Source organism: Nyctereutes procyonoides, unplaced genomic scaffold (genome assembly GCF_905146905.1).
Source record: "Nyctereutes procyonoides isolate TBG_1078 unplaced genomic scaffold, NYPRO_anot_genome, whole genome shotgun sequence".
In the NCBI taxonomy this organism is placed as follows: domain Eukaryota; kingdom Metazoa; phylum Chordata; class Mammalia; order Carnivora; family Canidae; genus Nyctereutes; species Nyctereutes procyonoides.
In genome coordinates, this window is record NW_026575125.1 from 22527157 (window position 1) to 22599245 (window position 72089).

At 35.4% G+C, this 72089-nt stretch overlaps 2 pseudogenes; both read left to right on the forward strand.

The window, feature by feature from the left end:
• The first annotated feature begins 3261 nt into the window (after positions 1-3261).
• Positions 3262-3646, forward strand: LOC129517844 (nuclear transport factor 2-like; annotated as a pseudogene).
• Positions 3647-34042: 30396 nt separating this feature from the next.
• LOC129517845 (archaemetzincin-2-like) lies at positions 34043-34730 on the forward strand (annotated as a pseudogene).
• The last annotated feature ends 37359 nt before the right edge of the window (positions 34731-72089 follow it).

A 72089-nucleotide genomic window follows, 5' to 3' on the forward strand; every position in this document is an offset into this window, starting at 1 on the left:
TTAAACTGCCTGAGATAAAAATCCAATAGAGGAACTTAATATGAAAAATAAAAAATGTTCAATAAACACAAAAGTATGCACAAAAATAAGACCAGAGAAACAAAAAGAGACAGGAAATAGAAAATGAAGGGCATTTAAAGTTGACACTTTAAGGCAAACTATATTAATAGTAATTAAACGTAAGAAGACCTAAACATTCCAATTAAAAGTGGAGATTGTCAGTCTAGATTAGAAAAAACAACAAAAATGAATTCCCAATTAAATGCTATTTACATGACACACAACTTATATATAACAATAGGGTCAAGCATAAAATAATAGTATGAAAAAAGATATAACAAGCAAAAGGAAGCATAAGAAACCTGGAATAGCTACACTGATGCTAGACAAAATAAACCTTTTTTTTTTCTTTTTTGAAAGATTTTATTTATTAGACAAAATAAACTTTAAGAAGGGGTGTTTTATTATAATTAAGAGATCCATTTAACAGGAATACTACAAACCTAAATATTTGGGTACCATATAAAAGAACTTCAAATACATAAAACAAAACCTGATGTTTTCATTTCTAGTTCTCTGCTACATTCTTAATTTTTTTTGATATATGAGACATTTTTAATTGCACAGATGATAACTATTATACAGTTATTTGGTATACCTATTTTTATCTGTTGTATCAGTTGGTTTTTAAAATTTTCTTAACTTTTTAAAAAGATTTTACTTTTGAGTAATCTCTATACCCAATGTGGGGCTCAAACTCAGAACCCTGAGATCAAGAGTCATACACTCTACCAACTCAGGCAGTCAAGCACCCTTCAGTTGGGTTTCGGTCACACATTTTTTCTCATAATTTTCCTACTCATTTTTACTTGTGTGTTAGAAATAACATACAAAAATTACAGAGATAATTCAAATTTAATTTTACTCCGCCTTTGCAACTAACAGCACAGCACAATCATTTCCAGAATATTTAATCTAATCAGAGACTCCAATAATTCAAAGTCAGGCTTTAGGGATCCCTGGGTGGCGCAGTGGTTTAGCACCTGCCTTTGGCCCAGGGCGCGATCCTGGAGACCCAGGATCGAATCCCACGTCGGGTTCCCGGTGCATGGAGCCTGCTTCTCCCTCTGCCTCTCTCTCTCTCTCTCTCTCTCTCTGACTATCGTAAATAAATAAATAAAAATTAAAAAAATAAAAAAAAAATAAAAATAAAAATAAAAATAAAGGTCTAAAAAAAAAAAAAAAACAAAGTCAGGCTTTAGGACCTGGTTAGAATTGGTTGATTTCAGGTTCACTATAGCTTCCAAACCATAACCTTCAGGGTCCCACCCAAACCCTACAGAATTTATATCCATTCCATCTCCCACCACACAAGAAGACAATGATCAATGGCTCTTAAACTTTGTTCTCCCTACATCCTGGTGCACTTATTGGAAGTTAGTTTTGCTTAATGTCCAGTCTCTAAGTAAGTTCCCTGAACCTGCAGATCTCTCTCCATGAAAGCTACTTAAAATGCTGAGTTCACTTCTGTGGATTTTTACTCTTCAATATTTATTTGCCTTGTTAGTTTTCCAATCTCTCTCTCCTTCTCTCTCTGTTCTAATTTTTCAGGTTGTACTCAGGAGAGAGATGGTCTGACTTATCCAGTTTACCTTGATCAGAAGAGCTCCATAATACAAATGAGCACAATGTTCAAACTGTAGTTCTTCATATGCTGCTGACAGCTTGATCAGAAATGGTGATTTCTTTTATACAATTTCCTGGAATTCCTTCAGATTTTTGTTAAGCCCTAGCATATGATTTAGTTTCATTAATATGTGCTAAAATAGGAACCTATAACATACATGAATCTGTAAATATACCTTATTTACTTGATGCTTTTTCTACTAGGTAGTAGATCTATAATAGTAGTAGATTCATTGCTGGTGAAAATCACGTACTCTACAATAAATGGCTTATTTTTCTTAATTTTATATTAATGACTTTATGGATAAAAACTGTAGCATACCACAAAAAAAAATACTGTGTTTATAAAGACGTCTGTTTCCAACAATGGCAGAATAGTCTTTTTCAGCATAACCATTCTGCTGAGGAAAGCTGAAAAAATTATCAAAGATGTTTGTTTGAAGGCAGGATCCAAAGGGACAAGATCTGAAGAAGAGTTATCCAGATAGTAAGAATTGCTGTTTTTTTGTTTTTCCCCATTCTTCTATTAGTTTCAGAGATAAGTGAGTTAAATTCTCATACTGGGATTATTTGCGTCTCCTAGTTCTGTCACTTCCTGCTTTGTCAAGTGAAGCTATATTATTATCTCAATATAAGGTCTGGATGTTAGATCTTTCTCTTGGATTTAGCCTCTTATTATATTGAAATAAGCCAATTTTTTTTTCCTAGTATTACTTTCCTCTCTTAAATCTACCTTGTTCAATTTAAGAATTAAAGACCAACTTTTCAGGCAGCCCGGGTGGCTCAGTGGTTTAGCGCCATCTTCGGCCCAGGGCCTGATCCTGGAGACCCGGGATCGAGTCCCACATCGGGCTCCCTGTATGGAGCCTGTGTCTCTGCCTCTCTCTCTCTCTGTCTCTCATGAATAAAATCTTAAAAAAAAAAAAACTTTTCTCTGCTTAACTGTCACATTGTACATTTTTTCCCATTCTTTTGCATAGCCATGGAGTTCACTTTTAAGATTATATGTATGTTTTTCTGACGATCTGTAACTTTTGAAATGGAGTATTTAGTCTGTTTATATTTATTTTAATACCTGTAGTTTTGGATTTGAATCTTCCATATTATCATTTCTTCTGTTTATTCTTTAAGATATGCTGAGTACAAAACAACCACAAAGAAAACCAAAACCAAAAGAAGAACAAGAACAAAAAAACCTGTACAGTGTAAAATCTGATGGAGAAAAAAATTTACAGAACTAATACCTTAAACTTGAAAAATTTGGTATGCCATCATAAAAAGTCAGAAAAGGTCCTCAATTCAGGAAATCATTTGAAGGACCATTAAACACACATCTTAGTAAAAAATTGTGTTACATTTTAATAGCAATGGGGATTTATATACATCCCTGTAATTATTTACAAGCTTGCTTGATTTAAAATAGATTTCTTTTCAATTTTCTGTTAGAAGTTATTTTAACTACAGTAAAATCAATATTTAAGATTCTTACTGCAACAGATCATGCTGGGCTGCCACTGCCACTGCAGACATCTTGCAGGCTTGTCAGGTTTCAGTGAGGTCAGGTGATGCTCCAGAATGGGAAACAAGCCAATTTGGGAGCAAAATGGACCCAGCTTCATTCAACATTACAACCAGTTATTTAATAAATGATAGAATGCAACTAGGTGCCATTTATCTTGACGCATCATGCCTTAGGTGGGAAGGACAGTGATTCCAGTGGAAAGCTAACATTGTGGAGAAATTGTCTAGCCTTCTGTTCCAGAAAATCTAGCACAGCATCATGGCGCACAATCAGCAGCCCATGCTAGATAGCTGCATCAATCACCAGGATTGTGAGTCAGCTCAAGGCCGATGAAGACCCCATAATGGGATTCCACCAGCTGTTACTAATTAAAGAACATCAAAGATGTTTGAGTTTGCACATGACATGTTCAGGCTTGCCCTGCACAACTTCAACTGACATCCTCTTCTCCCAGCCAGGTACTCACACTGCTTCCTCCCCCGTTCTCTTCCCTATACCATTCATACTCCTCCAGATGCTCCAAATATCATACACAAAGGAGCAGCCCTGTGGCGGGAGCAGGGGCAGTGTACTGCTATTACTGAGGTATTCTGCATGATGTCTGGATGCTAGGCTAGTTGCACCTGGACAGGAGAAGTTTGTGTTGTACCAGCGCATGCCTTGGAAAGACTTACATAACACAGAAGGTTTTGTTTTGTTTTTGTTTTTGTTTTTAAATCTACAGACAAGTTGCTCCCAGTATCCCAAAGAAGTAAGGAGAAAGCAGCTGACCCACCTCTCACATACTGATTTGTTGAGATGTTTCAATGCCTTATAATACAACAAAACCATGAAAATTTTCCTAACAAAATAAAATAAAATTCTCATAGATGGATACTTTAAGAGTGTAATACTAAAATCAGCTTCCACTATAGAAATCACCTGCAGGATGACAGTATTTAAAGTAGATTGCCTAAAATATGTGCACCTTATTGCACATAGTCCTACTGGGCTATGAGGTGATTTCTCTTGATGAAAGTTAACTTATTTTCATTTAAGAATTTTTATGTCAGCAGACCAGATCCATTATTTTAACCACAATAATAATATGTTCAAGCTCACTCTTCATTGAAGCTCTAAAATAATTAACTTTACTAAGCCGCCTTTCATTTTAAAGCAATTCTGGAATGGGAGCCCATTCATTTATACTATTCACTTTATTACATATTTTTAATATAATAAATTAAGCTATGTAAGAGTTATTGACTCTACAGAGGCAATGCTGAGTTTTGTTCTGATCTTGACAATAACATACAATTTATTTTTTTAATTTTTATTTATTTATGATAGTCACAGAGAGAGAGAGAGAGAGAGGCAGAGACACAGGCAGAGGGAGAAGCAGGCTCCATGCACTGGGAGCCCGATGTGGGATTCGATCCTGGGTCTCCAGGATCGCGCCCTGGGCCAAAGGCAGGCGCCAAACCGCTGTGCCACCCAGGGATCCCTACAATTTAATTTTAAGTTAATTTCTATTTAAATATGGAGCTACTGGTATCAATACTCATCTAACAACAGATTTGGCTGCTTCCACACAGTAAGTTTTTTAGGTTTAGATTTTTTTTTTTACTACAAAGGATAACCCCTTATAATTAATTTGTTTCATCCAGAGGCTTCAATGACATCACCATACTTTTAGAATAGTCAAGATATTTATCAAGATTATGAAAAGCAAAATAACTTTTATCTTTCATAACTGTTAAAAATATGGAATGCAAAAAATATGGAATGCAGAGAAGTAGAGATATACGTACAAGGCATATGAAATTACTTATATTTTATGTATCTGCTGTAAGTACCTTTTAGGTGAGGAGAGATATGAAAAGTTCAAATACTATACTAATACAAATACAGCTTTAAGAATAAGTTTATGACTTATCTGAGTGGTTTATTCAAAAGCCCTCAATACATATGAAAGAAAACCACAAAAGTAAAACAAATTAAAAAGCTAAGGTTTTAATATTTTAAAAATATATAAATGTATATTCCAGTTACTAACAGGGGTTCATGAGTCCAATGATAAATATGAATTATATGCTAGCATTCCAAGTAAGGCCCTGACCATTCTGCTGGTGTTATCTGTACCATCAGTGATTTCCTTATTGACCTAAAGAAGCTGCTAGTGCCATATCTTCTAGCAGAAAATGTGCAATGTCAATAGAGTCTTTGAAAATACATGTGGACACAATCGAGTATTGAGATTTTGTAGGTCTCTGTATACAAAAAAGTAACTGGATTCCATGGAAGTGAAAGTATGGTCTAGTTGGTCTAGTATCAAGAAACAAATGGTTAAAACAAAGTACAGAGAAGTAAAATGTAAGATTAAACTAATGGATGTATATTTATTCATTCATGATTTAATAAAGCTGCCAATCTGTGCTAGCCTTGATGGAAGAAAAAGCAATATATATATATATATATCTCCCACCAAAAGAAGTTGCAAAAATAGTACACAGAGTTCCTTTATCTTTATACAGCTTCCCCAAATATTATCATCTTATATAACTATAGTGCTATTGCGCTATTGCCAGAATCTTGGAATTATCACTGGTACAGTACTACTGACTAATCTACAAAATTTGATCAAGTATCACCAAATGTCACATTAATGTCTTTTCACAACTCCAAGATCCCGTCGAGAATGGCACACAGCATTTAGCTGTCATGTCTTCCAACCTGGAGAAGTGTCATGGCCTTGACACTTTTGAAGAGAACTGGCCAATTATTTTGTTGAATGTCCCTCAATTTGAATTTGTGTGATGTTTCTTCATGATGAGTTACAGTTATACATATTTTGCCAAGAATGCTACAGAAGTAAAGAGTTCTTCTCATTACATCACGTCAAGGGGTTAGTTCATGATTTTGATATGTCTTGTTACTGATGATATTAACCTTGATTACTTGGTTAAGGAGGTATCTGTCAGGTTTCTCTACTGTCAAGTTACTATTTTCACCTTTGAAATTAAGATGTATCTTGAAGGGAGAATAATTATAACACTATGAAAAAATCTTCATGAGGAATTTGCAGTGTGTCATCAGTTCATATATGTTAAGTATGTAAAAGTATTATTCTATGTAGAAATTAGAGTGAAAGCATGATGAAGTAATAAATTTTACTGAAAATAGTAACTTTAAAATAGAATTTCATTCTTCCTGTGAACAAGGTATTTTCCTCTAGAGAGACTGTTTATTGCTATTTCTTAGACTTTATTAGTACATCTGCAATAGCAAAGAGAAACAGCTGAGTAGATAAGTATAACAGAACACCACAAGACCTATAGCAAAGTATCTTTCCCCCAGAGTATGCTGATCAGGAAAACATCGCCACCAGATCTTAGTGAAATCAGTGCAGCAAAAAAATAGAGTAAAGGCTGGCCCTCAAAGCCTTCTGTATATTGCAAGAAGATTCTGCTTAAATGGTAATCCTTTTGTTATTTTTTTTAATATTTTATTTATTTATTCATGAGAGACACAGAGAGAGAGAGGCAGAGACACAGGCGAGGGAGAAGCAGGCTTCATTCAGGGAGCCCCATGTGGGACTTGATCCGGGGTCTCCAGGATCACGCCCTGGGCTGAAGGTGGCACTAAACTGCTGAGCCACCCGGGCTGCCCCCTTTTATTATTTTGAACAAAAATAATCGCTCTTAAAACTTTCCATAACAAGTCTCTCTTCTTCTTCTTCTTCTTCTTCTTCTTCTTCTTCTTCTTCTTCTTCTTCTTCTCTCTCTCTCTCTCTCTCTCTCTCTCTCTCTCTCTCACACACACACACACACACACGTATTACACACACACGCAAAGTTCCAATGAAGCATTATTTACAAAAACAGGTGGTAGATGGATTTGGTGAACAGGACCATATTTTGCTGATCCCTGCTTGGACCACTTGGAGCAGGATTTCTCCACCTTGGCACTGTTGATATTTGGGGCTGGATAATTTTTTGTCTTGGGGGATCTGCCCTGTGCATTGTAGGATGTTGAACAACATTCCTGGCCTCTACATACTAGATGTCAATAGAGCTCCCTCACCTCAGTGATCACTCCAAATGCCTCCCCATCCTGCCAAATGTCCCCTGGGAAACAAAATCACTACCAGTTGAGAACCACTGCTCTTGTTTCCTGGCTGGAAAAAGCAGACTTACTCCATTTTTTTCATTGTTCTTTGTTGTTGTTGTTGTTTTTTCTCAGGACTGGCTGGTATTTATTTTTTGGGTTTTTTTTTTTTTTAAGGTTAATTTTATTTCTTTACTACTTGCCATGGATTTTCAAGGGAAAATACCTTAGAATGACAAGAATTTTACAACAGTTTCTCACTTAAGTCCAGAAGCTGTTTCCTATTACCTTTTTTTAAAAAATATTTTATTTATTTATTCATGAGAGACACAGGGGAAAAGCAGAGACATTGGCAGAGGGAGAAGCAGGCTCCTCGCATCCTGGAACTCCAGGATCATGCCCTGAGTCAAAGGCAGACGCTCAACCACTGAGTCACCCAGGCATCCCAGGCTGGCATTTCTGAATTGAGAACTTCTCTTATACTCAGGTTGGGATATACAGAAGGCAAAAAAAAAAAAAAAAACCTCCAGGGACTCAACTCTGACTCCTTTCTGGAATACTAAGGGCCCTAGCGGTATTGGCCTTCTTTTCTCCACCTTTCATAGTCTTCTGCTGTTTGTTTCATTTATCTTATCCAAGTTTTAGGAATAAGAAACACAAGGACTAGTATTTTATACTCCCAGATATGTATTCGTAAAAGATGACACTTATCTGAGGATATGTAGTATCATGCTTAAAAAGCAGTTAAAAATTCAGTAGCCAAGTATAATGAATTATGAAATCAACTCCTGGATCTACTATATTAAAGGGATATGAAACCCTGTGCAGGATACATAGGCTCTGCTACTCAGTTTTTTCAGATATAAAATTACAGGTATTAATATCCAACTCATAGTTGCATGTAATATCATCTCATTTAACTCATAAGGCTAAATGAGTTACTACATATAAATAATAGGGACCAGTGTTCGTTAATACTAAATACTATATATTACATATCACTAGTGTCTTTTTTTAATTATAATTATCTGGAAAAATACTGACAAGTAACTTTACAAACATCATGCTAATGATTATTAATGCTCCATACTCATAGCCACCCATCCCAAAGTGAAAACAAGAATCATCGAGAAACAAATTTTTCAAAACTGGAAGAGAAGCACTTGGATCTGGACTAATTTAATGCATTATTTTAAAAGGGTTGAAAAGTGGGGCATTTGATACTCTAAGGTATTTCAAATCATGGATTTAAATACCAGAACTACAAGGGCCCCATTATAGTATTTTCCTTTAAGTAATTGTTCTCCCCGCTAAAAGACATAACAGAGAAAGGACTAGTATTTCATTAAGGCGGTACCTACTCTCATTCTCTCTAGAACAACATTTGCCTCCGGTGCAAGGGCACACATTAATCTCTCTTCACGGAAGGATTTTCACCCCCTGTCAACTTGTAGAGTAGAGGTTCTTTCCATCCTTCAAAATTCATCATATGTCATCTAAGGTTATAAAGCTAAACACTAGAAAAAAGAAACCCACATACAGTTTACACAGCCAAAGAGAGAAAACAAAGAAAACATTTAATTAAAAAAAAAAAACATAAAAGAACTAAGACCAAATACCCGTATATCAGTAAGTGGAAATGGGATGAAAATTCACATATTAAAAGTAACAAGTTGAACAGATAAAAGTAACACTAGCAAATATATGCTGTATCTAATGTGTGTATCTAAAATGATTTAAAAGCAAAAGTATGAACCAAGCTGTGCCATGATATTAATGCTAGACATTACAGAATTCTTTTTTTTTAAAGGATATGACTTTTTTTTTAATTTTTATTTATTTATGATAGTCTCACACACACACACACAGAGAGAGAGAGAGAGGCAGAGACACAGGCAGAGGGAGTAGCAGGCTCCATGCACCGGGAGCCCGACGTGGGATTCGATCCCGGGTCTCCAGGATCGCGCCCTGGGCCAAAGGCAGGCGCTAAACCGCTGCGCCACCCAGGGATCCCCGACATTACAGAATTCTTAAAGAAGAAAACAAATGTTATAAAAAAACACTATTCATAGTGATTAAAAAATTGTGATTTTTAAAAAAGATTTTATTCATTTATTCATGAGAGACACACACAGAGAGAGAGGCAGAGACACAGGCAGAGGGAGAAGCAGGCTCTATGCAGGGAACCCGATGAGGGACTCAACCCCGGGCCTCCAGGATCACACCCTGGGCCAAAGGCGGAACTAAACCGCTGAGCCCCTGGGGCTGCCCCAAAATTGTGATTAATATTTAGCTACTGAACCTAACAAAATGTTGAAAATGTAAAATATAGACTTTAATAACAAAATTAAGGGAAATGATGAATGAGAAACCGATTTTAACCTACCATGAATAGCTAATAAATAAGTCACATAATTTTCTTGAGTAGTTTACCATATAATCTAACAAGAAAAAATGTAGTAATAGGATTTGTATTGCCTTATTTTGAATTTCTCCAGAAGCAAGTCTTGAGACAAGAATTCCTGTGAAATATATTTTTTAGGGAAGACGAGGAAGATAAGTAGTGAAGAGAAAAGGTGTATAGTGAAAGGCAAGCATCCCATAAAGGGTGCACAATTAAACTACCTGTCACAGATTAATCACACAGAAAAACTCCAGGAAATGGTATAAAATATGACCACATTTTCCCATCCAATGGAGGGAGGCAGCTAGGGTATTTAAAAAAAAAAAGATTTTATTTATTTATTTGACAGAGAGATAGAGAGAGCCAGAGAGCACAAGCAGGGGGAATGGCAGATGGAGAGAGAGAGAGGCAGGCCCCCCACCAAACACAGAGCCCAATAGGGGGCTCAATCCTGAGATCCCAGGATCATGAGCCAAGCCAAAGGCAGGTGCTTAACCTACTGAGACACCCAGGTGCCCCAGGCAGCTAGGGTATTTATATACTGTATCCCTTCAGTTGAGAGTTGTGGGGCATGTGTTAAATCAGAGCTTCTGGATTACTCATTGGAATAAAACAGGTTTCTAAAATTTCAGAAAAACTTTGTGTCAGAGGGATACGGACACTTGCAACTGGAAGTTCAAAGATGCACAATGAAAACCGTAAGGTCTGAGAGGTATGAGCAGGGTACTATAGTATAAGGCAACCGCTAAAACTAAGCGTATGTTAGATCACAAAGGAAATTACAATGCATTTAAGAACGGGAAAAAAAGCCGAATTTTCTGACTACGGTAGTGTAATACTTAAAATTAAGGAGGAAATAAAATCTAAAACTATCTCAAGAAATTTAAAAATTAGAGAAAAAACACTATTATAAACCTGTTAGATTAAAGGTGAACTTCAAATCAAAACTACGCAATACAGAAACAATAATGATAAAGGACGTGTTTTAAAGACAAATAATGCTAAAGCTAATCTTAGTAAAAAAAAAAAAAACAACAACAACAACAACAAAAATCGAGAGCCTTAAACTCATATACTCCTAAATAAGGAATAGTATTTTTTTAAATTGTTACATTTTCAATGTTAGAAGTTTTGGGAAAAAAAGCTAACATATACACATGGAAATAACAAAGTCTTAAAAGTTTAAAATTTTAAAGTCTTAAATCAGTAGTATTATTAAATCTCCAAAACCAGTTAGTTTATATATTTTTAGTTTTTTTTTAAAGATTTTACTTCTTTATTTGAGAGAGACAGAGAGGGAGAGAGCAGAAGCAGGGGGAGGGGCAGAGGGAAGAAACAAGCAGATTCCATGTTGAGCAGGGAGCCAGACTTGGGGCTCCATCTCAGGACCCAGAGATCATGACCTAAGCTGAAGGCAGATGCTTAACCAACTGAGCCCACCCAGGTGCCCCAGTTTATATATTTTTAAATGATAACATGGTACTAGATTAATATATAAAAAAAGGTAAATTTCTATGATAGCAAAATTAAAAATGAGTAAAGGAAGGGGTATCTGGGTGGTTCAGTAGTTGAGCATCTGCCTTCAACTCAGGGCATGATGCTAAGGTCCTGGGATCAAGTTCCCCTCCAGGGAGCCTGCTTCTCCCTCTGCCTATGTCTCTGTCTCTCATGAATAAATAAATAAAATATTTTAAAAAAATGAGTAAAAGAGGATCCCTGGGTGGCTCAGCGGTTTAGTGCCTGCCTTTGGCCCAGGGCGTGATCTTGGAGTCCTGGGATGGAGTCCCACATCAGGCTCCTTGCATGGAGCCTGCTTCTCCCTCTGCCTGTGTCTCTGCCTCTCTCTCTGTGTCTCTCATGAATAAATAAATAAAACCTTTAAAAAATAAAATAAATAAAAATAAATAAAAATGAGTAAAGGAAAAAAGAAAATTAACAGATATGTAATGAAGTTCTTTAAAACAATTTGTGTAAAATTCTCTGAAAACTAGGATTAAATGTATCATAGAAATAACATAAAGTATCAAAATTAGCCCCAGAAGAAATAGAAAATCTAAACAAGTCAGTAATTTGATGTAAATTAATTCTAAAATACTTGATTAAAAGCCCTACTAAAAACTGAAGTCCAGATGGTTTCATAGTAAGTAATTTTAAACCAAGAATTTAATTCCAATGCAATGTAAAATTTTCAGGTGATGTTTAAAAATATTTTTGATTATTAGAAAAATACTGATAACAAAATTAAAATGAGTATAATTTATTAATATTAATACTCGGGTAAGAAATCATGTGTTAAAAAGAGAAGACACTGGTATTTTAAAATAATTATATAACTTTAGACTAGAGTCTCTAATATCTGGGAAAGTATCTGCCACATTTTAGGCACACAATAAGTATTATGGCATGAATGAATAATGACAGGAATACAAGGGTGGTTCAAAATTGGCAATTCTAATAAATATATATAATGTAATATACATATTATATTGTATATATATGTAATATGTGTAAATATATATGTATATACGCATACATATATATGTATATATAATATAGATGTACGTGTGTATATGTATATAATGTAATTCATGTATATCTACATAAATAACATACATAGTGTAATACATATATAATACATGTATAATTTAAGTAGATCAGAGAAAAAATGAATGATTAACATGTTGCATTAAAAACACACAGAATAATAGTACCGATTTTTTAATTAAAATATAATTGACATATAACATTGTATAAATTTAAGGTGTACAATGTGTTGACTCGATACATTTATATATTTGCAATATGATTACCACTATAGAGTTAGCTAATACCTCTGTATAACATCACATAATTACCATTTCTTTTTTGTGGTGAGAACAATTAAGATCTAGTCTCTAAGCAATTTTGAAGTTATAACACAGTGGTGTTATCCATAGTCACTATACTGTGCATTAGATCTCCAGGACTTCTTTATATTGTTTAAGGGTATAAACTTAGACAAGTAGTAAATGTGTCCGGCAGTCTTGATTTTTAAAAATTGTCTATATTGAAAATCAAGGAAAGTATCACGCTTAATGAAAAAACACTACATAGATGCTCACAAGTAGTTTTAAAAAGGACTGTTTTTCCACACCATGTGCCAAAAAACACTAGGATAATTCTATAAAAATTTAGAAAAGCTAAAGAACCCTGAATAACAACATTATTATTTAAACTGTTCTAAAATTCCAAGTAGTTTCAAATGTAAGCAGCATGCATTTGTGTATGTGCATTGTGTGTGTAAAAAGACAAGATATTAAATAGGAAAAAAGGTGCAAAATTTATTATCAGGCAGCTAAGAAAATAAAAATGACTAAAAATATAAAAGATGTTTAACTTTAAGAAATGCAAACAACATTTTTTCAACCATAAAATTATGAAAGTTAAGTAAAACTATGACTTCACATGATATGGAAAAAGAGTCTATTTTAAAACTACCTGTGAGCAAAAAAAAAAAAAACAAAAAAACAAAACAAAAAAAAAAACAAAACTACCTGTGAGCATCTAAATAAGTTTAACATTTTTGGAGGCTATTTTTTTCAATGTCCAAGAAAATTTAAGCTTCAGAAACTCCTTGACCTTGCAATTTTTGCTGAGGAATCACTCCACAGTCCTATTCAAAAACTATGACGAGAACTAATTTCAGTATCATTTAAAATTTTGTACTGATTTTAACAGCAAAAATCAACTTATATGTCCAACACCTTAAGAATGATTAAAAGCGCATGTGCACCCATTTAATGAAACAGAGTAAAACTTAAAAAAAAAGATTCAGGGAGCATTATACATGCTACTATTATAGTAATGTTCTCCATTACAAGTATAGACAGAAAATGTTAATATCTTTTAGGAAAGGAGCTAAGAATTCTTATAGTGAGGCATAAGAGAAAAGCTTAATGTTTATAATTTCACATGCTTTTTATCCTGTGCATGTAACATGTTTATGCTTATATATATTTTATATCCATCTATAGAGTCTATATATCGAGGTTTGAAAAGAGTTTCCTATGACATATTACTAGGAAAAGATTAACTGCACATTCCATTTAGAAAAATTTATGCCACTTGGTGTTGAAAATAAAGTAAATATTACACATCCTCCTCAGGATCTACTATATATATATGTATATATATGTATATATATATATGTATTTATATATACAAATATATGTAATCAGGTTGCTACAATACAAGCAATCTCAAATTATTCAACTCTAGAAAAAGAAGGGAGTGGAAACCACATTTGTGTTTTGATGATAGAAAAGTAGTTATCTATAACAAGAGACACTTATTTTATTTTTTTAAGTTTTTATTTAAATTCCAGTTAGTTAACATACAGTGTAATATTAGTTTCAGGTGTACAATATAGTGATTGAATGCCTCCATATAACACTCAGGGCTTATCAATGAACTACTTATTTTTTATTACTAAAGATTTATTTATTTATTTATTTATTTATTTATTTATTTATTTGAAAGAAAGAGAGAGGGGGGGGAGAGAGAAAATGCAAATGGATTAGTGGTAGAAGGAGAGGGGAAAGGGAGAGGGTGAGAATCTCAAGCCAACTCCAGGCTGAGCATGAGCTCAAGTAGAACTTAGTTTCATGACCCCCGAAATCATGAACTCAGCTGAAACCAAGAGTCTGACACTCAACTGACTGAACCACCCAAGTGCCCCAATAGGTACGGATCTTAAACTTCAGAACTTGACTTTTTAGAAGTGTGCAGCATGATCTTCTATTTTTTTTTATTTTTTTAAAGGTTTTATTTATTTATTCATGAAAGACATAGAGAGAGAGAGAGAGAGAGAGAGAGAGAGAGAGGCAGAGAGAGAGGCAGAGACACAGGCAGAGGGAGAAGCAGGCTCCATGCAGGGAGCCCGACGTGGGACTCGATCCCCGAACTCCAGGATCACACCCTGGGCCAAAGGCAGGCGCTAAACCGCTGAGCCACCCAGGGATCCCAAGGTCTTCTAAAAATATGTACGCCAGTGGCTTTTTAAGATGCTTTGGCAAAATGGGCAAACCCACTGTAAATGTATTACAGTTTTTTTGGAAGATTATCCAGATTCATTTGAGAAATAAAATTTCTCAGTGACAGCTATAAATGAGCCCCGATGTTAGTACAAAAGATTCAGGGATTTTTGATTGTGCCTTTGCAGAAATAACTTGGAGTAGGAAAACTGTGGACTTTATTCATGTTTCAGATTTATTTTTCCATTCTCTAACCTTATTAATGCATTAGAAATCCAAATATTAGAAAGAGTGCACAATATAATGAATAAATCACAATTTGTTTATTTTTTAAAATGTATATAATTTAATTCATTTCTATATTATAGTTATTGTCTGCTTTTAAAATATTGTTGAGTAGTCTTATCTAGCTATAGCTAAAAAAAATAACTTGGGAATCTGTTCCTGGACCAAACACCCAAAATAGATATTTTCCATTAGAATAAAGAACAAAGCAAGAGAGATGTAGAACTGAGTGAGACCTTAAAGGGGAATTTAAAGCTACATCCCAGCAGATACATAAATAGTTGTTCTGGCTACACCCTAGAACATAGAGTTCTAAGTAAACAACAGATACCTAAAATGTAGGACAAAATTAACATAATTATAGTAAAATGTATACAATGGATAAACTAGAAATATAAAAAGAAATACATTTCTAATACCCTACAAAACAAAATACTTGCTAGATAGTATTATGGTATTTTGTCTCCTACAAGTATTTCTATTCAGTAAATTTAAGAGGTTGATTTGAAGCTGATTCTGCTCTCCCATGTTCAATGCAAATAGCCTTGAGCAGTTGAAATGGTAAGTAATACTAAGACATCAGCATATTTTGATGAGTCTTCCAATTAGAGAATAATTTTAGCTACAGATAAAACCATTTTACGATTTTGTCAATCTTTTTTGCTATCACTTGATTAAAATGCTATCATGAATCTTAAAATATCAAAACTTTAGAAATTAACACATTCTAGAAATGCAAAATACATGAGGCTCAAAATTATATTCTATGATAAACATGCATCCATATTTTTAATATTCACAAGGCTGAAAAATAATCTAAAATAAGTTAAGCATATTTTTCAATCAAATTTCTTGCTCACATGGTCATTTGAGGCACATGTCTTTTAGGGGCAGCTGTACTATTAAAATTATGTTTGATCAGGGGCAAACTGGGTAGCTCAGTTGGTTAAGCATCTGACTTCAACTCAGATCATGATCTCGGGGGTCCTGGGACAGAGCTCCACATGGGGCTCTACACTCAGTGGTGAGTCTGCTTATCCCTCTGCCGGCCCCTCCCTCTGCTTGTGCTCTCTCTCAAATAAATAAAAAAATAAAATCTTTAAAGAAAACTATGTCTAAATGTAAGAATATATTTAAAGCATTTTTCTTATAATGTTGGCTGTATATCAAAGATGAAAAAATTCTAAAAATCTGGTCAATTATCATTTATTAAATTCCATGAAAACACAGTAAATGTTTTTCAATGGATTTTAAAAAGCATGGTACATGCTGGCTTATTCATAGTGGCTTATTCAATGCATATTTGTTGAACAAAGGATTGAATTACATATATTTGCCAATTACATTCATATTCCATTGGCCTTAATTATGTGAAAAAAATAGTAAAAGAATTTGCTATACTTTTAATCAAATAAGATCAAAATATAAATGGATTTCCTATTATCCTCAAACCAATATGTAAATTACAGCACAGTGAGGAACTCAAGATGGGTGTTAAAAATCTTTGCACAGTACAACACATATATGGGCAAAGAAAAGACATTTATTTATTGGATGAATGAATAAATGAAACCTGAATCATGAGTCAGAAAAAAATAGCCAAAGAGTTTTGTACCTCAGCAGTTGAGGAAGTCAATATAATGTGATAAATTTAATAGCAAGTAAATCAAATGTGCTATGGGAGCACCTATGGAAGTGTTCAAATGAGAGCTGAGGTTCAGGAAAACCTGCCAGAGGAATATTAGCATGAGCTAAATTTTGGTGCATGAAATTTTAAACACCCTGAGAAAAGAGAACAGTGCATTTGAGAAATTACCTTTCTTTGCCATGGTTGTGGCAGATAATAATCATCATGGAGAAGCTAATTAAAAACAAAAACCAAAACCTGGAAAAAGATCCATTAGAAATGGCAGTATGGAGAACATGGGTAAACTCAGTGTCTGCTGGTGTACGAGTCTGTGTGTTTAAGTAACTATAACTTAGGGATCCCTGGGTGGCTCAGTGGTTGAGCATCTGCCTTCAGCCCAGGGCGTGATCCTGGAGTCCCGGGATGAGGTCCCACGTCAGGATCCTTGCATGGAGCCTGCTTCTCCCTCTGCCTGTGTCTCTGCCTCCCTCTCTCTCTCTCTGTGTCTCTCATGAATAAATAAATAAAATCTTAATTAATAAATAAATAAATTAGACTTAATTGTGTTAAAACTATATATTTATTTAGGGAGAACTGATACCTTAATAATGGTCAGTCTTCTAATCTAGGACATGATATATCTTTTCATTTGCTCAGATCTTCTTTGATTTATTTCATCATCAGAGTTTAGCAGATTCCTGCATACCAATCCTACTCAGATATTTTTAGTTATACAGAGTACCCCTTACTCATCTGTAATGATATTTACTGTTTCATTCCTAATATTAGTAAATTTTGTCCTCTCCATTTTATGGTTAAAAACTTTATTGATTTCTTCAATGAACCAGCAATTGATTTCACTGCTTTTTTCCTACTGTTTCATATTTTCAATTTAATTGATTTCTGCTCTTATCTTTACCATCCCCTTATGTCTGCTTGTTTTGGATTTATTTTGTTCTTTTCTAGGTATTTGAAGTAGGTATGTGGATTTTTTATTTAAGGCTTTCCCTCTTTTGTAATGCAAATATTTAGTGCTATAAGTTTTATGCTCAGTATTACTTTAGCTGTGTCCCAGAAATTTTGATATCTTGCATTTTCATTTTCATTCAGTCTGATCTATTTTTTACCTCTTTTGAGACTTCCTCTTTGACCCATAAAATATTTAGAAGCATGTCATCTAATTTGTGTTTGAGATTTTTGTTTCTATTACTGATTTCTAGTTTGTTTCCTTTATAGTCAAAGAACATACTTTATATGATTTTAATCCATTAACATTTTTTGAGATTAGTTATATGGTCCAGGATATGGCCTGTCATGGTGTATGTTCCTTGTGGACTTGGGGGGAAAATGTGTATTCTGCTGTTGCCTGGAGTGTCCTAAAAATGTCAATTATATTCTGTTTGAGGATATTTTTCAATGAAATAGACCTGAGGCATGCAATTCAGTAGGAATCCTGGCAATGTAGATCGAGTTAAGGCTTACTAAAATAAATAAATAAATAAATAAATAAATAAATAAATAAATAAATAAATAAACAGTTATTTTGTGTGCCGTGTTTTGTTTTATAATTCAACGTCTGATATATAGTTTATGACAGGAAGAGAATTTACCACGATTGTAATAGTGAGGCTCTAGCTTAAAATATCTACACCAATATATACATTATTTCATTGCTTCTATATCCTATTCTGACTTCTGCATTAACATAGCCTTTTGAGGACATCAAACAAGAGGCAACACTGAAATTGCACAGGATAATAAAATCATTTTTCCATGAGGTTTTTGTACTATTAGAGTGGATATTGTCAATGGAGACTAGGAAAATCATAAGGGTATTCATCTTTGTCTCCATTTAGTGGCTAGTATTGTCTCCCTCCCAAAAGTGGATTTATACTAATTTTGTCTATAGCCAAGAATGGTTAATTTAGCATATCAAAGTAAATGAAATTATACCCAGGTTGCTCATAATAATCAACACACAGGAAAAATTAACTAAGCTAGTATTAAATGAATGTGAAGATAAGAAATACTGAAGAGAAATGTAATACCTTCTGAGTCTTCAGTAACTTGGATAGGATGAAAACAATTTTAAACTTAAGCAAAATATTACATTTTAAGAAAAATATTAAACAAAAAGTATCATTATAGCTTAGTCAATAAATATATCTAGTAGCTTTCTTTGGCTTCTGTAGTTGTCAATGCAGTCAGCAGAAGTTGAAGGATTTGAGGACTGCATCCCATTGTCATGCCTCTTTCCATCCAAATATGAGCTTAATTATAAAACTCCTCACAAAGTACTATAAAATACACTGAAGTTTTATTTGGGCTAAGGCGGGCCTATAAAACAGATAACTCTGTAATAACTGTTTGCACATTTGTAGTATTGTTTATTAATATATGTAGTTGCAATCAGCCATCACTGAAGAAGCTTTATTGAAATAAATTTGCAGTAATATACAAACTAAAGGATAGTACATAAGCCTTCTTTTTTTTTTATTTATGAGAGAGAGAGAGAGAGAGAGAGAGAGAGAGAGAGGAAGAGGGACAAGCAGGCTCCATGCACCGGGAGCCTGACGTGGGATTCGATCCCGAGTCTCCAGGATCGCGCTCTGGGCCAAAGGCAGGCGCCAAACCGCTGCGCCACCCAGGGATCCCCATAAGCCTTCTTAATTAGAGTTTATGCAGTCAATAAAGTACATAGGAACACAAAAGCACATTTCATTTTTTTCCCTAGGAAATCAATATCCACAATAGAAAATAAATGTCAAATTGAAGCCCTGAATTTTGTGATCATGAGGTATATTGAAAATAGCTCTGGGCTGGGGCTCAAGGCACTAGGGTTCTAATCCAATTTAGTCACTATCATTGACTTTGAAAATATAACACCTTTTTAGAGACTTAGTTTCTCTTCCTAATTTAATTCATGGTCTTGTTACTAAAGTGTCACTGAATGCACATTTCTAAGAGAGGACCATAGGACTCAACGAGTAGGAACAGATTCACCATAATTATTGCCTGTAATCTTTCAAAGTCCTAGATCTATCTAACAACTTGTGGGATTTTGTTACTGCTGCTAAACTCAATAGTAGAACCATACATGAAAGCATGGTCAGCATTTAAGAATCCTCATTACCTTGTTAGTGTCACAGGGTAAGAATAAAGAATTTCTGTGAACCTAAAGCCAAATATGTTTTAATATTTCATAAATATGGAATTAAGCACAACACTAGGCTATTGTTTCTGCCCATATACTCACTTTGACTATCCCATTTCCTTGAACATAACCTTCTGTGATATTATTATTATTTTGGACTTACTCTTCTTTGTTACTTGGATTCCTTACCCCTATCCAAGTGATAAACTTCTATTTATCTTTAGTACACAAATCAAAAATTCTAGGTTGATATTAAGATATTCGAGTAACTGAAAGCTTTGCTAATCTTCCTATTTGCCCAACAAAAGGAGTGTTTGAAACTAATAATAAAAAGAGAACATATTCTAAAACCAGGTGTATTTTATATGGCCTCCTATAATAACAGAGATAATGAAGACAAAAATATATTAACAGCTGATTTGATATTAACCATCCCAAGTCAATGTGCATAATTTGGACAACAGTATTAACCAAGAATACTGTTAAGCTTTTTAAATATCAGCATATGCCCCATGTTAATAAATAATTTCTTAATTGGCCTCAGTGATTGAGAAAGAGCCAGATTCAATGTATCTTAAGTATCTTCAAACACTGGGTGTAGATAGATTTTTGCTGTTGATTATGTTCAAGGACGAGTCAACAAACAATAATTAAAGCATGGATTCTATGAGAATAAACTACAACTGAAGAGAAAAAGTCTAGGAACAGTCACAAATACATATGCATGAAAAAAGACAGTAATATGTAAGGTAAGAAGAGTTAAGCATTTTGTAGGAATTAAAACACTCACGTTGCCATTCAAGTTTGGAAATATATATATATTCTTAGATTTCTAAGGTTTGAGTAAATAGAACCACCTAGTACTTCAGCTAAAGATGTTGATTGAATATATTTTCAAAGGTCACCAGAAAACAAAAACAAAGTAACAATACAAGAATTGGAAAGTGCAGTTGAAAAATACTGGCAGTTATTAATAAAATCACCTTGAGTCTTTGACAGACTTATATATCCAACTGTCAACTTCACATATCTACTTGGACGTTTAATCGACATCTCACACCCAACACAGCCCAAATGAAATTCCTGAAATCTCCCTCAAAAATATTCACTTAAAGCCTTTGCCATCTCAGTTAACAACAACTCTATCCTTCTGGTTGCTCAGGCCCTAAACCTTGGGTTCATCCTTGATGCCTCAATTTACCTCACAGCCCTCATATCAATCACTACAAAGTCTTTTTGGCTCTATGTAGTGGGTGCTGTGTTACATATACCACCTGGATCCCCCTTCAGGACAGAAGGATTTATTTCCCCAGATGCTGAGTGGTGCTGAAAGACAGCTGTAATTGGGCCACCTGGGTGGCTCAGTCCCTTAAGCATCTATCTGCCTTTGGCTCAGGTCCTGATCCCAGAGTCCTGGGATCCAGCCCCACGTTGGGCTCTCTGCTCAGTGGGGAGCCTGCTTTCTCCCTTTCCCCATGCCTCTCTCAAATAAATAAAATCTTAAAAAAGGAAAAAAGAGAGTGAGCAAGAGAGACAGCCTTAATCTACTAGATCTCCTCCAGAAGCGGCTCCACTGAAGGAGTTAGCTTGCTCACGGTCACTGTTACTGGTCAGTATGGGGGTAGGGTATGAAGGCCTGCCTCCCTTGCCCCACTTCTGGGGCCACCTCAACGCCAGAGCTCCTCCTCATCCTGCTGTCTGAAGCTCTCATTGACCCTGCAGGGCAGCCTGACCTCCCCTTTCTGTGAAATCCTGCTTTCCTCCTCTTCCTGCTGACTAATGTTGATGGCAAGGGCACTCCCTAATAAAATCTGTGCGCATTCATCTTTATCCTTGAGTTTGCTTTCTGGGGAACCCCACCTTCAATAGTTGGGCCAGAAGTAGTCAGATATCCAGTATTTTCGGCTGTTGAGCTAGTAATGAGGATTCTACTACTAATGTAGGTAGAGTACACATATTCCCTGGAACAAGTAACAGTAAAATGTTTAGAATTTTTACTCTGGCTAACCGGGGTGGTATTCTAGTAAAAGGAAATAAACAAGTAGGTGTGATGATAATATCAGGCGTTTGAGAAAAATAAAGGAAGTAGTCTCTATAAAGACAGTGGAAATAGATACTGTTGTACATAATTGACACTTGGGGAATAGTCGGGTTTTTTTGTTTTTGTTTTTGTTTTTTTTAAAGGCTTATAGTGATTAATTGACAATTAAAAGTCAAGTGTAAAAACCAGAAAGCCTCCTGGGAAGTTTATAAAAAAGATTCTCTCTCCTGCAGCTGGAGGGCAGCCAGGCTCAGGAATTATCCTAAAATTGGCAGAGCTCAAAGAAAGATTAAACTCCCCCAAAAAGAGTAGGTCTGTAAAACCAAGATGAATGGATGAACAAAACATAGCATGCAATGGAACACATCTGAGCAAAAAAAGAACAAAGTCCCAATACATGCTACAAGCATGAATGAAGCTTGAAAACACTATGCTAAGCGATAGAAGACAGTAACTAAGGACCATATATTATATTTTCAATTTGTATGGAATTTTGAGAAAAAGACAACTGTAGATACAGAAAGTGGATGAGTAGTTGCCTGAGGCCTGGAATGGTAGTAGGGATCAACTATACATGGGCATATGGAAACCTGATGGTGTGATGTGTTCTGGATGACAGCAGTAGATAAACAACTGCAGAGAATCATTAAAACTCACTGAATTGAACACTTACAATAGGTGGCATCAATGATGTGTGAATTACACCTACATGGATTTGAAGAAAAAGAAAAGTGAATCCAAAAAATAGAAAATCAAAAAGAGAGAGGTGTGTAGAAAGAGAGAGATATTAAATGTTTTCTTTAAAAAAGATTTTATTTATTTGAGAGGGAGAGAGAGAGAACATGCAGGAGGGGCAGAGGGAGAAGCAGGCTCCCTGCTGAGCAGGGAGCGGGACTCAGGGCTTGATCCAGGACCCTGGGATCATTATCTGAGCTGAAGGCAGACACTCAATTGACTGAACCACTCAGGTGTCCCTAAATGTTAATATGTAAATGAATTTTTCTCTACCTTTGGCTGTATTAGTCATCTCTCCTCTTTGTTCCCATATTTTATCCAACCAGTCAAAAAACATTTATTGAGAATAACTAAATACCAGTCTTATGTGGTTTATTTGTAATACAAGGAGAACAAGGATATGATTTGTGCTCTAGAGGCATTTATAGACTAGTGTGGGAGACAGTGAAAAAATCAGCCTATATGGGACAGGACATTACATTGTCCGATACTGGTACACACAGGAGCTAAAGGAAACAATGGAAGGGATTTTTAAAAATACCTGTATTATACTATTTACCTGGCTGAATATTAAACATATTTATCAGCTTATGATTAACAACACTAACGTTATGCTGTGACTTTAGTGTGGCAGTGCATGGAAAAGTATGTTAGAAATAAAATTGTGTTTTTTCTTGAGATGGTTCATAGGAGAATGACTCAAGATAAGGCATTAGATTTGAGAAATAGTAAGCAAACTCCATGTGGACAGATTATTATCTAGGGAAGAGCTGTGTTACTTTATACATCTATAAATATGTTTATATATTCATACATTATGTCCAAATACAACGCTATATAACATTTTATTTGTTCTAGTTTCACACTTGTTGGATTTCATCTTTCTGGAACTCGACCAGGAACTAGAAGGTAAATAACTAGTAGATGAACCAGATCATTCCAAATAAGGCTACCACGTTACTGCATTACCACTGCCTCCTATTTTAAGCCAGAGCCTTGAAATTACAGCATTATTTATTTAGTGCAAAAATTTCAACAAGCTGCTCAGGTAGTTTGATTTTTGTTCTAGTTTGATTTTTAGTGCCCAGCAAATCAGAAATAGCAGGCTGTAAGTAGGCTGTAAGTGCAGGGACTTTTAGAGACCCGCACTATAACAGCAGGAACAATGACAATGGCAGAAGATGGCAGAAAAGGAGAATGATGCATAAAAAAGGAGAAACAAAGGCCAGGGCAGCCTAGGTGGCTCAGTGGTTTAGCACTGCCTTCAGCTCAGGGTGTGATCCTGGGCTCCCTGCATGGAGCCTGCTTCTCTCTCTGCCTCTCTCTCTCTCTCTCCCCCTCATGAATAAGTAAATAAAATCTTAAAAAAATAAAATAAAATCCTTAGACCAATAGCATAATGCCAAAAACATCCATGTATAAGTCAGGATTACAAAAGAGAAGAATAAGTTTTTTAGGTAATTCTTAAAAAAAAAAGAAAAGAAAAGAAAAAAGGAGAAATAGCATTCCAGCACAGGATGGAGATGAGTGGTAACCAAAATTTTTGTAGTGCCTTTCAGACTCTGAATTATTTGTACATATGCTGCTCATTTAATCCTTACAAATGTCCTTTGAAGCAGGCATTATTACCTTCATTTCCCAACTGATGATGTGAGCATCAGATCATCAGATATCGCACAACTAAAATAGGAGCAGCAAGTTCAGGTCAAATCCAAGATCACTACTATGACAATTATCATACCCTAATGATGACCCACAAGTTGCTATGAAAAACTGAAAGTGCAATCAACATTATATGGTTATAGAGCATAAAATCAACACTATATATTGATTTCTTTTTTTTTAAATTTTTATTTATTTATGATAGTCACAGAGAGAGAGAGAGAGAGAGGCAGAGACATAGGCAGAGGGAGAAGCAGGCTCCATGCATCGGGAGCCCGACGTGGGATTCGATCCCGGGTCTCCAGGATCACGCCCTGGGCCAAAGGCAGGTGCCAAACCGCTGCGCCACCCAGGGATCCCTATATATTGATTTCTAAAACAATCTGCTTAGATGTGCACATAAACAGGTATATTTTAGATACCTTACGATTTCTCTTTCTGAACAGCTCTTCTATCATCATTGATAGATAGACAAGGTGTCATTACAGAAACCTGAAGTTGCTATTCATAATAATAAAAACAATGATGTGGCCATTTTTGTGATTTACTATTTTTCCTTAATCTGGACCTCTTCGATAGTCATTTCCATTTTAACGGAACTCCCTTAGGGGAATATCATATAGGCTATAATTCATTTTCTTTATCTGCCATGTGAATTTTTCCAATACAGAGGTTTGGTAATTGTTCTATGAAATGTGACAATTAACTGTCACAACAGAAAGATAAGCAGGTATACATCTTCGCGTTAACTGTGTGATTAAAGATCATATATACAAATATATATACACCCATAGCAACAAGACTGTGGGATTTATCTGTAAACTGAAAACAAAATTGTGACATTTCAAACAGAACAAAATCTATTATCTAATTTTCTTGTCCTTCTCAGATTCTGAGTTCTTCCTTCTGCCTCTATCAAATGCAGATGCCATTATTTGATACCATTAATCTATGTTAGAAATATACACCTCTATTTTTTCCAAGTTCCAGAAATTATATTATATACAGAGTTTTCCTTTTACATTCCTTAATATTCAACCCACCTCTTTTTCCCCTCAATTCATGAGCCACTTACATGGGAATTATTTTTATAGTTATGTTCGTCCAACTCCTACATTTCTTTTTTGCAAATATTGAATATATGGCAAAAAGAAACATTAAGGAAGGAGAGCTATATTCATGAGAATCAAGATACAACCACAATGTTTATGTTTTCAAAAAAAAAACAAGTACTGAGAATTAAAATTTAGCAGATGCTTTCTTTAGGGTCTTCTTTACAGTGGGAAAAAATGACTTAAAGATTATCATGATGGCATTTTATGGAAATTACATTTTTACATTATCTTAATGTGTATATAATGATGCTACTCAGTACTCTAGCTCAAAACAGACAATTATACCACCTGCCCCTCAACTCTAACTGAAGTAAAAGAAGACCTTACCATTTCAAATTAGGTACACAAAAGGATATTTTCTCTTTTTTTTTCTCTTGATACAATCTGAAAACAACAAATAGTATATAATTTTCTCTTTCATCTAAACATCTTGTTACCCATCTTTCCCACTGATCCATACAGTGTTTTAAAATGAGTACTTCTTTTCAGTTGTAATAAGAGTGGCAGACTTGCTTTTTTGACCTATATAGTGTTGTAAAAAGCATAACTAGAATTACTCTAGCACAGCATGTACTCTTCAGTGTATCTCAGGCTGCTTCATTCTCTATTCTGTTTGTGGCAGCTTGACTCTCAGATGTTCCCCAGTGATCCCTTCTCCTGGTATTCATGCCTCCAGCGTATCAGTTGACTTGTGTAGTCAACAAGATACAGCAGAAGTAATGGTGTATCACTTCAGATATTAGATGATAAAAGACTGTGGCATTCTCTCTCTTTGAATCATTTGATACAGGGAGAGCTAGCTGCTTTATCATGAAGATACTCATAGAAGCCTACAAAAAGACATACATGACAAGGAAATGAAGTTTGCCAACAAGCACATGAGTATGGAAGTGGATCTTCTACTTCAAATGATTGTAACCCCAACCAACTTCAAATGCAATCTCAGAAGAGATCCTCTGTCAAAATGACCCACTTAAGTCACTTCTAAATTCTTGACCCACAGAAACTGTTAAATAATCGACAGTGTTGTTTGCAGTTACTAAGTTTGCTTGCGTTAAATATGTTATGCCACAATAGATAATGAATACAATATTGTATCTAGAATATTCACCCACATAGTATTTAAGGATTTTGAGAATGCAATAACTGTATTACTTAGAATAACTATTGTTAGTTGCCATAATACACAAATAGACCAAAGTTTATTTCTTACTCATGCCATGGTCTGCTCAGTGACTTTCCCTCCTAAGTACAGTGTGGATCTGGATTTCTTTTTGGCAAAGCCTTACTACTAAAATGTATTTATTCATTTTTAGCTACACATAAAGGAGAGACAATGAGCATGAAGAACCCATATCCATCCTTATTGCCTTCAAGCATAAACAACACATTTCTCACATGTCATTATTGGCAAAAACTTCAGAACACAACTCTAGCCAAACTACAAGGCAGAAGGTAAGTGAATTCATCTGGATGCAAGAAGAGGAAATGTTTTACAGGTAACATTGTCTCTGCCATTTGACTCCTGTTTTAGAGCTGAAGTAGAGAAGGAGGGATGCTCAATACATTCAAAGAGAAATTCTGTACTATTAAATACTCCTTGAATTTGTTTCTTTATGATTTATTGACAAAATCAGAGTATTTTTAATACTTTGTTGAATTATTTAAAGAAACTTATTTCAAATTTGCCACCTGCATGACAATAACTTTTCCATGTTTCTTCAGAAACTACCTTGAATGAACTACAAATACAGAAAGGCTTGTAACATACCAGTTATCTTCTGCGTAACAAACTACAAAACTTCAGTGGCATACAACATTTAGCATTTATTACTCATATGCTCTGTTGGATGTCAGCTCAGCATTTTTGCCTATCTTAACTGGATTTAATCCACATGTTCTGAGGTGTGATCTGATGGTCAACTCTTCTAGGCTGGCTTTGTCTGGGGGACTTGGCTGTGTCCAAATGTCTTCCATTCTCCATTAGACTAGGTCAGGAATGTTTTCATGGTAATGACAGAGGCACAAGGGAATGTATAAACTAATGTGCAAGCTCATTTCAAGTCTCTATTTACATTACATATACTAACACTTCATTAGCCAAAGCAAGATAAGAGGGGAGAGGCTACAAATAATATGGCAAAGTGTGTGCACACAGGCAGAAGTGAAGGATCAGGAAGTCAAATGTAATCTACCACATGCATGCATGCTCTGAAACATGAATAACTAAATAAACAAGTAAATATAAGGAGCACACAAACTTAAATAAAGGCTACCTGTAACTGTCTCTTTCTAAGGATGGCATCTTTGGAATGATTTTGATTTCTTCACATCCAATTTTATATATAATGAAACTCAGTAAACTCAATGGGACAAAATTGATGGTGAGTATGCTCTTCTTTAACTCACAGTATTGGCTCTGGTCAAAAAGACCACACTATTATTAAATTTGTCTCAATTATAAAATAATGAAACTTTTGTATGGATTCATGATTTCACAAAAATAACACTTAAAGGTATATTGGCCAATAGGTTTCACGGTAATATTAAAATTCCTCTTCTTCATCTTTGGGTTTTGTCAGGCAAAGTTTTTCTTAAGGAAATATAATTATTATATTTTGTCTCTTTTGGACTATGAGACAATCATTAAAATGACAACACATCATAAATCATCTCAGATGTTTCTTTAATTAATTAATTTGAGCTATGTTTATTGAGCACACTAAACCTGCCATTTTGCTAGTTGTTAGTTTTTCAATGACTGGAAAGAAAAGCTCAGATTTTTAGAAAGTTTATAATCTAATGTAAAATAGAAACAATAAATCAATATTTGACATACTGTGCAATACAACGTAATTAAGTGACAATGTCTGTGGTACTTAAGAAAAAGGAGACCAACCCAAGGCAGACAGGAATAAAGTTTTTGTTGTTTTTTTTTAAAAGATTTTATTCATGAGAGACACAGAGAGAGGAATAGGCAGAGAGAAAAGCAGGCTCCATGCAGGGAGCCCAATGTGGGACTTGATTCCAGGACTCCAGGATCACGCCCTGGGCTGAAGGTGGTGCTCAACTGCTGAGCCACCCAGCTGTCCTAGGAATAAAGTTTTCAAAAGACTAAAATCTCAGTCTGAATCTGGGCATGACAAATCCACCAATGTTAGTTTCTTATGACAGATTTATAAAGGCATTTATAATATATAGTCAACAGATTAGGTGATTTATTGGAAATTGGGTATGTAGTGGAAAAAATAGTTAAGAAAAAAGGTTTAATTTTATTGTTAGGGTAAGTGCATTATTCAACATGGTAGAGATAATTCATGAGGAGCAGTTCTGGTAGTAAAGATAACCCTATCACCTGGATATGATTAGGGTGAAGTTCCTATAAGAAATCCAAGCAGAAATATCTAAAGGCTGTTGGCTTCTTGCAACTGAAGATGAAGGGAATACCTAGGCCTGGAGGCAAACACTTGGAAATGTTAGTTTATATGTTAGCTATGTGACAGACAGCCACTGAAGTCCTGGGAGTAGTGGAACTGTCCAGAGAGAGGGCTGTCCATCAAGCAAAGGAGAAAGCCTCAGACTGAAACCCAAAGAACTTCAACATTCATGGGCAGGATAAAATTCCTCAACAACAAGAAAAACAAAACAAAACAAAACACGCAGAGTTATAAAAAGAAAAGAGAACACGTTGTGCTAAAAAATGAAGGAAGAGTTTTTAAAGGACAAAGAAGTGATTAACATTTTTGAAAACTTGGGTTTTATAAAATACAGTTTCATCCACTGTTTCTTTTTTAAAGATTTATTTAAGTATTTATTCAAGAGAGACACAGAGAGAGAGGCAGAGATACAGACAGAGGGAGAAGTAGGCTCCCTGTGGGGAAGCCGATGCAGGACTCAATCCCAGGATCCCGGGATCACGACCTGAGCTAAAGGCAGACGCTCAACCACTGAGCCACCCAGGTGCCCCTCATCCACCAGTTTTATCAACAAGATAGATACTGAAAGATTTCATTGACAAGATTAGAGGCAGTAACATGAATAGCAACTAGAATGTGGCTGATGGAAAATAAATGGAATTTTTGAAGCAGAGACTATGAGCATATCTAAATTGTTCAATGGAGATATGAAGAGCACCATGAGAACAAAAACCTTTTATTGTTTTAATAATATGAGATACTCACGTTTTAAAACCCTACTGGTTTGTAGAGGAAAGGGTAAAGATTCAAATGCTGAACAAAGTGAATAAAGAGAGCAATCTTACCGAGAAAGAGCATACAGAAGTCAAAGCATGGATGTAGAAATGAAGCACAATAAGGAGGATCACCAATTCTAATGTGTCAATAGTGAAAGAAGAAAGATCTTGTGTGAAGACAAAGGTGATTTTACAACTAATGTGATTAATGAGGACACCTAAAAGAATTCCACCAAGAGTTATACAGAAGAAAAAAAAGGTGTCCATTGTTAGTACTATTAATTAACATTGCTTTGAAGGTAATAACCAAAATAATTGGATAAGAGAAAAGAATGTGGCTTATAGAAAATATCTGAAATACTTTCAAGTGAAAAGAAAGGAAAATTTTCCTATAGAACCACCATGAACTTCCCAACAGCAACAAAGGAAACTCGAAGAAAAAGAAACAAAAATGTTGAGGGACAGTTATTTCAAACTACTTTGAGCCAAACCATCCGTCAAGAAAACAAATATATTTTAGACATACAATAACTCATACTACCTTTTTCTCATGCTCTCTTTTTCAAGAAACTATGTAAATAAACAAAGTAAGAAAAAACCCAGTGAACAGAAAGCCCAACCAAGAATGAGGATGATAATAATAATTCAAAGGAGACTAGGAAATTATCTTGATACACTTGCTTATATAGAAAATAATACTGAGAAACAGTTTAATAAGCTCATGTTGTATTTAGGAAGGATTAGCAACATTTGAAAAATAAGCAAATGAAAAAATAATATGATGATATTATCCAAATGATTCTGAGACTCAATTTCTAATGTGTGGAAGGAAGGGGGTGTTTCCTACACAGCGCCAAGCAAATCTCCAGACAACAGCTGGGTGTCCTACAACTCAACTCAATCTTGATACTACTAATGAAGGATAGTGAAAGAAAGGTAGGCAGGGACAAACCGCCCCCCTCCCCTGCCCTAAGAGGAAACCATCCTTAAAAGGATTTTACATCATCCTGGAAGGAGCCCTCCACCCTTTCCTACATAAATGGACAAAAACCTGATAGGATGACAGGCAAATGGAAGGTTAATCAGATTAAAACAGTGTGCTAACAAAGCCCATAAAACTCCCTAGATTTAGAAACTCTGATGGCAAACCTCTCAGGTCCCCTCCTCCTCGGGAGCTTTGTACTATCACTTAATAACCTTTGCTTTGTTGCCCACTACTCTTTGTCTGGTTTACCTCTTCATTCTTTAAAGCATTTTTAAAAAAAGATTTTGTTTATTTATTCATGAGAGACACAGAGAGGGAGGCAGAGGCAGAGACAGACACAGAGGGAGAAGCAAGTCCCCTGCAGGGAGCCTGATGCAGGGCTCGATCCCAGGACCCCGGGGTCATGCCCTGAGCCAAAGGCAGATGCTCAACCACTGAGCCACCCAGGTGCCCCTATCTCTTCATTCTTTAAGCAGCATGACCGAGAACTGCAGGCACTAAAGGAAAAGAAATTGTGTAACACTATCTAGAGACCACATGAGATTCCATGTATCTGCATGGTACTGACCATGGTCAATGAAATGTAATGATTACCAGTACTGTTTTGTTACCACAGGTCCAAGGCAAGTTTCAGCACATTTTGTGCCACTTTGCCAGCACTGTTTATTAAGTTAAATTGATGGTTTGCACCTGATTGATGATTTACACCTGATAACAGCAGCATTACTGATAGTTTGCACAAGGGTTATGTTACTGGGGTTGGTTACACAGCAATATGACCAGAAAGGTGTAAGAAGGTCTGGTTGAGACTCCATCTTGGCATCACTGGCTCCGTGCAAATGTTGGCAATTCCTGATCCAAGTGATAAAGAAGGACCATTGGGAAGGATGACCGGAGCCTGCTTACAACCTTTCCAATCCCTTGTTGTGAGGTAGCCTGTGGTTGTGATGCATATCCTGACTCTCTAAAGATTTGACTTATTATATATTATATCCTTTCCTGGCAATAAACGGTAGATTTGTAAACCTTGTTATTTTGGGTTCTGTTAGTCTCCTTCAATGATCTATACACTTGTCTGACTACCACCATTAACACAGCTATAGAACAGTATATAATTACACATCATTCTGGGCACACCTATTTGAGAACTATGGGGAAGATGGTGGTACTAAGGTTAACTGCAAAACTGCCCTTCCTTTTTTCACCAACGCAGCTGCAGAGTTACTCTCCTCAACTTGAATAAAATCCCAATTTCTCGGTCTTCAGAGAGGATTTTCCTCTCTGAACTCAGGGAGAGAATTGAAAATATTAATTATGTCCATCCATTCATTGTAAGTGAAGGTGTCTTGGACTGGTGGTTGAATATGAATGTCAAGTCGGTTTTCTGGTTCAACTGCTTCTACCTCTGCAGATAATGGTACAGTATACTTCCTTATCTCTATACATCTTAGTCACTTTTGAACATCTCCATTTATATTTTCTTTACAGTCTTAATGAATCTTCTTTATCACCCTCACTAGGTATCACTATACCTAGTGAAGAAGAGCACATTTTGCCTCCCAAGATATGCTTCTTTGGCATACTGATCATTTTAGGCTGATTATTTTTAAGAAATAGCAGACACTGGAAAAACTCTGAAAACTGTGTAGAAGTTTCCCTTTTGTAAGAGACTTTTACATTTATAAGGGAGATCTCCATTATATACCAAGAAAAGAAGGATGACTCTAAATGTCTAGAAACATATCAACAGAAAAGGCAATGACTTAAATCTGCATAATAACCCTACCCTCACTTTTTTTAATAAATTAATTTTTTATTGGTGTTCAATTTACCAACATACAGAATAACACCCAGTGCTCATCCCATCAAGTGTCCCCCTCAGTGCCCGTCACCCATTCACCCCCCCTCCTCCCCTTCCACCACCCCTAGTTCGTTTCCCAGAGTTAGGAGTCTTTATATTCTGTCTCCCTTTCTGATATTTCCCACACATTTCTTCTCCCTTCCCTTCTATTCCCTTTCACTATTATTTATATTCCCCAAATGAATGAGAACATACACTGTCCTTCTCCGATTGACTTACTTCACTCAGCATAATACCCTCCAGTTCCATCCACGTTGAAGCAAATGGTTACCCTCACTTTTTATGTTTCTCCTGATAATCTCCCATAACTGACTCTGAACCCCAACATCCATTGTCTTAGCTGAAGATGGTATTTAAGATGATGGCTTTGCCCATTTCAGAGAGTTATTCAGTTTTCTTGGCTCTCTCCCAGGCATACAGGAGGTATACATGTTACTAAATTTTTGCTTTTCTCCTATAAATTTGCCTTATTTAAATTTAATTATTCAATCAGCCCAAGACCTAGAAAGGAAGACAGGGACAACTATTCTGCCCCTATGCCAGCTCTCAGAGGTCCTAGTCCCAAATTATCCATTATTCTCCTTCTTTAATACCAGGATCTCTGCTTTTAAGTTGGAATTCTTTCAGGAGGTAGGTGTAAAGTGTCCAGAGAATTTCTGTATTTTTATGCTGTCTCACACTCTGAAGTCTAGGGGTATAATGGTCCTGGATATTTATTTTCTATAGAAAAATATCCTCATATCCTAACCCAGCACTAATAAACAAATAGAAATATATAATCAGCTTTTTTATTCCTACTGTATAGACTCTTCAACTTAGATATTCTTTGAAGATTTACATATCACCAAGTACGGTATGTATATCAGACAGCTTTTCTAGTGATAATATATGAGAAAGCAAAAACAGACTATTAAACAAAAGGATTCAAAAAGATTAAATTTTATATATAAATTCTTATTTAAGCACTTATTCCATTTTTATTTTTTTCTTTGTTGTTTCTTTTTAAAGTTTTTATTTAAGTTCCAGCTAGTTAACATACCGTGTACTATCGTGTCAGAATTGTATCAATACAGTAATAGTATAGTATATACTACGGTATAGGATCAATATAGTATAGTATCAATATTGTAATTTAATACTTGCATATATCACTCCTGCTCATCACAAGTGCCCTCCTTAATACCCATCATCTATTAAATCCAACCCCCCACCTACCACCCTTCTGGTAACCATCAATTTGTTCTCTATAGTTAAAAGTCTGTTTCTTCGTTTGCCTCTCTCTCTTTTTCCCCTTTGCTCATTTGTCTTGTTTCTTAAATTTCACATATGAGTGAAATCATATGGTATTTGTCTTTCTCCAACTTATTGATTGATCATATGGTAATTCTATTTTTAATTTTTTTGAGGAGCCTCCCTCCAAATTGTTTTCCAGTAGTACTTATGTTTCAATATAAGAAATTAGGTGGTGGGGAACAATAAACAAAGATTTTCATTCAGAGAGTCATCTCTTTGGACCCATTACTTTGCATTCACAATCAGATTGGATCACCTTCTATTCTGAGTACCTCTTCCAAAGACTTCAAAGAGTTTATCAAAGCTCTCTGCAAAGAAATGTAATATTTATATATAGCCCATTGGAACTCTAGGGAACACCAGAATTATCAGAAAAGGATATATGAGCTCAAGGGATACTCTGAAGCTTTTTTTACAGCTTGACAATAAAACTTCTAGGAATAGTTTCCTGTTTCTGCAACGTCATCTTCCTTTACATTCACTGACAAAACACAAAATATACAAATCGATACAAGAGGCATCTCTTAAGTTCTTAAAAACAAAGAAATATTCAAATGTCTTCTGGGTTATGGGTATAACAATGATTGGTTTTTACCCAAGAGACTCCTGATATTTGGTCTCTGGACAAGACTCTGGCAGGTGGCACAGGAATGGTCAGCATTGCCAGACATGGCAGTGATTTTTATCTTTCATAATATGAATGCAAAGTGAAGAAACTTGAGAAATATATCTTCAAGTGACTATCCAATTTTTAATGATTATACTCCTGAAATCATGGGTATTTTGCTACTTTGATCCTATAAATGTTTAACCCATGAAACTCAACACAAATTTGGACTCTTAAATTTCTCCTGTCTGGCAAACCTAATGCAAGGGTCTAGCTACCAGGAAGAGCCAGATCATGGGCCTCTAGACCTTCCCACCATCTGCTTGGTAAGTTACAGCATGCTATTCACTACAATATTGTAGAAAGATTCAAAGCGCAAGCAAAGCAGATTGACAATGCATCTGCTAATATGCCTGAAGTAACTCTGAAACATGAATTTGATAAAACCTGGGAAATCCTTTGAGAACTGTAACATATAATGAAGCAGCTTTTTGAACTTTCAAATAGGGATAATTAAAATACAATGCTTGCACATTCAAAAAATAATCTAGTAATGAAATCTTGCCATTTGCAACAACAGGGATAGAGCTAGAGAATATAATGCTCAGCGAAATAAGTCAGACGAAGACAAATACTATATTTTTCATTCATATTGAAAACCCACCTCTGTGCTTCAGAGCCAAAATATAATACAGACGGAAGTTGGGTTACGGAGGAATAATAGCTTTATTGCTTTGCTGGGCAAGGGATGCTGCAGCAGGCTATGGCGTTCAAAAACTGCAACCCTACCCCCATGCCACAGGAAGAGGTTGGGACGTTTTCTACAGAAATATGGGATCTAGCCAGTTTTGATAGGAATTACGTATTTGCTGCCAGCTTCATTAGTCATTTTCAAGATAGTACCAAGTTCCTGAAACAAAAGGCTGAGAAAGGAGGAGGAGAGATTTGCAGAAGAGGGGAAAAAGGTTATTTTAAGACCAAGCTTTGCTGACCCATTAGTGTAGCCATTTTGATTTTTGTTCAACTTTATGCTGTTAAGCCATTTCAATATGTAGAATTTAGGAAACCAAACAAGTAGGCAAAAGACAGAGAGAGAGAGAGAGAGAGAGAGAGAGAGAGATAAATCAAGAAACAGACTCTTAGTATAGAAAACAAACTAATGGGTACCAGAGGGGGAGGTTGATAAGGGATTGGGTAAAGTAGGTGATGGAGATTAAGGTGTGCACTTCTGATGAGCACTGGGTGTTATAGGGAAGTGCTAAATCACTATATTGAGCACCTGAAACTAATATAAACTGTATATTAACAGTATAATTAATAGTATAGCAATTAAAATAAAAAACAAACAGACCCAGCAGAGGAACATGGAATAGGACCCTAGGTTTGCCTTGTATCACATACAGCAACTAGATAACTATCAAATCATCCTAAATACCCCAGAAATCAACCTGAAAACTGACAGAAAAAGCTCAACTAAACAGAGAAAAGAGACCACATCGAAGATAGTAGGAAGCACAGAGATGTGGCTTAGGGGAGAAACGGACCATGGCTGCTGTGGAAGAGGTGGGAGCCATGGTTACCAAGAAGGGTGACAAAGACAGGAACACACAAGGGAATGCACAGGAGAATATTTCCCCAAAGCCACTGACTTGGAAAATGAGATGAGCTGAATTCCCTGAGTTCCTGCAACCAGTGAGGCTTAAAGCCTGGAGTTTTAAAGGTCAGCAGACTTGGCTGGGATACAGCCTGGAGAGTACTGACCTGTTCCTGGAGAGAAGGCAGGCAAACAACCTGGGAGCACACAGCCTAGAAAGAGTGAATTGTAGAGTGCCCGGGGCACACACCGGGGAGATTATTCACTCTTAAGAGCATGTCTCTGAGAGGCAGCATTCATGCAGACACCACTCTGGGAAAAAAAGGAGCTGGCCAGTTCCATTGTCTTCCCCCACCTCTCATGAACACAGAGCCAACTACAGGAAACAGCATAGTGCCAATATTGGCTGCCTAACTTGCTTACACCAAGCTCTACCCGCTGTGCTCCAGTAGAACTGCCCTATTCAGAAACACTTGCCTCAGTCCTTGCATGTCCGGACCCTCCCCCAGAACACCAGCACAAGCTCCCACCCAAACCATGTCTCCCAACTAGAGCTTATGGCCAGGCTTCAGTTCTGGTGGATGTAGTGATAGGTCTCATTTCACAAGCAGACCAGGACACACCTAGCTAAAACTTGCCAGTTAGGCCAGGGGCCAAACACTGCCCATGGTAGGCAAGCAGAGCCTCTGCAGCAAGAACACAACAGCAGAGGGAATGCAGCACACAATGGAGACACTCCCTAAAGTGCCAGGTCCTTGGCACTACATGGTCTTTTTTCCATAAACTCACTACTTTACGTAGAGCAGGAGATATAACTAGCTTTTCTAACACAGAAGGCAAAGACTTAAACAAAATGCAAAGACAGAGCAATTTATCCCAAGTGAAAGAAGAAGGTAAATCCATGGTCAGAGATCTAAGTGAAACAGATATAAATAACATGTCTGATGGATAATAAAGCAATGTAAGGATACTCGCTGGGCTTGAGAAAAGAATGGAGACCCTTATCACGGAGATAAAAGATTTAAAAAAGAATTAGAGATGAATTGTGCAATAAACAAGAGTAGAAACATACTTGATGCAATGAACAGCAAGCTGGAAAAAGCGAGAAGTGGCAATACTTATATCAAACTAATTAGACTTTAAAACAAAGAGTGTAACAAGAGACAAAGAGGGACACTAAATAATAATAATGCTACAAAACAATGAATGGGTCAAGAAGGAATTAAAAGAAGAAATTTATTTATGTACTTATTTATTTAAAGATTTTATTTATTTATTCATGAGAGACACACAGAGAGAGAGGCAGAGACATAGGCAGAGAAAGAAGCAGGCTCCATGCAAGGAGCCTGATGTGGGGACTCAATCCCTGGACTCCAGGATAACACCCTGGGGTGAAGGCAAACGCTTAACTGCTAAGCCACCCAGACGTCCCAAAAGAAGAAATTTTAAAAAATACATAGAAACAAATGAAAGTGAAAACACAATAGTCCAAAACCTTTGGAATGCAGCAGTTTATAGCATTACAAGCCTAAGTCAAGAAGCAAGAAAAATCTCAAATAAACAACCTAACCTTATACCTAAAGGAGCTAGAAAAAGAACAAACAAAGCCTAAATCCAGCAGAAGGAAGGAAACAATAAAGATTAGAGCAGAAATAAATGATATAAAAGCTAAAACAAAAACAAACAACAACAACAAAAAAAAAAAACCAAAACAGAACAGATTAATGAAACCCAGGAGCTGGTTCCTTGGGGGGGAAAATCAATAAAATTGATAAACTTAAAAAAAATTTGATAAACTTCTGACCAGACTTGTGAAGAAAAAAAGAGAAAGGACTCAAATAAATAAAATCACAAATGAGAAAAGAGAAATAAGAACCAACACCACACAAATATAAACAATTATAAAAGAATATTATGAAAAACTATGGCAACAAATTGGATAACCTGGAAGAAATGGATTAACTCCTAGAAATATATAAACTACCAAAACTGAAACAAGAAGAAATAGAAAATCTGAACAGATTGATAACCACCAAGGAAACTGAATTAGTATTTTTATAAAATCTCCAAACAAACAAAAGTCCTGGACCAGATGGCTTCACAGACAAATTTTACCATATATTTAAAGAAGAGTTAATACTTATTCTTCTCAGACTATTCCAAAAAAAAATAGAAAGGGAAGGAAAACTTGCAAATTCATTCTATCAGGCCAGCATTACCCTCATACAAAAATCAGATAAGGACACCACTAAAAAAGAGAACTACAGGCCAATATCCCTCGTGAGCATAGATGCAAAAAATCCTCAATAAAATAATAGCAATCTGAATTCAACAATACATTAAAAACATCATTCACCATGATCAAGTGGGATTTATTCCTAGATTGCAAGGGTGGCTAAGTAGTCACAAATCAATCAATATGATACATCAAATTAATAAAAGAAAGAAGAACCATATGATCCTTTCAATAGACACAAAAGAAACATTTGACAAAGTACAACAATATTCATCATAAAAAACTCTCAATAAAGTAGGTTTAGAGGAAACATACCTCAACATCATACCTTTTCATCATATATGAAAAAACCTACAACTAGTACCATCTTAAATGGGGATATAAAATGAGAACTTTTCTTCTATGGTCAGGAACAAGACAGGGATGTCCAGTCTGATAACTTTTATTCAACATGGTACTGGAAGTCCTAGACACAGCAGTCAGACAACAAGACAAAATAAAAGGCATCCAAATCCAAAAAGAAGAGGTAAAGCTTTGACTATTTGCAGATGACATGAGACTATACAGAGAAAACCCAAAAATATTCTACCAGAAAACTGCTAGAACTGATAAATGAATTCACTAAAGTCACAGGATACAAAATCAGTGTAAAAAAATCCATTGCATTTCTATACACCAATAATAAAGTAGCAGAAAGAAATTAAGGAATCAATCCCATTTATAGTTGCACTAAAAACAAGAAGATACCTAGGAGTAAACCTAACCAAAGAGGTGAAGACCTATACTTGGAAAACTATAAAACACTGACAAAAGAAATTGATGATGACACAAAGAAATGGAAAGACATTCCACGCTCATGGAATGAAAGAACAAACATTGTTAAAATGTCTATGCTACCCAAAGCAATCTATATTAAATATACAATTCCTATCAAAATACCACCAGCATTTTTCACAGAGCTAGAACAAATAAGCCTGCAATTTGTATGGAATCACAGAAGACCCCAAGTAGCCAAAACAACCTTGAGAAACAAAAAGAAGCTGGAGACATCACAATTCTAGACTTCAAGTCATATTACAAAGCTGTGGTGATCAAAACAGTATGGTACTCCCACAAAAATAGACACAAGATCAAGAGAACAGAATAGAAAAACCAGAAATGAACCCACAATTATACGGTCAATCTGCAACAAAGCAGGAAAAAATATCGAATGGAAGAAAGATTGTCTCTTCAATAAATGGTGTTGGGAAAACTGGACAGGAACATGCAAAAAATGAAACTGTACCACTTTCTTACACCATATGCAAAAATAAATTCAAAATGTATTAAAGATCTAAATGTGAGATCTGAAACCATAAAAATTTTAGAAAAGAACACAGGCAGAAGTTCTCTGACATCAACTATAGCAACTTCTGTCTAGATATGTCTCATGAGGCAAGGGAAACAAGATAAAAAATAAACTATTTGGACTACTTCCAAATAAAAAGCTTCTATACAATGAAGGAAACACTCAGCAAAACTAAAAGGCAATCTTCTGAATAGAAAATATTTGCAAATGACATATCCAATAAAGGGTTAGTATCCAAAATATATAAAGAACTTCTAAAACTCAACACCCATAAAAGGAATAATCCACTTAAAAAATGGGCAGAAGACATGAACTGACATTTTTCCAAAGAAGACATCTGGATGGCCAATAGACACATGACAAGATGCTCAAGATCACTTATTGTCATGGAAATGCATATCAAAACTACAATGAGATATCACTTCATTCCTGTCCGAATGGCTAAAATCAACAACACAAGAAGCAAAGAGTGTTGGTGAGGATGCAGAGAGAAAGGAACCCTTGGGCACTGTTGGTGGGAAGGCAAACTGGCGCAGCCACTCTGGAAAATAGAACGGAGGTTCCTCAAAAAGTTAAGAACTACCCTATGATCCAGCAATTGCTCTACTAGGTATTTACCTGAAGAATACAAATACACTAATTCAAAGGGAGACATGCACCCAATGTTTATGACAGCATTATCTACAATAGCCACAGTATGGATATAGCTCAAGTGTCCATCAACTGATGAATAGATAAAGAAGATGTGGTATGCATATTCAATGGAATATTACTCAGCCATAAAAAAGAATGTAATCTTGTCATTTACAATGACATGGATGGATCTCGAGGATATAATGCTAAGCAAAATAAGTCAGTCAGAAAAAGGCAAGCACCATACGATTTCACTCATATGTGGAATTTGAGAAACAAAACAAATGAATAAAGGAAAAAAAAAGAGACAAACCAAAAAATAGATTAACTATAGAGAACAAATTAATGGTTACTGGAGGGGAGGTGGGGGGGGATGGGGGAAACAGGTGAAGGGGATTTAGAGTATACGCACCATGATGATCATTGAGTAATATAAAGATTTGTTGAATCACTATACTATATACCTGAAATTAATTCAACACTGTAGGTTAACTACACTGGAATCAAAATAAAATAAAAATTAATTAAGAAAAAAACCCCGAAAAACATAAGCAATGGAATGAATCTTTGAGATGAGGGCTATTTGTAGTTTCTTTTCAAAGCTTTATATTCTTTGCATAATGAGAGGAATGTTCTATTCAAATTGTGTTCCTGTACAAAGGTTTCTTTTTTCCCAATTATATTATTGTGATAAAATACTCATAATACACAATTCACTATTTTAACCATTTTAAAGTGTATAGTTCAGTGGTATGAAGAACATTCATATTTTTGTACAACCATCACTACCCAGAACTCTCCTCACCTTATAAAACTGAAACTTTGTATCCATTAAACAGTGATTTCAATCTTCAGTTTTGAAGAACTGAAATGCAAACGGACAAGGGCCAAACCGTACACAGAAAGAGAACTCTCACCCACAACCTGCAGCAATCTGCCCAAGAAACCAATTTTCTATTTATACTAATCAGCCCAGGAAGCCAACTATTATCTATTAGTCAGACTTAGAGAAACCATGAGGGCATACTTGAAAGCTTTCCCTTTTTTCCTCTATAAAGCTTTACCCCTCACCTGCCTGCTTTTGAATCTTTGCCCAAACTCAAGTGATGGTGGCTCACTCTCTTGCTATAGCAAGCTGCAAATGAATAGCTTTTAAGTGCTCTCAGTTGTTTGGTATTCATTTATTTCCAGTTTGAATGGGTTACACAGCTGCTCTACCACAAGGATGACATGGACCAGCATATTTGAAACTGTTTATAGGAGTCATATGCAGGGTGCGCCTTCACCTGCCATATGGCAGCACATTCACCACTAGATTTTTTTTTTTTTAATCAGAATGTTATTTTCAAATATCCAGTAGAGTTCTTCCAGGGCCTACACCTACATGTGTAAATGAGCCAGAAAAAGAGAGGGAGAGGGAGAGGGAGAGGGAGAGGGAGAGAGAGAGAGAGAGAGAGAGAGAGAGAGAGAGAGAGATTAAAAGAAAGGAAGAAAGAATGTGTGAGAGACAGAGATGGAGGAAGGATAGAAGGAAGAAAGAAACAGAGGGAGAAAGGAAACTGTTGAATGATAGTTTTTCAGTGCAAGCAGTGAGAATCAGTTGGACTTTTAAATTAGAAAACTGACTAGATATCAGAATTTTTAGTAACAGAACATTAACTTTCAGACATAAACTCTAATCTCTGCCTTGAAAAATGTAAAGTTAATATCATAATGCACATTTATTTAGTTCTTTTTTCCCCCAGGCTAGCAAGTTACTTCAATTGTATTTTAGTACATTAGAATTGGTAGGAGCTTTTGTTATGTCACAGCTTAGAAACTGATTGTTCCTATTTGAAAAAAAATAAAATTAAAAAGCCTGAAACACAATCTACCAACAACATGGAAAATCTCCTTATTATAAATTTCAATATGAAAACCCTGCTTGGGGTGAAATTTCAATTAGAGATTAAAATAAAACAAAATCATCTCAAACTTATTAATATAGTGACAAAAAATGGATTGCAGACAGTTCCATTCTCACTTCTAGAATATGATGATAAAAATGGATTTAGGAATTAATGGGCCTTTTTGCAACGTTGCTTCATAATTCATAAACTGTATATAACCTGTTGCTTTTTTCCCTTTTAAACATTTCCCTATGAGAAGATAGGGAAATGATTAAGTAAATGCCCATGTACAATTCTTGCTTCTTTTAAAAAATTAGTGACAATAACGAAAAATAGAGACTAAAGCATCATTTATTACTAAAATAAGAGGCTCCATTCACCATATTGGAAGCAATTACACCAAAAAACAGTGCACTTCCGTCCCAGTTGAAAGAGGATTTTGGGAACAGAGAACAAATTGTTAGTTGCCAGAGGAGAGATGGGTGGGAAATGGGTGGAATAGATAAAGGGGATTAAGAGGTACAAACTTCCAATTATAAAATAATTAAGTCACAGAGATGAAAAATACAGCATAGGGAATAGAGTAAATAATACTGCAACAATGTTGTATGGTGACAAATGGTGACTATGTTTATCATGGTGAACACTGAGTAAGGTATGGAACTGCTGAATCAATATGCTGCATATCTAAAACCAAGATAACATATATTAATTATATTTCAATTTAAAAACAAAAAGGATTTTGGGAGCTGATACAAACTGTGTTAAAAAAAATATCCAGCAGAATTTGTTCTGAAGGACCTTGCTGGACACCTTCAATATTGGAAGGCCTGGGGCTGTTTGGCCTGTAGGGCTTCTTTCCTAACCACATATCAACAATAAAAACAAGGCTGATCAGTACTAGTTCCTAAAATCTGGAAACAACACTACTCTGCACCTATATACCAGAAATGATTTTTCTCTGAAAAATAGATGTCTACTAACAAATGAGATTCTATTACATATCTAGGAGAATGGCTAAAATGAAAAGAATGACAAAACCAAACATCAATGGAGTTGCAAGCAAACCATAACTCACATACATATTGGTGGGGGTATGAGATGGTATAAAGCATTTCAGAAAAAAGTCTGGAAGTATATGGAAAAATTAACCATACATCTATCATACATATATATGACAAAGTCCTCTCAGTTATTTAGCCAAGAGAGATGAAAACAGATGCTTACAATGAGATGCAAAAAAAAATGTTCACAGATTGATTCCTAATAATCAAAACCATAAACATTCCAGGTGTTCATCACTTGGAGAACACACAAATTATGGTATATTTGTGTAATGGAATACTACTTAGCAATAATAAGGAACAATTTCATGATATACTCAACAACACGGATGGATCACAAAATTATTATGCTGAGCGAAAGGGGCTTTATACAAAAGAGTACATACTGATGTGCTTCTGGGAGGCTGCCCCAAAATATACCACTTTGGCATATTAATTATTTTGAATTAAAGTTACTTAAGAAACAGTCAGTACAAAGACACTCTCACCTTCCTCTACTCTTCCTGCACCTGGAGGGTAACCAGAGATAGAAGATTCAAGGCCACAATGGTTATATAAACAAACCTTGTTACTTTTTCACTAATTTGCTACCCTAAGTCCAGACCCCTTTATCTTGCCAATTCTTCACAAATTTATGGTTTGTCTAAAAGATTCAAAGGCTGCTACTCTGGTTACTTCTTCAATAGTCACATTTCTATGAGCACCCATATGTATGAATTAAATGTGTTTTTCTCTTATGAATGTATTTTATGTCAATTTAAATATTAGACCAGCCGAAGAAAGGAAAAGTTTTCTCTTTTCCCTACAATGTTCTTCACCATATTATATCCTGTCCTATGTTCAAAGGTGGTATAATATATACTGCATGACTGTATACTAAACTTTAAAACAGGCAAAACTAATGACAGAGAAAAATATCACAACATTGTTTATTTCTGGAAGGGTAAGGGCTAGGATTTTCTAAGGAGCATGAGGGAACTTACTGTAATTTTGTAATATTTTATGTTTTAATAGAAAATTGGTTTACACAAGGTTTATGTACTTGTCAAAACTCGAATGTATATTTAAGAGTAAAACAAAATTGCTATCAAGAAAGAAAATATGGCAAACAAATTTCAATTTAGTTAATAATATACCTGTTGATGTATTTATAGGAAAGAATACTAATATCTAAAATTCAATCTCAAATCCATAACAAATAAAATGTACTAATGTATAGACATGCTAAACAGGTGTGCAATTTAAAAAGTATAGCAAAATGTTAATACGAGAATTTAAGTGTTGGGAATATGAAGCTTGGGTTGCAATTCTTTAAACTTTCCTTCAGGTTTAAAATTTTACAGAACATAATTTGCAAAATATTCAGAGAGAAAATATAGGAAGGCAATGATCCCAGAAAGCAGCTATCAGGGAGCCGATCTTCTCAATGACCTTGAAAAACTTAACAGCTAAGCATGGAAAATAAATAATCAGCTTCTAATTCCTGAGTTCAAATTTTAAGATTTGATTCTAAAAAATGTTTTGATCATCTGTAAAAAAAAAGGCAAGCAAACACCACTGAAGGGGTACAGAAGAGCCTCCCCAAAATGTGGCACTTTGGCAAGTGGATTACTTTGAGCTAAAGTCAATTAAGGCTCAAAAGACTCAGCAATAGCTTTTATTTCCCCTTAAATACTTAGAAGAATTTAGATAGGTGGCCTAGTCCAGGAAGAGAACTATCACCAGACATAACCACAAATAATATGGGCTAGATGTTTGGGGTTTGGGGAAACAGCAGCTGGGCCTAGAGCTCAAATTCCTTTCTGGGTCCCATTGTCTCTGTACAGTATAGCAAACATTTGTTTAACAACTGCCCTTCTCATTTTCCTATGAACTGTCTTCTTCCTCTTTCTCAGACCCCACCCTCTTCTCCTTTGCTCAGGATGGCATATATATAGCCCCCAACTGCCTGACTGCCTCAGGGATCTCAGATTCTTATGAGGCTTCTGTATGTACATAATTAAATTAATGTTTTTCCTGTTACTCTGTGTTCTATCAATTTACCAGGCAAAAAAATCTAGAAGGGTAGAGGAAAAATTTCTCTACCTCAACACCACCCACATTTGTGTAGAATCCAGTTGGGTAAGGTATACTTAACATGACTGTCCCATACAGACACTTAAATCAACAGGTAAGGAAAAGAAAATACCAGTTCAAAAACAGGGAGATTTTTGTTTCTATGTTTCTGGACTCATAAAATAGACAGTGATGAGTTAATAAATTCGAAAGTGCAGGTGAGAAAAAATAATTTTACTTCTACCCTTCTAGGCTCTTGGCTGAGACTCCATCTCCCACCCATAATAAAAGACTAACAGTAGAAAAACAAACAGAAGCTTAATAATATACATACCTCCTGTAATATATGGGAGATACCTAGTTAAAACTGAGTAACTTGGGGATCCCTGGGTAGCGCAGCGGTTTGGCGCCTGCCTTTGGCCCAGGGCGCGATCCTGGAGACCCAGGATCGAATCCCATGTCGGGCTCCCGGTGCATGAAGCCTGCTTCTCCCTCTGCCTGTGTCTCTGCCTCTCTCTCTCTCTCTCTCTCTCTCTCTCTCTCTCTCTCTCTGACTATCATAAATAAATAAAAATTAAAAAAAAACAACAAAAAACTGAGTAACTTCTTGAAATAGCCCACACCACCACTTTAAATAACATCTCCAGCTAAAGACAAAAGAAGGTATTTGGGTGGCAAACCAGTTAGAGGAAGTTACCAGGAAAACCACAGTAAACAAGGCTATGGTTGTTATGCAAATTTAAATCCTTGCCTTCAGAGTTTCTAGAAATTTAGTTATCCTCTTTTAGGTACAGAGAAAGGTACATCCTTATAAATGCAGATTTCCTTTATAAATGTAAATGAGTCTTACAAAAGGGTAATTTGTATCTGGTTTTCAGAGTTTCTCCTGCGACCTGTGTTTCTCCTGTGTTTTTTAAAAACAATCAACTCAAAATAACTCTTGTGCAAAAGAGGCATCTTTTGGGTGGCAGATTCTGCTTCCCTTCAAAAGCAACTGGTAAATTATAAAAAACATTTTTAAGGAAGATAATAACATTACAAAACTGAAAACTAAATTAAAAGTATAAATCAGTAGTATCAAATATTTTATTAAAAATTGAAAAATCTGTGATATTTAAGGTTTAGAGGAAAAAATACATGGAATTCAGTACAGGACAAAACAAATACTAGAGAGGACAGTAGGAAAATTAGTATGTTAAAAGAAGAGACTAGGACAAATGAAAAAAATGTCTTAATTACATAGATACAATGGAAAAACCTTCTTAAAATGAGGGAAAACATAAATACGCGCAACTGGAAGTCTCAACACTTAGAAAGATTATTTAATAAATATTAACTACACACCAAACTTATTTTATGAAGTTATGCAGCTCCAATACTAAAAAGAGAATACTATAATCACACAGAGAATCATATTAACCAAGGGAGGGACAGAAAAAAAAGTTTACGTTAACTACAATTCTCTCCTCTACAACTGTAATTACTATATGCCAATGACGTAATTTCCTCAGCAGAGTCAAAACAAAGAAGTTTCTACCAGGAAATTCTATTCTGACAAGTCTATCACAAATTAAGGAAATAGAAAAATAAACTTGAACTTTAAGGATTCAAGGAGTCTATCATTTTTGTACCACAAAGAGCTAATTTTTAAAGAAACAACCAGAACTAAAACAAAATGAGTATCAGTGTGTAGATAAGAAGGAACCCCTGGCTTAGAGAATTCATTCTTAATATCTGGACGCCAAGGATATCAAACAGCATGTGTCTGCTCTAATTAAAAAAAAATATATATATATGATATAAAAATACAAAAACAAAAATTCACATAGTTTAGAGCACAATAGAAAACAAAGAAAACCTAACGTAATAATATAAAGTAAATGAATCTTTCAAAAGTGAGACCAGTCATATCAATTTTGACAATAAATACAAAAGGAATAAAATTTATATATAAAAATTAATAGGACTCTCAATGTCAAGGAAAACAGCAAAAAACTAAAAAGCCAAACCTATGCTGTCTCAGTAATTGCCTTGAAAGAACTGACTATAAATGAAAACAAATACACATCATGCTAATGAAACAAAAAATAAACTCACATCATTAACATCAATGATGATTTCAAGGTAGAATTTACTAAATAAGACAACAAACTTATTTTGTGAGGCTACAGAGTACCATATTCATTTACCATTATATTTATAAAATAAAGAACTTATAAATATAAGAAGAAATTGACAGAAACATTAAATTTTTATGTGATTTTTATAGAAATATCTTAATTCTTGATAGATCATAGGCCAAATAAAACAAGAATATAGGAATCTAAGTAATACTAAAAATAACTTCATGCAAAATATTTCATAAAAATCAATGCCCTACAAATTAAGTTACATTTTAGGCACCAAAGAGAAACAAATGTCCATACTGAAACCATGCGCCACAGGGTTAATGAGGTTGAAACTAGTAGAAAACTTAAAACTTATTTTTCAGAGAACTGTTTTCTCCTAATCACCTATTATGCCATTTCAAACCCCACTAACAAATCCACTAGATGTCCTTGCAGAAGCTGGACTCAATGTCAATTGAAATGGTTCTAGTCTAGGAACAAGCAAGGCCCTGCATTCTTTACCCAAAATAACAAACCCAAGATCCTATTCACTTTACATAAACTCTTGGAGCATACCCACAGCCCCTTCTCCTTGTCCTTAAAAGAAACTCAACATCAGGAAATAAATTTTTCCTCATTCTGACATTCTCTACTCCAAAGTGAGCATGGGCTATATGCTATGTTGGACCCTGGCTCACGGGTGCCAACGTGTCCCGGTGGACGCCCCAGAGACTCAGACCCCAGACAGGCAGATGCAATTAGCAAGAGGGTTTATTGAACGTTTGCGCAAAGGGGCTCTCCGCCTCCGAGGAGGAAAAGAGCCCCGATTAGCAATTACAGGGATCTTTTAAAGGCAAAAGGAAAGAAACCGCCTAAAGACAAAAGAACCACGGGAGTCGCATGGCATCCAGGTTGATTTCACAGAGGGTCAACATGAACCTATTCAGGGACATTCCAATCAGGGTGTGGGGGGAAATGGTTTTCTTATTGTAAACAGAATGCTTTTAGTTGCTAAAATTTCAGGAAGGCGCCTGGATGGGCTGCCTCTGGATTAGGGCTGGCCCTACTTACAAGGGGGGAGGTTTCTTCAGCTACATATATGTTTACTCAAGGAGCATGCTCCATTTTTTCCTCATGAGTAGTCATAAATTTCCCTGCCCTCTTTATCAATATGTATGTAATCTCAACCCCTATGATTATAAAAAACTTGTTCTTTCCCCTTCAGGAAGGCAGATTTTAGGCTTGTCCTGTCTTCTCATTTGGATGCCTCTCCTAGAATAAACCCTTTCCTTGCCGCAAACCTGATATCCCAGTGATTGGCTTTGCTGTGCATCAGGTAGATGAACTTGGGTTCCATTTAAATATTATATGTGCAAAGACAAGTGCAATGAATTCCAAAATGTAAACATGATGCAAATTAACCTTTGTGAGCACAATGGAATAAAGAGCTCAAAAGGCATAAAAAGAAATAAACCTAAGCAATAGGATCCTAAATAAATAAGTTAGCCAAATGTCACAACTGCCACTGAAGAAATCCTAAAAATAGTGGGAATACAGACACTCATATTAATATCTGAGTAATATAAACAGGACGCTGTTTTATAGAGAAGAAAGTTAAACCACCAAACACTTTCAATGGGAATAAACTACAAAAGAAATTAATGTCTTCATTTAAAAATGACAAAATAAACAAAAAATAAATCAGAAAAAGTATTTATACAGATTTAACACATATACAAATGGAAATCTCTACAACATACAAAATAGTAGCAATGAAAAATAATTTCCAAACAACATGCATAAGCTAGCCTAACCAAAGGGAAAAAAGCATGATGAAACTAAAATTTATAAAATGCAGATATGATGGCAAGCCCAGTCTAGGAGCTTTCCACAGTCTCAAGTTTATTAATCCTCTCCAATAACCTTTTAAGAAGGACCAGAGTAATTTGGAACCAAGAAGTGGTTGGATGTTAGTTGTTCCTATATACTACTTTTTAGTCATTAAAATTTTAAATTTCCCTAAGGGTATCATTATCATGATGAAGGTGACAATTACTATATAAACTCTTTATGAGAAAATACATTTTTAGTTTTATTGTTCATCATCAAGACAGGGGTGAGGGAAGAGAGTGGGAGAGCAGCTTTTGTGAAAAGAGAACCCCCCCCCCTTTATTTTAGAATCCCTTTACTAAGAAAACCAAGCTATGGCTGATGCCTAGTCACTTCTGGCAGGCTGGGCAGAGTCATCACAGTGACAGGAGTAATTGATCTTAATCATTAGAATGAGGGAGGATGGGGCAGCCCAGGTGGCCCAGTGGTTTGGCTCCGCCTTCGGCCTGGGGTGTAATCCTGGAGACCCAGGATGGAGTCCCACATGGGGCTCCGTGCAGGGAGCCTGCTCCTCCCTCTGCCTGTGTCTCTGCCTCTCTCTCTTTCTCTCTCTCTCATGAATAGATGAATAAAATCTTAATAAAAAAAAAAAGGAGGAGGGAGGATGGCTTTGTATCTTAGAGATGCAGAAGGACCAGTAAAGACAGTCATGGTGTTCCTCACATTTAGTGTCTCACTGACTTTCGCAGGAGGAAAAAGCACCTTGTCATAGGAATTTATTGCAGTGGCTTAGGAAATAAAAACAGTGCATAGAAGATAAAAGCACATTGTCTGGGAGACAATTTGAGATTTTTTTTCCATTTATGATGGAGAAAGGCACTCATCTGCTGTGTCTGGTACAGGAAGGATAGAAGCTGATTCTTCAGATATGAATGGAAAACACAGAAAATCAGATGAAAGAAAAATACCAATAACTTTACACCATCCTGACAAACGATTGTACCTTGCTGTATACTGCTATGTATTTTTAATGAATACCATTTGTGATCAATTGCATATATAATTCTTATTTTATTATAAAAGTTATTTCTAGGGGCACCGGGGTGGCAGAGCAGTTGAGCATCTGCCTTTGGCTCAGGTTGTGATCCTAGGGTCCTGGGATGGAGTCTCGCATCTGGCTCCCTACAGGGCGCCTGCTTCTCCCTCTATATATCTGCCTCTCTCTCTCTGTTTCTCTGTCTCTCATGAATAAATAAAATATTTTTTAAGTTATTTCTAAAAATATCAGACATTTTAATGACTGATGGAAAATCATCATTCAAATTCCCACCACTGAGATATAATGACTTATCATTCAAGTGCATTTTTTATTATCCTTGTTATTGCATATTTTTATGTAGTTTACATCAATTAGAATCTACTGGACTTTTAAAAAGGTTAATAACTTGGGAAGATGCATAAATACTACATTGAAGATTTTAAATGGTAGGGACAAAAATAAAATAATGAAAATGGCTCAACTCATCCGATATAATATTTAAAGTCGTACAAAATCATTACATGTGTCTAATAAGAATGAGGCTATAATAGTTTTCTACTCAAGTTTGCTTCTGTGGATAGAGAGAAAACTCATTCTAGGTGTAATTTCATCCAGTAAATTCTCCAAAGCAGATTAGGCATCATTACCAATTACTTTTTTAGGGCAGCAAGAGTAATTAGTTTTTGACATCCTCAAAAATAACAAGATTTTCCCCTAACCTGTGAGTTAGGAGACACATGATAAAATAAAAACAACCAAAGACAAAAGAAACAAGAAAAAAAAAAAACAAACCTGGTACTAGACCAATCCTGTAATTATCAGAGAAAGATAACTTCAGCAAGCCTCGAGAAACATTCACTTAAGCTGCACAGTCCATTTGGCAATAAATCACCCAGAGATAAATTGCATTCTGCATGTTAAGAAAGTCAATTTATGTCATAATTTAACCAGTCTGAAATTTAGTATTAATTAATTTTGGAAAAAGTCTAAAAGTAGTATTTTGAAGAAAGATACATGGATAGTCTATTTTCTAAACTCTTTACTCTTCAACAGTTAAATAATTAGTTTCCATGAATGAAAAACAATTTATCTGAGCTATATAATTCTCAGGTTACCACATCTCCCCTCCTAGGAAATACAGAAGTATGAATTCATTATCTGTGGTACTTCATATTAAAAAAAAAAATTAAAGTCTAAAGGCATTCTTGTTTTCATTCTTTTCTAGGTAATTTTTAATTTCCTTTTTTTCGTCTTCTATTTTTACAGACTTTTATGCTCCACTTTGTAATGTATCCTAGCCCATTCAGCAAAACAATTAGATGTAGCTTTCCTTACATTGCTTTTGCAGGTGTACCATGACTGTTTTTTGATTTTTCTCAGACTGACTTCTTGTTGCTGCTGCTGCTGTTGTTCAAGCAACTTCTCATTAGTTGTAACACTGATCAACTGGTTGTTGTTTCTGTGTCATTTGTCTCTTCATCTTTTTCTATATTTTGTATTTACATTATCCACCTTTGCCAGCACAACTATCTCTGCACACAGTAATCACTCTGTGTTTTTCTCAACCCTCGAAACTTCTCAAGCAACTCAGGTCAAAAAGAGCACTGCAATGAAAATCTGGCTTTACAGCTCATTAGCACTGCCTTAGTTCATATTACCTAATGCATAGATTGTTGTCAAAATTAAATAATATGGCAAATATAAAGCGAGGGACTTATCACCAAATAAATGTATGTAAGTAGGCACAATAGTGTATATTTTGTTCTTTACTTTTTTTTCCAAAACAGAGTTATAAATTGCTACTCAATTTTATTTGTCCTGCCATCTTTTCTTATATCTAATTTTGTCTTGTGTCATCTAATTTTATCCACCTCCTCTTTCACTTAATTCTGTTGATTCATTTAAGCCTGGTGAATCCTGGCTTTCTTATACGTTAGCACATAACATTTGTCTTCTTGTATTCTTTCTATCAATTATTTCTGAAATGTTAGTTGGATTAACATGGGCTATTATTTCCAGATGTATGCTCTGTCTTTAAAAACTTTTAGGACTGTTCCCCTCTCATGAGAATATGCTTATAGGGTCACCTACCTGTCTTTGCCTTCCTTCAGAGATGGGTTAGATTAGGGATAAGGAATTCGTATTTAATTCTTCCAGAAACTCTTCTACCAAATAGAATGAGCTGCTACTTCTAACTTCAGTTTCATAGCTCCTTCTGTAATAGGAACAGGGGGAGAAATTAAGAAAGAAAGAAGTTTCTTTTAAATAGTCATGGTTTTTACACTTTAGTGTAGTGGTAGAGTAGAGTAGTGGTAGAGTAGTGGTTCTTAGTGGTGATTTTGCACCCCCCAATACCCTCACTACAGAACATGTAGCCATGTCTGGAGATACTTCTGGGTGTTTCAACTGGGTGGAACTGAGTGTTACTGTCATTTATCAGGTTAAGGGCCAGAGATACTACTAAACTTCCTACAACATGAGGAAAACACCCCACAACAAAAAAACTGCCTGTCCCCAAATGTCAGTAGTGCTGAAGATGAGAAATCTGGCTCTCGAGTTTACTGCTCTCTCCTGCCTTAAGTATTTTAAGGAGAAATTTCAAGGACTGAAGATATTGGGCATGAGTGGGAACTGTGGTTCCACATAATTTTTCCCTTAGGAAAATTCCAGGCTGACTGTGCAGATTCTGACAATTCATAGTCCATTTCAAACTGTCAAGACCTTTTGATCAAATACTTGATTGAAATCTTCAACAGAGACAGGGTTTGAGAGATCAAAGTTCACTTTATTGTAAATAAAATATCTGTGATACATGAGAAAATTAGGCAGGATGTTCTCAAAGAACTGAAATGCCAGTTTGGCTAGAGAAAACATTTCAAAAGTGACAAATAACATGTGAACTCAGATGTGCTAACCTGAGGAAAAAAGTGAAGTTCTCTCTGAACTTGTTCTTTTTGAAGACCTGAAGTTTGAGAAAGAATAGCTAAGCTTTTATCTGCTAAATAGACAAAAAAGCTTTTTAACCAAGTAGTGAAGAGATAAAGCAGATAAAACTACTAACTGGTAACTAAATAGATTGAAATTATTTCAGGCAAGTCAAAATAATTGCTGCTTCAAAAAAATTTTTTTCTTCCTCTATTCCCTCAAACATTAGTTGGAATGATTCAGCATTAATCTAAGCAAAGTGAGCTTCAGACAGAGAGAAAAAAAGAATAAAACACGAGGAAAGGGTAAGGCTATGATGTCAGAATCTGCAAGGCTTTAGAGACAACTAATTTAGTGAAATAAGTCAACACTAACATCATGCAGATAGAGCTAGAGACAAAAAAGACAGTAATGCTGTACTAAAAATAGCTAGCCATATATGGTACGGTATCCTAATCTAACAGGCAGACACACCATAAAATTTAATGGAGTAGTTTGGTGATTGTACATTTTGTCTTGCTAAAACTTTAAGTGTATCATATTTATCATCATTAACTTTAATGGAAAAAATCCACAAGGGTCTGGGAGTAAGCAGGAATAATTAGGTACAACAGGAAAACTATGTACAGGTGGAAAATCATATTGACTATTAGAGTATAATTTTATATTTAAAAGCAAAATAAAAAAATTGATATGTGATCTATAAAAAGAAAAATTGGTAAAAATTACTTTGACAGAAATACTTAAAATACTCATTAACAAAGAAGGATGTGCAGTTTGTGAGTTTGTGAGTTTACAGAAATCAGAATTGGCTTTGTATGGGAATATCTGGTATTATAAATATGTCAATTTTCCTTAAATTGATCTATAGGTCCATTAAGTTTACAATAAAAATCCCAGCAGGTTTTAATTTGGTTTTTCTTTTTTGTGTGTGTGCTTGGAAATTAACCAGCTAATTCTAAAATTTATATGGAAGAGAAAAACCAAGTCAATCTTAACAAAGTAGGAGAACATATATTTATGACAGCATGGTATTGGGAAATGAATAGACTAATATTTAGGTTACATTCATGTAATAGGCAAATGCAATGAAGATGAACAAACCACTATTTCTTACGTCATCAAGGGTGAATCACAGAAAAATAATGTTGAGCAAAAACACCCATACATAACAGGATATATACTGGACAATTTCATTATTTGAAGTTCAAAAATAAGGAAAACTAATTTGTTGTTTAATCATGATGCTGGTAATCTTTGGTAAGGAAAAATTATCAGGATGAGGCATAAAAGGGAAATTAATATTTCATTTAATTTTTATAATGGTGGTGTGGTCACATAAGTATAATCACTTTGACATAATTCACCATATGTATACTTTGGAGTTGTGAATGTGTCTTCACGAACTTTACATTTAAATTATAAATAAAATAAAATAAAATAAAATAAATAAAAAATTAAATTAAATTAAAGCAGGCTTCTACTGGCCTATAAGGAGTGATTTGTTTCAGCTGCCAACACATCAGATATAACTTTTAAAAAAATCAATGAGTTCATGATGTGGCTCAAAAATCCTTATGGGTCACTAGTGGATGCTAGGATACCATTTTTATGCTCTGGAAATTGATAAATAGAAGGAAGAATCCACATTTACCTTTTATTTCTCATACACACTCTATGTCAGGGTAATCAAATTTCTGATGAAGAAAGTTCTTCTTTATAAGAGAATTTCAGTGAATAAATACAGAAACAATGAGCATTAAAAATTGCAATTTTAAAATCTAATAAATAATGGAAGTAGCCAATAAACTTCAACGGATGCTCAATACTTCAGGCAGGGCTGTGATAGAGAAATTTCTAATGGGAGATAACACTGATACTGCGCGAACCCAGTGACCAATCTCAATATAATAGTTGGACAACCCTACATATATGTCTACTGATATGATACAATAGGAAATACATAATACCAACTATAAGATATCTTCTCAAATTATTATTCCTGAATATAATAAAACCTTTATATATTTTAAGTTTACAAGATATATGGGGGGGGGGTGATATGTAGAATAGAAACTGAAAGCATGCAATGAGAAAAGTAAAGTCAAATTTAGAACATAGGTTTTTTTTGCTTTTCTTTACAGAATATTGACCTGGTTTATCCAACAAATCAATGGCATTAAACAATGGCAAAAAAAAGTTGGGACAGTGTTACAGAATAAAAGAGGTTTTAGAAAAGTAGTAACCAAATGTAATATATAGAATTTATTTAAATTCTAATTTAAAAGAAAAAATATTTAAAAATCACCTTTGAGATAATCAGGGAAACTTGAACACGAACTATTAGTTGATATTAAGAAATAATCATTAGTTATATTAAGTATGATGGATATCAGTTACAGATGCCAAATGGAAAATTCACAGTTGAAATGACATCTGTTTTACTTTTGACTTCTCCAAAAAAATTTTGCTTGCACGTGCACGTGGACATGCACACACATACACACATCATATATATGGTCATTGGCTTCCAAAAGTATCACCAGACAACTTATTAATAAAACAACACTTAAGTCTGTTCAAAATCATGTCAGTAAGGAGAACATCATACCAATAAGGTGTTAGTAGTGTCTCAGGCTAAGGTGGTTTAAAGTGGGAAACTGAATGGGATTGGGCAAAGTTCATAATATAATAATTCAGGACTAGTTAGGTATCAGTCCCTTAAAGAAAGTTTTCATAAGTAAATTGTTATTTAATACATGAGCTGTTTCCCTAGAAAAACAGACTATGATCTTTGATAAATTGATTTGCAGGAATTTCCTGAAGCAAATAATTATTTATTAATCTGCAGTCTCATCTTTCCAGACCAAAGGTTTCCTGGAAAGAAAATAAAGCAACTAAGTCATGTTCATATGGATGAGTTTAGTTCTCAGGAAATAGACAAATAAGGTTTGCAAAGTTTGACAACAGTGAGGCTATGTATGGGTATGAAGAGTCACTTAATTTTACTTTTCTCTATAGTTCTATATTAGTTCTATATATAATTTAAAATTTCCCATAATAGAAAGCTCTTAAAGGTGCTAATCTTGAGGTCCTCTTCTTTCATTAAATCTAATAAAGCCACTTGGTTATAGATGAACATTTGGAAAACTAAAGAAAGAATTGGCTATAAAGTACTGGGCAAGAAAGGGACTAGATAAACATCAAGAATAATAGGAAATGTACTAATGTGACAGTTAGAAAAGTTACCTGATGTGATGTTTTAAAATCAAAACACCTACAAATCAGTATTTTAGCTAATTTTTTAATAAAGATTTTATTTATTTATGAGAGAGAGAGAGAGAGAGAGAGAGAGAGAGAGAGAGAGAGAGAGAGAGGCAGAGACACAGGCAGAGGGAGAAGCAGGCTCTATGCAGGGAGCCCGACATGGGACTCGATCCCAGGTCTCCAGGATCCCACCCTGGGCCGAAGGCGGCACTAAACCGCTGAGCCACCAGGGCTGCCCTTTAGCTAATTTTTAAAGTACTTAATATATACTGGTATTTTGTTTAATGCATAATATATATAACATCTTGATTCTCACAAAAAACCTATGAGGTAAGAATTATTAGTAGCAGCATTTTACACTTGTAGGTAGGAATAGGTGGAATAAGATTCAAAGATTCTGGTTCAAATAGTGAAAGATAAACTGCTGCAATAAACTAGTCTAACGTCACAAAATATAATGGAAGTTTTTTCTTAAATTACTATTTTCATTTTTTAGAGTACAGAAACCTCATACTTCATATAGAAGCCAGTGCTTCTGAATGTGTCCAGCATACTTTGAGAAGCAAGTTTGACCCCAAGACCCATCTAAAGAGGAAAGAAGTAACTCCAGATAAATGGTGTTTATGCTTAAATGCTCAAGTTGGACAAATACATTGCAGCTGAATTTCAGTTATAGTCTTGATAAATGGATGAGGGCTCCTGACTTTGAACTATCAGTACTTAGAAGCACCTGAGAATGTGGTCATTTGTCAACATTACTGCTTGCTTTGGTTTTAGAAATACAAGCAATGTGCTCATGCACTGACATTAGTGCTTACAAAATGTGCAATCTATCATCATCATCAACTCACTGTATGTAAGCTAGTTTCAGAAGTTGCAATGGGAATTTATATGGCACAGAGAAACCATCCTATTGTGTTTTCTTTTCCTTTTCAGCCATATGTAGTGTTTCTAAGATTGTGAAAAAATATATATGTTGAAAAACTATACTTACCCATCACAAATCTGATAATTTTAGAAAACTGAAAACAACCTTTTTGCTTCCTATTATAATTTATATTGGGTTCACGTTATTTCATATTCATGATCCTTTTGCAAACAAGGTGGGCTTTAAAATATGACTTAACAAGTGATCAGTCAGGCATTGGATTGCTGATCACTCTGTTCGGCCTTTTGTAACAACAGAAAGAAATATAAGAAATGTCTTCACTTGAAGATATTGCTAGCCATAGCATACTGTTTTGAGTAGACCTGTAAAAGAAGACTCTTGTTTGTTTTCCTATGAGCATTTGAAATGTAAACATCTCCTGAATCAGTATTCATTTAGTTTTGCTATGATTTAGATCTCATAACATTACTTATTAAGCAAATATACTTTTAACCAATGCAATCTCTCTACAAACAAATGGCAAAGGTGTTTTAATTTCATTTTTACCAATGAGGGATCTGTAATAGCATTTGTTTAAAATATGTTGTAATTCATCCACTTTTGAGAAGAATTGGTATTGGTGGAAAAAGATAATCTAGTTACTAGGCAACATAGGCTAATAGTTTTAGTTTTTAAAAAGTCATTAGCAATTAACTTCCCTGACTTTATTTTACCTAAATGAGTGTAGAATAAAAATTTTCCTCTACCCTTCTAGGCTCTTTTCGCTGGTCTATTAATCACATTGACATAAAACAGATTAACAGGAGAAAACCAAATTTAATTAATAGACCAACCAAAAAAACATGGACAGGTAGAAGGAAAATTTTACCTCTCCTACTGTTGGTGACCCAGTTGGGACAAAATTCACTGGTTGGACACTACTCACTCCAAGGCTTCTGCAGCTGAGAGATCCTAGACCTCTGACAAAAAAGGCAGCAGTAAGTATGAATTCTTACCACATTAGTGTCCCAGATCTCTGCCTGCAAAGACCAGTGGAAGTGAGAATTGTGGGTCTTTTCCTTTTCTAAATTTAGACTAGTAGGAGGAAACATTGGTAGAACTAGTTCTTTGGGCATAGCAACTTTGTTAAAAATGTGATATAAGTATTCTTGATTTTTATTGATTTATTCCTCTAATAGGTGGTCACTGTTTTTCTTTGTCTCCGTTGTGTCATTTGTCAAAAGGAGGGAAATCTTAGGGTAGGGTACAGGCATAAGCCCTATAAACCTGTTGTTTATAACCAAGCTGGCCTCATAGACTGGTGAGTTCATACTTCTTACCTGCCCAGCATATATTTAGGCAAATTTTCCTATGGGTTAATATACACACAAAGTGAAAACTGTTGCTAAGAGACATCTCAAAAGCCAAAGCAGTTTGGGGAGTATGGGTCAAGCCCTTAGCTGTTAGAGTACTTGCCACCTAAGCAAAAGACTCCCTTGTTAGGATAAATTGGTGACGGAACAGGCTACACTGACACTAGGTCACCTGCCAACCTCAAGAAAATATCCTTGCAATGAGGTTCTCTGTAAAATATCACACAATCCTCAAAGTGGTGGCATATCACTCTTAGTTATCAGTTTGGCTCTGAGAGACCCAAGGCTTAGCTAAAGATGTTAATCTGCATATGAGAAAAAAAAAATCCCTTTCATTTTGTACCATGTCTTGAGAGTCTCAGCCAACCAGAGGATGCATGTACCAGTGTGTACCCTACCTGGAGCACAGCCAAAGAGGCTGTGGATCTGATAAGCAGCATCTTTTTATACAACTGTGTCAGCTCCCAGGGAAATTTGACAGAAGGGATCCCAGTCGATATGGGGCCTTTGTTGTCTTGTCACTGATTTGACAGGACAGCAGTATGGGTTGCACCCCATATGCAACTAGATCTTTTTTAGGCTACCTTTGGGAGTGAACTTTCTGGCTCTTGTAAGGACTGCATTTTTTGCACTATCATTTGGGGACACCTTTTGTGCCTATGGTTAAGCCATAGAAGATTTATTTGTTTGAGTCTCTATTGAGATTAATATAAGATCTATGCATCAATGGCAGATGACAGATGGTCCCTTGAATCAACTGTATTTGAAAGAAAAAAAACTTTAGAGAAACTCTCATCTTAAGCAATTGTCTTATTGGTACTCAGAGAATGACCAAATTAAAGAGAATATACAAAGAAATAAAACATCTAGCTTCAGGGACAACCTTACCAAGATGAAAAATGAGAAATTACACATAGAACAAAAACTAAATCCAAAGTAAATTTGCCTTCTCAAAATCTGACCCCATCTGCCTGATGTAACTTCCCTTTCCCTACAAAGTTTACAGAGAGCACTCCAGCCTGATCTCCAGACTCAGGGCATACAGGTTACTCATGTAAATGCTGAAAGTCAGAAAGTGATATTAGCAGAAGCATATGGTACAGGCAGTACAGCTTGCTTTGCTGGGCTCTATAATCAGACTCTGTGAGCATAAGGCCTTTCTATGCAATGTCCTTTGCAGAAATATCCTAGATCCCAATCCAAAGAATCCATATTCCCTGGACAGCAGAAAATAAACTTTCATATTGTCCCTTCCTTTCTCAATCCAGACTTACTGGTTATTGATCCTTTCTCTCCTAGGGATTGCTACTGACTTCTTATCTCATTTTGTGTCTTAAACACTTGCCTTGGCTGTCTGCCTAACTGGGATATGCAGGTTGTTGGTTCTTTCTTTTGGCTATCTTTGGGAGGGACGCTGAATCTTGGGAAGCTAATATCCTTTGCACTCTCTCTGGCGACCTCTCTTACATCCAATGGTGGTTTTTTGTTTTGTTTTGTTTTGTTTTTTAATACTGCCAGAAATATTTACCGTTTTTTTTCCCCAGCTGAAAACAGACAAGATATTTAAAAGGAAGAATGGCTTTATTTTGGTCTCTCTCCTAAGCTAAAGTGAAGCGAAATGAACCCAGAAGGAAAGAAAACCCTTCCGAAGCCTTTGTAGAAGGATTTACTAAGACATTTGAAAGCTACCTGATATAAAAAAAAGGCAAATTGAAGATAATGAAGTTAGAAGGGTGGATCAACCTATGATGTCACTTTAGCTACAACCTAATTCTTTGAGAAATTGAAAGCAAGTGCCCTTATCCTACGAATGTCTGCAAAATCAGAAATACGCCCCAGGACAATTCAAAGCCAACCTGCTCTTTTTACCAATCTTAAAATCTTCTCCTTTTATCTCAAAGGCTTGTAAATTCTGTCCTTAAAAATCAAAGTTCTTTTTGGAGGAACTTGCATTCTTTGTGCCTTTGAAGGTTATCTTAATTTGTTCAGTCTGCCACAAACAGTGATCTGTGTATTGTACCTAATTTGTGGCTAAAGCCTTGGAATGAAAGCTATAAGATTTCTGCTTATGTCCATCTGTATGTTTATGTATATATGTGTATATATGTTACAGATATGGTACTCTACCTCTGGGTGGTACTGACAAAATTAATTAGTAAAGAGCTTTAACTGGCTTAAAATTAAGTGTTTATAAAATAAGTATTTTTAAACTTTTCAGGAAATGTAACAGAAACTAAACTAATCCAAATGCTTTTCATGTCATATGATCTTAAAAAGTATTCAGTATTAAAGCTAGTCTAAGTTCATCTCTTTTGAATTACAACACTGAATATAATGCAGACATACAATTTTTTAAAAGATTTTATTTATTTATTCATGAGACAGAGAGAGAGAGAGAGAGAGAGAGAGAGAGAGAGAGAGAGAGAGAGAGGCAGAGACATAAGCAGAGGGAGAAGCAGGCTCCATGCAGGGAGCCCGACATGGGACTCGATTCTGGGTCTCCAGGATCATGCCCTGGGCCGAAGGTGGCGCTAAACCACTGAGCACCCGGGCTGCCCGCAGACATATAATTTTTATCGTGCTTTGGTTTATCAGTCAAACAAGTTCAAATTATATTGTTTACAAAATTTGTCAGCAAGAAAAAATAGTTTGGGATTATGGCTGACATTGTCTAATGTTTCATGAAATTTTTGTGAATAGTCTAAACATAATCATAGGGAGCAAGTGATTTAAGATCCACGTAAGTGGGATGAGTTCAGGTAAAGTTTTTAGCAATAATTATATTTTATAGTACTTAAAATAGCTTCCAGAATATTTTTTTAAAGATTTTATTTATTTATTTGAGAGAGTGAGAGAGAGAGAGCACGAGCAGGAGTGCAGAAGGAGATGGAAAGAGAGAATCTGAAGCAGATACCCTGCCGTGCATGGAGCCCGATGATGGGCTTGGTCCCAGGATCCTGAGCTCATGACCTGAGCTAAAACCAAGACTTGGATACTTAATCAACTGCACCACTCAGGCGCCCCCAGAATCTTTCTGGTAACTTAAAACTCTAGAGTTTGCTATGTTAAGTTAAATGACGGAATTATTAAATATCTAGATCATTTCCAAATAAATAGCGAAACATTAATTACTGAGCATAGTTTTATCTACTTTTGCTTCTTATTGCAGAGAAACTAAAGATAACTTGGATGTATTAGTAAACATGTCTTAAGAGATGTTAAAAGACCATTATGAAGAAGCATATGCTTTTAGAAATTATGAAATGTATTCATAAATTTGCTAGTCTAAAAGAATACTGGTGTAACAGTTCACAATTGCTTATTACTTATTTTTCATTAGAAATTAAAGTCTTGGGCAGCCCGGGTGGCTCAGCGGTTTAGCGCTGCCTTCAGCCCAGGGCCTAATTCTGGAGTCCCAGGATCGAGTCCCACATCAGGCTCCCTGCGTGAAGCCTGCTTCTCCCTCTGTCTGTGTCTCTGACTCTCTCTCTGTGTGTGTCTCTCATGAATAAATAAATAAAATCTTTAAAAAAAAAAGAAATTAAAGTTTCTAAGGATAAGAATTCTGATTAATATCTGTAATTACAACTACTGGAAATAATGAGCTAAACAACTTAATGCAAGGAAAGTAAGATTATTTTTGGTAAGGAGAGGTAGAAGATATGAAGATGTATTTTTGTTGAGAGAATTTGTCCCATAGTATAACTAGTTATTTCAAAATGGGAAAGGGGAGAATAAAGCACAAATTAAACAGAAAGTTGAGAAGAGAGAAAGAGAGGGAAAATTTTATCTTGTGTGCTTAATTTGGCTAAAATTGAATGAATTTATTATAAGGGTTATAAAATTAAGCTTTAAAACCAGTAGTGTTCTTATGTAAAACTGAAGCTTAATTTTCTTTGATCTTCTAAAAGGACAACATTGGCTCCTGATAAGAGATTATGAATGTTTTTCTTTACTTTTTAAGTACTCTGTCTAAAAAGCAAAGATTCCATGTTTTATCAAAAAATTTCCTGGACTTTATCAGGTCTTTGATTGCTTAAGAAAATTAAATCTTCTTAATATTAAAAAGGCTAGATTTTGCACAACTATGTAACTTTCTGTGTTTGCCTTTGATGTTTTTTGTTGTCACACTGGTTAAATGAATAATTAAGTCTTATTTTGTAATGATCTATGATCCTATTTAGTCATTTGTCCATACCTTTGATATCTTTGACAAGCTTCTCAAAATCTAATCTAAATTCTTTTTCTTTTTTTTAACCTCAAACTAAGTTTAAGGTATTTCAGAGAGCCTCTGGAACAGCTCAAATGATTTGCTTTCTCTCCTTATAAGAAGACAGATGTTAAACTAATTAGGCTTACTTGGTATGTTAAATTACATGGAAAGCATTGTCAAATAAGTGATGATAAGCCTTACTAGATTATATTGTATGGGTAAATGTTATTAATATAAGTAGTCTAGAAATTGTATGAAATTCCTAAAATTCTGATATATCCTGACATAATAGTATCAGTCATAATCCTAGTTATTATCTTAAAATGTTGCAATGTCATAGAAATAACCAAATTTCTTGTCAATTCCATTAAAATGAACTCTCATCAGCTCTTTAACAATGGACATTATAAATCTGTTGTCATTTACGGACAGTTATTGTTTTACTCTGATGCTTTGCAGAAGTACTTCACCTTCAAGGAGATTTAAGGAAAGGATTTTTGACAACTACAGGTTTCTGATAACTTTAAGATCATGCAACTGAGCTAGCTATTAATTTCAGAATTAATGGAAAAACTGAATTCAAGAAGAAAAAGTATTAATTATATAAAATTGAATGAAGTGAGGAGCATGATTATAATTCCTATGACTCTGTAACATTGATTGTTTTTTGTTTTGCTTTTCTTTTTCTTTTTCTTTTTTTTAGATTGTATTTATTTGTTCATGAGAGACACACAGAGAGAGGCAGAGACATAGAAAGAGAAGCAGGCTCCATGCAGGGAGCCCAACGCAGGACCGGATCCCAGGACACCAGGACCACGCCCCGGGCTGAAGGCAGGCACTAAACCGCTGAGCCGTCAAGGGATCCCCTGTTTTGCTTTTCTAGATTTAAGGAAACCTTTTCTCTTTTTTCTTAAGCTATCAACAATTTGGAAAGATGAACCTCTGTGCATAAAGATGAAACAATTTTTCTCCCTACCGGATCCCTCCAGAATTTGGAAACTTAGTATTCTTATTTTTATGGTAATATAGCTATTTGCGTAAGTTCAATAAAAAATTGTTTTTATAACAGGACACAGTCGGAGACATTGGATATATTATCAAGACTTTGACTGGAATGTCATATTTGAAAATGACGTGCATAGCTTTAAGAAACTAGGGTTGCCTTTATGGAGCCAACAATCTCCCTTGGAAAAATATACCTGGTATCTTGCTTACATGGTTCTCCAGACCCTTCTAGGTTAGTAATTCCTGGTAGGTGCAGGAACCTCAGGACATTTTGAGGACCTCATAAAGAGAGGAATTAACCCAAATCTATAGGTATCAGAGGCAAACTCTGATGTCAAGTCCTTGGCTTAGCTTTCTAGCCTTGAAAGGCCTCTAAAAAGTTGAATTTGCAATTCCTTAAGAAAAGTGATGACAAAACAGATTTTAAAAGGATATATATAGTCGATCACTATTCTGTGGCATTTAAGTAAATAATCAGGCCACATTTTATTAAAACTAAAGTTGGACAACTTGATACAAAGAAATCAGAGAAAAAAAAAGAGAAATCACTACAGAAATGCTCCTATCTGAACAATACTCATGCCTGTTGCTGTATGGCCCATTCAGAAAGATCACCAGAGACATTTAAACTACAAACTAAAAAACCTCTCAGGCTGCCACTGCCCATCTTCATTTTGTCTAAAGATGCTTCAAGCCATATATCTAGGAATCTTCTTAACTGGCTGCCTTTAGAACTCTGAAACTGGAATTATAGTCTGCTTCAATCATTAACCATTGGTTTCCTTTTGTTTCCACAGAAATAGCTCTTATTATATACCTGACTGCTTGCACAGGCTTAACTTTGGGAGCTCACCTGCATCACCAATCGTGAAAGAAAGAACAACTGTTTAACCGAACTGACCTATTCTCGGTACTAACAGACTGGTTCACTGAGATGGAACAATCCACCAACTCATCTTCTGGACTGTAAAAACTACTTAGGGAAGTTTCAAAGGCAGGACTGAGGTAGGGGGGATCAAAATACATGACTCCAAAATATTCCACTTTGGCATATAGACTATATTGAGCTTCAGGTAATCCAGATCCAGCAGACTCAAGGAAAACTTTTACCTCTCCCTTAATACCTAGAAGAATTTAGATAGGGGGCCTGGCCCAGAAGGAGAGATTACTTTTTTATCTGAAATATATATTGGTATGGTGCTGCAAACACCTAATTATGAAACATCTCCTCTTACTATTCTGTAATTATCCTCTTTCTCTTTGAAGACTCAGGCCCCTATCCCACTCCTTAGCTCAGGATGGCACATAAGTCGGAACTGACTGACTTATCCTTGAGTCTCATATTCTTATGGGGTTCCCGTAAATATATAATTAAATTTGTTTTTCTCCTGTTAATCTATCTTTTTTCATTTAATCAACAGATTAGCCAACACAAACTAAAAGTGTAGAGGCAAAGCTTTTCCTCTCCTACACTGTCAACTCCTATCTAAAATTTGAAATTGGAGAGAGTGGATCACAAATTTTAATATATTTGTTTATTTCAGGATGCTGCTGACTTCAATTTAATAACAGTCTTCCATATGTTACATAAAAGAGATTTCGTATACTAGTAGGTATTTATCCAAAGGATACAAACATAGTGATTTGAAGTGGCACATGAACCCCAATGTTTATAGCAGCCATGTAAACAATAGCCAAAATATGGAAGGAACCCAGATGTCCATCAACAGATGAATGGATAAAAAAGATGTGGTATGTACACACACACACACACACACACACACACAAACACACACACACACACACACACACTGGACTATTACTCAGCCAACAAAAAGAACGAAACCTTGCCATTAGCAATGACGTGGATGAACTAGAGGGTATTATGCTAGGGTGAAATAAGTTAGTCAGAGAACGACAAATACCATATGATTTCACTTATATGTGGAATTTAAGAAAGAAAACAGATGAACATAGGGGAAAGGAAGAAAAAATAAAATAAGAAACAAAAAAGGAGACAAACCATAAGAAACCCTTAACTCTAGGAAACAAATAAGGTTTGCTGGAGGGGAAGGGAGTGGGGGGATGGGGTAAGTGGTGGTGGGCATTAAGGAGGGCACATGATGGAATGAGCACTGGGTACTATATGCAACTGATGAATCCCTAAATTCTATACCTCTGAAACTAATAATACAGTATACATTAACTAAATTGAATTTAAATAAGAATTTCTAAAAAGTATAAACACCACCAAACTAAAGATTCACATTGATTATAATATTGTTTCCAAAGACAGAAAAGTTAAAATACACAAAAATATGACATATACAGGTCCTACCAACACTTCCTATTTTGAGTAAGGTCAAAGGTTAAATGAAAATATACGTAGTCTGTTATCTTTTTTAAAAGATTTTATTTATGTGAAAGAGACTGTGCATGCATGTGTGAGCATGAACGGGGGGGGAAACAAAGGGGGAAGGAAGGGAAGGGGTAAAGAATCCACAGCAGACTATGCTGTGAGCACAGAGCTGAACTTGGGGCTTGATCCCAGGACCCTGACATCATGACCCCAGCAGAAATCAAGAGTTGGGCTAGGCTAAACTGACTGAGCCACCCAGGTGCCCCAGTCTGTTATCTTTTAGATGGTTACTTTTGTTTAATAAGAGTACAGCAAAGAAAAATCAGCAATACCCATACCTATATCATCAGGTAAGCAATAATAATAGCTAATACTTATTGAACTCATCACATGTATCAGTCATTTTTCTAAGTACTTTCTTTTTTTAAAGATTTTATTTATTTATTCATGAGAGACACACAGAGAGAGGCAGAGACACAGGCAGAGGGAGAAGCAGGCTCCCCATGGAGAGCCCAATATGGGACTCAATCCCAGGACCCTGGGATCATGCCCTGAGCCAAAAGCAGACGCTCCACCACTGAGCCACCCAGGTGCCCCTTCTAAGTACTTTCTATTTATCCTCTCATTTAATCCATGATCATAGGGTGTAGGTACTATTTTTTTTCCTGGTATGCAAATGAGAAACCCTGAAGTTCAAATGCTGGTAAGTGGAGGAGCCAGAAAGTAAAAGTAAAAAGATCTAACTCCAGAGATTGTTTTTGACCACTATGCTCTTTCTTATGTATAAGCAAGGTGGTACCTACAAATTGTAGGACAACAAACACACAGTGGCTGAGTAGGCAAGAACCAACATAATATGAGAAAACTTTCACATAAGCATATAATAAGCAAGCATTTGGGTTTTCTTCCAGCATTTTATTATGAAGTTTTAAGCATAAAGAAGATCTGAAAGAATCATACAATGAACACTCATATATGCATGACCTAGATCCTACAAATAACATTTTGTTGTATTTGCTTTATCATGTTTCTATCTATCCATCAGTCCATCAGTCCATCTTATTTTTAATTAATTTTACAATATATTCAGGTCTTTGATTTTGTTACTATAATAGTGCAGAAATATTTGGAAGGCCTGTTTAGAGAGGATGTTAGAAAACTAATTTGTTATTTTCTAAACATCATACTACTGTCGGGGCCAAGAGTGGCCTGTCCCCAAGATGGACCACTTTTCCATGAAGATTATTTTGAATTAAAAAGCCATCAAAACCCAGCAGATTCAGGAAAAACTCTTTACCTCCCTCTCAACTGCCTAAAAAGAATTTAGATAGAGGATGTGCGGTAGGAAGAGAGCAATCACCAGAGATCACTATACTATACTGTGGACTAGTTAAGGTAGATGGGGAGGAATCTAGTAAGGCCAGTTTGTTCAAAATCCCCAATGTCTCAGCAAACACTTACACTTCATAATCTTCCTGTAAACTGCACTCCTTCCTTTTGAAATCCCAGACCTCTACCCTTTCTCTTTAGTTCAGAATGACATATATACCTCATTTTGTCTGTCATTGGAATTTCCATGTCTTTGTGGATTCTTCATATGTACACTGTTAAATTTGATGTTCTCCTATTTATCTGTCTCATGTCAACTTGATTTTTAGCCCAGCTAGGAAGACCTTGAAGGCAGACAGGAAAGTTTTGCTCCCTGTCACCAGAAACTGAGCACCTGTTTTTTTAACTGTCAATTAAGTACCACTAACTTCTCAATCACTATTTTGCTTCTAAATATGCAGTTGTGGGCAGCCCGGGTGGCTCAGAGGTTTAGCACCGCCTTCAGCCCAGGGCCTGATCCTGAAGACCTGGGATCAAGTCCCACATTGGGTTCCCTGCATGGAGCCTGCTTCTCCCTCTGCCTGTGTCTCTGCCTTTCTCTCTCTCTCTCTCTCTCTCTCTCTCTCTCTCTCTCTCTCTCTCTCATAAATAAATAAATAAAATATCTTAAAAAAATAAAAAAATAAATATGCAGTTGTGAGGATTTAATGGGAAAAAACTAATTAAAAAATACAACACTTACTACTCTACCTTGCATATAGTAGTACGTGTTCAATAAAATATAGCCAAAATAATGAAGCTAATGAGAAAATGCAAAAGCAACTAAGCTAATACTGCACTGAATAAGTAAATGTACTGGAGGGCTTAGGATAAAATAGGATAGGACAATCCTCCAACCAGGAAGGGGAGAGTAATGACCAGACAGTTTATATCTGTATCTAGAAATGTTTGAAAAATTTTATGCTATTGGAATTAATCAAGTAAAATGAAGATCAAAAGCTTTTTAGAATAAAGACAAAGGTAGCAGGGAATGCAGAAATATAATCAGATGAATGTTTTCTTAGTTCTTTATTAAAACAAAAGCATTTCTTGAAGCAGCTGAGTGAATAAAGTGCAAGTACACTGTTCTTTGGGAATCTAAACTGGAGCCGCCGGAATAACCAATTATCTGTTAAATTGTCATTATAATGTGGATTTTGTGAACAGTATTTTTCTCAATTCCTTAAGGACATCAAGTGAAAGTTAACTGTGTGCCTAAAATGCAAATAAACAATTATTTGCTGCAAATACTTTAACCCTCCAGATACGTATGAAATAAACACAACTTTCTCTTGTGAAAATTGAAGCACTTAACATATTTCTCATTCCAAAATTTACCATATCCTTACACAGAAAAAATGTCACAAATATTATAGGCAAGGTCAACAATATCCTTAAAAACAAATTTGGATTTCCATCCATGTAGGTATTAGCCACAATACCACAGCATACGATGAAAAGAAAGCCTGGTAAAGGACAATTTAGCCTGAATAACTTTAAAAAGAAAGTGAAAAAATTTATCTAAATGAGAAAACAATAATAGAGAATCAAAAACATCTGATTTGGTGTTCGAGGGTAGAAAAGAAAAGGAAAGAATATTGCTCTAACCTGGGCCTATCAGAATGAAATGGGTGTAAACCATTGCCTAAACACCTGAATGATGGAATTATTTACAATCATCATTTCAGTGCTTTAAGGACACTGGCCTGATGCACGGTTTTAATATAAGCATAGACATAGTCAAGATAATCTTTTGTAGTAAATTTTAGTAAAAGTAAATCGAAATCTGCTCCTTAGGTACTGTTTTGGGATATTAAGAGCCAAATCAAACCAATGGGACACTGAGAATCATTAACAATCATATTTATAAATCTCAAGTCTGAATATGTAGTCATAGTTTGTTTTCATACTTTTGTCCATGAAAGATAAATGATTATATGAAAGAAAAGCTAATCATAACTGTATACATAATGTTAATTTGATTTTTTTCATGAATAAAATCCCATAAAAAAAGAATAAAACATCCTTTGAAATGGAATATAATTAAACTTGTGTTTGATAACTTTAAACAAGCATTTATATTAATCCTAATGTAAAAAATTCATTACCTATTCCCACATCTGCCTGTCTTTCATTAGGACATATGGCGTGTATCTCTGTCCTGATAAACATTTTAAGGCACCAATCTAGAGAAACAGCACGAATGCATTTATAAACCTGGTAGTTTCAGTTTCAAGTGGTTTCACATTATGAAAAACATAAAATGTTTAGGTAGATTTTGCTTCTCTACTTACATACATTAAAAACACGGTCTTTAAAAATATTTATTTTGTGAGTCAGTAGGAAAAAAAACTTTATCTCCAAATACTGACGTTACATGTTTTGACCACCACCAACCCTCTACTATGTTGATCTTATCAAAGAATAAATTTAATCTAAACCATAATCAGAATAAAATGAAATGAAAATATATAAGACACAGAAAAATCTAATCTTCATTTCTGTTGAAATTCAGCCTGTTATGTACCTCTTCTCAGAAAAAGGAAGTAAATTCACAGTATTACAAAAACTCTACTGAGAATATCTTCTTGAATAAATTTAAATTTGGATAATGTACCCAGAAATTTCCCAGTGGCTTCAATAATGACAAGTTTCTCTAACTACACTGAGAGAGAAAGACAGAGACAGAGAATATGTAATACGAGAAACATAATCTATCTAGGTCAATTGCAAGAATAATAATGGATTTTAACTACAATAAAAATGAAAACAAAAGTTATGATTTTACCAAATCATCCTTCAGAACTGAAGAGACACACCAACAGGCCTACAAACCAGACACATTGTGAAGCTATAAGAAAAATGATCTGAGAAGTTTCTGGCAATTAATAGTATGAATCGGGACTAGCTTTTCCAGTGTTAGGGGAATATGCCAGTATGCAGTAGCAGAAAGATACGCAAGCAGGCAGCCTGCCCATATAATCAGCAATGTCTACTGGAGGACAGCCAGGGGATGTTCTGGCAGGAAAATGGTGTTAGGAAAATCTGTTGACTTGTGGTCAATAAAATTATTAAAAGGCAACGCTTATCATGATGGAGGCTTTAGGTAGTATCAAGGTGGTTAAAGGGATAGAGTACTTAGATGCCTATTCAGAGATGGGGAAATAACAAGGATCTAGTGAATTAACTAGAAAAATAAAGAAAAGGCTTCAACAATATAGCCAAGAACCAGTTATTAGAAATAACAGCCAAATCAGCGTCAAAGGTAAACTTGAAGTTGATCAATAGAATTATCAACAGACATTAAGAAATCCTCCAATAGAAGGGAGATTGAGAGAGTAATACTGGTTTGAGCCTGAATTTTAAAATTAAGCATTCCCAAATAAGGGAATCTGATAGCTGAAAGATTAAGACACCAGGCAATTTTTACCATCATCTGCAAAATTAAGATTGAGTACGATGATTCTTAGAATATAATTGTAACGTAAGCCAGTGTGTGCTGGAAACAATGGTATCATTAGGTATATTGCACACAATAGTATTTTCCTACCGAATTCCCTACTGAAGAGGTTTCCAGCTGCATAATAAGAAAAATTTCCATTATTCAGCACCTAAGAGTCTGTTTCACTCAGGGTTCTTTTTTTTAAGGCAACAGGAGCTGACTCTAAGTAACTTCAGCTGAATATAAATTTATCAGAATAGCTGTAGCTTACAGAATCAATAGGAAGGCTTAAAAGCCAAGCTCAGGCGATGAGTATAAAACAAAGGGATCCTGGGCAATGGTAGACACAAACAATGCCATGCTACAGAAACTGCCAGGATATGGTACTGTTTGGGCATCATTTTGCCAGACTTGGATGCTATCAGCATGTCATAGCAGGCAGGACTAAATTCCCAACTACTCTACCATCACCACACCATTTCCTTAGATTCAAATTCCTGAGGAGGAGTTCATGATCAGCTAAGAAAGCAGGCTTACATGGGAGCTTCCATAAGGTGGCTTTCCTCCCACCCATTCTCAACCTCAGACAACCACTGGTCTGTTCTTGGTCACTATAGATTATTTTTTGTTTTCTAGAATTTCATATAATTGGAATCATATGTATTCTTTTCCATCTGGCTCCTTTTGCGCAGCACAATGTTTTTGAATTTTTTCCAGGTTGTTTTATGTATTAGTAATTTTATCCCTTGTATTGCTCAGTAGAATTCCATAGAAACAGCAAAATTTGATTATCTATTAACCTACTGATGGGCTTAGAGTTGTTTCCAGATTTTTGCCAAAACAAAAAAGTTGCTATAAACATTCATATATAAATATCTGTGTGGACATATGTCTTACTTTCTCTTGCGTAAACAATTCAGAGTGGTAACTGCTAGATTATGCCATAAGGGTATTTTTGACTTCTAAGGAATTGCCAGGCTATTTTACAAAGTAGTCATAGTCTTTGCATTCCCACTGGCAATGTATGAGTGTTCCAGTTGCTCCATATACTAACACTAGGTATAGTCTATCTTTTTAATTAGCCTTTCTAATGGGTGTATGGTAATTTATTATGGTTTCCATTTGCATTTCCCTGATGACTAATGATGCTGACAGTATGTTCTTCTGTTTATTGGTCCATTTGTATGTCTTTTTTGGTGAAATACC